Source organism: Mobula birostris, chromosome X (genome assembly GCF_030028105.1).
Source record: "Mobula birostris isolate sMobBir1 chromosome X, sMobBir1.hap1, whole genome shotgun sequence".
Lineage (NCBI taxonomy): Eukaryota > Metazoa > Chordata > Chondrichthyes > Myliobatiformes > Myliobatidae > Mobula > Mobula birostris.
The window spans coordinates 34,583,584-34,655,672 of record NC_092402.1 but is presented as its reverse complement, the minus strand read 5'-3'; the positions used below and the strand labels follow the sequence as shown (position 1 = coordinate 34,655,672).

The 72,089-nt window shown below is 39.1% G+C and overlaps 1 protein-coding gene and 2 non-coding genes across 4 annotated transcripts; 2 read left to right on the top strand and 1 right to left on the bottom strand.

The window, feature by feature from the left end:
- Window positions 1–20,939: 20,939 nt before the first annotated feature.
- On the top strand, window positions 20,940–41,815 carry tut1 (terminal uridylyl transferase 1, U6 snRNA-specific). 2 transcript variants are annotated; one of them, XM_072249195.1, is made up of 10 exons: window positions 20,940–21,092; window positions 27,377–27,567; window positions 29,560–29,769; window positions 31,144–31,258; window positions 31,750–31,850; window positions 32,645–32,889; window positions 34,377–34,486; window positions 38,945–39,067; window positions 39,845–39,937; window positions 40,710–41,815. In XM_072249195.1, the coding sequence occupies exons 1-10, from the start codon at window positions 21,017–21,019 to the stop codon at window positions 41,786–41,788; spliced, it is 2,343 nt and encodes a 780-aa protein (XP_072105296.1). In that variant the 5' UTR covers window positions 20,940–21,016; the 3' UTR covers window positions 41,789–41,815. The 2 variants fall into 2 exon arrangements, with proteins under 2 accessions (XP_072105296.1, XP_072105295.1); XM_072249194.1 differs by having other exon boundaries at window positions 31,750–31,880.
- Window positions 41,816–47,012: 5,197 nt separating this feature from the next.
- On the top strand, window positions 47,013–47,084 carry trnaq-uug (transfer RNA glutamine (anticodon UUG)). The gene has a single exon. It is a non-coding gene; the product is annotated as a tRNA-Gln (tRNA).
- Window positions 47,085–48,009: 925 nt separating this feature from the next.
- trnaq-uug (transfer RNA glutamine (anticodon UUG)) lies at window positions 48,010–48,081 on the bottom strand. The gene has a single exon. It is a non-coding gene; the product is annotated as a tRNA-Gln (tRNA).
- Window positions 48,082–72,089: the final 24,008 nt, after the last annotated feature.

Here is a 72,089-nt window from a genome sequence, read left to right as displayed (position 1 = left end):
CTCCTTCAACATGGCATCTAAACTTTGATCCTAACCAACAGGCCTACACATGCAATCTCCGTGTAGACTACTAACAAACAAGGTTTCATCATTGGCCCAAAACTATGGTTTGTCTCTTTTTTGCTGCAGTGTTGCATTTTACCTTGTACCGGAATCAGACATTGGGTATCAACCTCTTGACACGACAATTAGAACTGCAAACTCTCAGGGAAATACAGAATATTGTACATGAACTCAGCCAAGTGGAAAAAAGTGGCTTGGGAATTCATAAAGTCACTTAAAAACTTGTTTGGTAGGACTGTTCTGTGCAATACTCTGCAACCACAGATTGCCAATGATGCTGAGCTTGAGAGCTGAAACAAAATGCAGGACAGTTGCCATATATGACATTCACAGGTGCTATTTTAACACCACCAATAATGTAGCCATATGATTCTGAAACAATGATCAGAGGTAATGATGACATTTCAAGCTCTGTGAACTCGTAAGTTTCAGTACTTAGACCCCTGTGAATATTTAATCATTAGATTCTGCATAACATTACTTTCTATATTTCTGTGGCTTAATTGATCTCACTAACTAAGATTGGATGTGATGTTTTATTGTTCTTGAATAAAGAATGATGCCTTGGATCACTTTGGACGAGGTATTTGTGAACAATGTTTGCAGTTGCCAGCTATTGACAAATTGAGAGATCCTGATTTTCAAGATTTGTTTAACTGGCTCATCAAATTAGAAATATTCACAAGCACTGTCCATAGAAGCATCAGATTATGGCTCTTGATCTTTCATTTTGGCTGTTGAAAGTAAAAGAGTGTGAATTATAACAATCACACTAAATAACTGACTACAAAATACCAGTTGCAATACCTTTCTAGGGTTGTAGGCTGCTACTTAAGGGCTTAAAATAACAAGGCCAGCTAAGATAATTTTCTTGCCTTCTTTAAAAAAATGTTTCTTCAATCCTATTTAACAATAGCATGACAAAAATTATTTCACTTTGCTATCTCACCAAAACTCTTTTCCCCTACTCCTAATTCAATTTACTTGCCTGTAATTTAATTGAGCTGAAACTGTGTACAGTCAGGTAACACAGATGTTTGCTTAGAAATTCAACTACATAATTCTGATTTTTATTTCTGGTCTCTGAAGAACTGATTTCCTCAAATGAAAGGCAATAACAACTGATGCTGGACAGTTCATACCAAAATAGAAATATTTCTGGGTACTGTCCTGCACAGCTGACGTGATTTCTGCCTCGAGCATACATTTTGCTATCATTCCACAGGCAATATTCCTTTTGCAGCATTGTGGAGAACTTGGATAAACTTGAACTGGGGGGGTGGGATCTATCATTGAGTACTCTTGGGAAAATGTCTTTCCAATACAGTGTAAGACTAGGAATTAGAACAGTACAGTACAGGAATAGGCCCTTCAGCCCACAATGTTATGCCAAATTAATTACATTAGTAAATGCCCAATTAAACTAATCTTTTCTGTCTACACAATGTCTATATTCTTCCATTTCCTGTCTAAGTTCCCCATGTGTTATCTAAGAGCCTCTTGAACACCTCTACCATATTTGACTCCACCACCATCCCAGGCAATGCATTCCAGACACACACCCCTCGCATCTCCTTTGAATTTACTCTCTCTCAACTTAAATACATGCCTTCTGGTATTAGACATTTCTATTATGGGAAACGGATACTGGCTGTCATAATCTTGTAAAGCTCTATCAGATCTCCCCTCAGCCTCTGCTGCTCAAAAAATAAACAAGTTTGTCCAAACTCTCCTTATAGCATATGTTTGTTCAGTGAAACTCACCAGGAAGTTCCACGACCTACCTCCTTTAAGCTCTCACACCAAGCAAGTGAATAACTTACCTTTATCATGTGACCCCTAGCTATCCCTAATCTCCAATCCTTGCAATATACAGTAATGCTAGTCTCCAATCCCCATAAATTAGTGGCAGTTTCCTTCAATCTCCCTGATGTTATGTTGATCTCCGATCCCCACAATGAAGTGCTGGATGACACACCCTGGCTCCTGTATAGGACTCGTGCCCAACTTTCACCTCTCCCCTTCTGCATGTAATTGGTACTGAATTGCCCAAATGCAATTCTGATTGTTAATTTCAATTGTAATACTGATTCCTGATTCCCCACCCAATCTTTGATTCCTTCCTACAATGTAATTCCAGACACAATCCATCCAATGTAATACCAGACGACATTACACCCATGTTCCCAATCTTCCAAACTGTAATGTCAACCTTCAGTTCCCTCCCTAACTGCCGAAGCGATAGTCTCCCAATTTTCTCTTTCCATGGCTGAAGTAAGCAGCAATTACTTTCACAACATTGTATACACAAGAATTTAATTATCTTCCTACACAACTGAAATCACCATCCTTAATTAACATGTATTCTGTTGACTTTTCCAATGGCTTCCTGACTTTCAAGTTCTTATCCATTTGACTTTTATTAATGCACTCAACATGCCTTTAAAATTCACGCCATTATTTTTTTCTTCAAATTGCATATGTCCAAGTATTTTGTAAAATTTACTCTATGTTATAGCTTCCATCAATATGGTCTATTTGAGTTTGGTAAGCCTTGGCTCTTTAGACCACGACATTGCTGGTATATAGGCATTTGGAACCAATTGCTTAACAATGGCAAATAATTTTTTTATTCAAACCTCCTTCATGTTATCATATGTATGTCAAGAAATCAGCAGGCTCTATAGATTGACATTCATTAAAAGTGTTGGTCACACTGATTGCAGACACATTGTTATGCAAACCTTCTGAAAAATTTGTATCAATTCTGAATGCAGACAGCCATTCAAATATACTTCTCAAAGTATACATGAATTTCATTGGGCAACTTGCTTTAAAACTGTGTAATATTTAAGATGATGCATATTTAGGTTGCGCTCAATCCATTCTAACCTTCACTGTAGTGAAGATTCATTCACAAACTGTGCTGTAGTACTAAAGCAGGGTAAAACATAATTTGAGAAAGGAATGCTATTTGTACCAGAAAGAACTGATCAGCTTGCAGACATGTTATATCAGACAATATATTCATGAAACAGAAGACAAATACAACAGACAAAATGTTCCAATTCTTACAGTATAAAGACGTGCCTTGAGGGGAAATAAATAAAGTAGCAGAACGAAGTGAAATTGCAGAGTAAATTGTTGACCACTGCTACAATTGGTACGTTCTAAGTGCTTTAATTACAAAACAAAATCAACTGCTCTTGCATTCAGGAAAAAAATGTTATTGGTAGTGACTGTGCCTTTTTAAACTATAGTTTTGCTACAGAAATTGAAATAGATGACTGTATTTAATGGTTCAGAGATTATCTACAGCAAGAACAAGGCTCTGCAATTATTCTTAGCTACAATAATGTTGCCACTGAACCCCAGAGGCCGTTACTTTTCTCGGAGATGTATGATTCATACCTGGTTATTAGGTGACTCAGTTTTCAGACACTCACAGAGACAGTATGACTCAAATGTCAGCATCTTCCCATGGGACAGAAAAACAATTGAACAAAACTAATTTAGCCCACAGAAGCCATAAAGCCAGTTCATTCTACAACTAATGATAATGATTCTAGGAAGTCATTGTTAGACTTTGCAAATGACTTTCTAATGAAATGCAGAATCACTTATGATGTGTTTGGGCAGGTTTTAGATGTGCATTGCAAATTATGAATTGCAGAGTTGTATCTGATTTTATCCTGTTCAATTTTACTTTTGCAATGATCCAACTTCCATTTTTTAGCAAATACCAGCCAAAAAAAACAAAGAAATGACTTACAAATTGCCCCAAAGCCTGAGACACAAAGAAAACAGTGTAAAAGGTTTACTGCATTTGTCTGCCTTTCTTCTCTGCTAATTTTCTTCCACCGCAATCCTCCTCAGAGGTGTGCATAGGAATATATATTGTTAAGTTTTGGAGAAATACATCTAGGTTTCCTTCATCTAATGAAATGATTGTATGCATGCATCCAAAACCTCGGGCTATACAAATTTATTTTAGATCATCATAGATGCCCCTTTTATTCCTTGCCCTTGCTTGAAGAAGGCTAATAGCTACAGTCTCTGCTATAAATGACATTACTCAAGAGAGAATTTTGGGCACTGGTCATTAATGAGTTACCCTGGCTACAGCTGAAACATGGTCTTCTTTTTTAGCATTTGGGGTTGAAGTTTTGTGGATTCAGAGGTGACCAGTGAGGCCCCTGTGTGCTCTTCCCAGAGGGGAGCAAAGTGTTCTGCACCTTCCTGGTTGATTCTCTGTCTGTCTGAGCAGCCTTGGTTCAGGGGTTTCTATGCGACTGTGTGGGTGTAACATTTTCTCAAGAAGGTTTGAGGATATACTTCAAAAGTTCTTTTTTCCCCCTGTGCCGCTGGAAATCATTTGCTGTGAAAGAGCTCGGAGTAGAATGTTTGTTGCAGGAGGAAATGCTAAACATAGAGAAAATAAGGCTCACCAATCAGTGTCACTTGTGCTAATGATGCTGGGTATAATGATTTTAGGTTACCTACCCTCTTAGTAAATTTGGAGGGTTTTGTGAAGATGATATGGGCAGTACTTTAGCAGCTACCTGTTGTAAGTTGTTCATTTCTCTCCAGCAGGGATCATCGCTGCGTGACAGACCATTTGCTCAGTGGGATGATTCTCTGGATGTCTAAGTTACTGAAAGGTGTGCTAGATTACTAAAACTATGTTTGTCATCATTGAAAGAAGTCTCCTAAGATATGGAAATGATCCATGATTTTCAAAGTCTTGTCATCAGTCTTGATTGTCGGGGTGCTCTAATGCAATGGGGCTAGGTAGGTAAAGGATGTTAATTTTTTTGTGGCAAGGTATATATGCTTTGGTGGCAGAAGCAACAATGATTTAAAACTTGGCTGCTATTCTCTACACCATAGCTCAGTAGCTGAGATTGGAGTGAGTTCGGTTCTCGAGTGGAGGCAACAAACACTAAGTTTTCTGCATGTCTTCTTCTTTATTAATCTTTTTAGTGATTTAAAAGGAACATAAATACAAACAAGAGGAGAATTATCTCAAATATATATATATCAATAACAATACAAACAGAGATTGAAATAGACATTATCAAAATCATATATAGTGTGAAGCTAGTGTATAATGTATAATAAAAAAGAAAGCAGCAATTCTCCTCTTATCAGTTCATGAAAAGGAAAGAAAAAACTTTGAATTTTAAATGAAGAAAAAAAATCACTACACTATACAAAAAAAAGGGACTGGGCAGTCCATTCTGAGGATACGACCAGAAACAAAAAGAAAGACTTTCTGATCAAGTCTAAAACTTCGAAAAGAAAAATTGGAAGAGTAATAAATCAAATCAAATGAAAATATTGAATAAAAGGTCGCCAGATTTGCTCAAATTTAAAGAATGTATCAAATGTCCGACTATTTTCTCTAAACTTAAACAGGACATAATGGAGGAAAGCCAATAAAAGACAGAAGGTGGATTAGAATCCTTCCACTTCAGTAAAATGGCTCTCCTAGCCAATAAAGTTTGAAAAGGCTATCATACATTGATCAGAAACATGAATATTTCCTGGTTTCGATGGGGTAATCCCAAATATTGCCGTAAGTAAATTAGGTTGTATGTCCAGATTCAAGATTTTTGATAGCATTTTAAAAACATCTCTCCAAAAATTATCTAGCTTTATACAAGACCAAAACATATGAGTTAAAGTGGCCACCTCACTATTACATCTGTCACAAATAGGATTAATGTTGGAAAAAAATACGTGCTAGTTTATCCTTTGACATATGGGCCCGATGCACTACCTTGAATTGTATCAAGGAGTGACTGGCACAAATAGACGAGTTATTAACCAAATGAAGAATTTTACTCCATTGATTATCTGAAAGTGACTCTTGAACTTCCATTTCCCAAGCACATTTAACTTTATCATTAGATATCATTCGTAAGTTCAATATCTGCTTATAAATTATAGCTATCAACCCTTTTTGAAGTGGTTTAAGCTGAAAAAGAGCATCTGTCAGAAGGGTAATTTGACAGCAAACCACGTAAAAAGTTCTAATTTGTAAATATCTAAAGAAATGTACATTAGGTAAACCACATTTATCCACTAACTGAGAAAAAGACATTAAACAGTCCCATAAGAACAAATCTGAAAAAGTTGTTATTCCCTTGGTTTTCCAAATTAAAAAGGTCTCATCCAAAATTGATGGTTTGAAAAAATAATTGAAATGGATATTACTAGAAAGAGCAAAATTATTTAACTCAAAAAATCTACGAAACTGAAACCAAATTCTTTAAGTATGTTTAATAATAGGATTAAAGTCTTGTCTACTAATCTTAGAAAACAAAAAGGGAAGAGGAGCTCCCAGTAAAGAGGCCAAAGAGAACCCCTTCACTGAGTTTTCCTCCAAATCCAACCATGAAGGACATTCATGTATGTCTGAGTAATGAATCCAAAAAGTAATATATCAAATATTAATTGCCCAAAATTCTAAAATTTGGTAAAGCCATACCACCATCCTTTTTTAATTTCTGTAATAAAGGTTTACTTAATCTAGGATTTTCATTATTCCAAATATAGGATAAGATTATAGAATCTATTCTATCAAAAAACGTTTTAGGAACAAAGGTAGGAACTGCCTGAAATGTATATAAGAATTTCGATAGAACTATCATTTTAATAGCATTAATTCAACCTATTAATGATAACGTCATAGGCGACCATTTAGAAAGCATTTGTTGGGTGTAGTCAATTAATGGGAGAAAATTATATTTATATAGGTCCTTAAAATTTTTAGTGATTTTAATACCAAGATAAGTAATTTTTAGCAATACTAAAAGGTACTTGATGATATTGACCTGAGTAATTATTAATGGGAAATAACTCACTTTTATATAAATTTAATTTATATCCAGAAAGACAACTAAATTCAGAAAATACAGATAGCATAGAAGGAATAGATTTCCTAGGATCTGAAATATAAACTAACAGGTCATCTGCATATAACGAAACCCTGTGTGCTTTGTCCCCTCTCTTAATACCCTGAGCAGTATTGGAATCTCTAAGAGCAATAGCAAGGGGTTCTAAAGCCAAGTTAAATAATGAAAGGCTAAGAGGACATCCCTGCCGAGTACATCTGGAAAATCTAAAGTAAGGAGATTTTTGATTATTAGTTATAACAGCCACCATAGGAGCTTGATAGATCAATTTGATCCAGGAAATAAATCCCGGACCAAAATTAAATCTCTCCAAAACCTCAAATAAGTAAAACCACTCCACCCTATCAAAAGCTTTCTCCGCATCAAGAGAAACAACACATTCAGATTATTTAGATGGAGAGGAGTAAATAATGTTTAATAGTCTTCGAATATTAAAATGTGAATACCTATTTTTAATAAATCCAGTTCGATCATTGGAAATAACACTAGGTAAGATACTGTCAAGTCTATTAGCCAAAATCTTAGAAAGAATTTTGAAATCCACATTCAGTAAAGAGATTGGTCTATAGGAAGCTCATTCAGATAAATCTTTATCTTTTTTAGGAATAAAAAGTTTTCAGGAGATTCCCAGAGGATATAGAATCAGTGAAAATTTGACATAAATATGGTGTAACTATTTCAGTGAAAGTCTTATAAAATTCCACTGTATATCCATCCAGTCCTGGAGCCTTGCCTGGTTGGGAAGAGCCCTTGCTTTTCCCTCTCGTTTAATAGGTGCATCTAATGTGTTCATATCTTGGATAGAAATTTTAAGTATATTCAATTTTTGCAAAAATCTATTCATAAAAGTAATATTGTCTGAAAATTCAGATTTATAAAGGTTAGAGTAGAAATCCATAAATACCTTATTAATTTCATAGGGATCTACCGTTTCGGTTCTATCAGGTCTTCGAATTTTCAGGATCTGTCCTTCTAGCCATAGTTGCTTTTAATTGACCAGCCAATAATTTGCCTGACCTGTCCCCATGTATATAAAATTGGCTTTTAGATTTTAGAAGTTGCTGCTCAATGGGAAAAGTCAAAAGTAAATCATGCTGTGTTTGGAGTTCCACCCTTTCCTTATAGAAATCTTCATGAGGCATTACTGAATAAACTTTGTCTATTTCTTTAATCCTATTAGTATTCACTAAAAGTTCCACCTTGGTTTTCCTTCTTAAACCTACTGAGTATGAAATTATCTGTTCCCTAAGAAGAGATTTCATCGTGTCCCAAATAACTAAATTTGACATTCCCTCAGTTGTTTTTAATTCAAAAAATAGAGAAATTTGCTTTTTCATAAAACTTACAAAGGTTGAATCTTGTAGCAATGTAGTATTAAATCTCCACTGAGGTACCTTCAGTATATTATCAGAAAACTTCAAAGTTAGTTTCATAGGTGCATGATCTGACAACGCAATGACATCATACACATAATCAGCAACAGAGGGCACCAAACGTGTGTCCAACAAAAAATAATCAGTTCTTGAGTATTTATGGTATACATATGAAAAAAAAGAAAAATCCTTATCTTTAGGGTACATAAATCTTCAAATGTCGACCAGACCGTATTCTAATAAAAAAGAATTAATACATGTCGCAGCTTTATTAGGAAGTGACTGATTAGTGGACAATCTGTCAATCAATGGATTGACACAACAGTTAAAGTCACCGCCCATAATCAACTTATATTCGTTTAAATTCGGCAACACAGAAAATAGCTTCTTAAAAAATTCAGGGCTATCTGTATTAGGTGCATAAACACACACCAAAGCCACCTTTTGACCACATAACAGACCAGTAACAATTAAATATCTTCCAATTAAATCAGTAACCATGTTGAAATGTACAAAAGGGATTTTAGAATTAATAAAAAATAGATACCCCTCTTATTTTATTTACTGATAAAGAATGAAATAAGGGTTCCTTCCAAAATTTAAAAAATGATTTTCATCCTGCCTATGGATATGAGTCTCCTGTGCAAAAATAATATCTACATGAAGTATTTTTAATTTCTTAAAAACCTTTCTGCGCTTAATAGTTCGGTTCATAATGTTCAGATTCCAAGATATTATATTAATTTTATTAAAATCCATATTTAAAATTTAATTTAACATTTTTATAAAGTAAGCTAATGCGCAGGCGCAAACTAAATGCGAAGAAAGGACAAAGCATGACTCGATCAGAAAGAAAAACAAGATAATTGACAAAAAAAATCTCTCACGATTGCCCAGTCAAAAAAAAACTAGTCTAATAGATCCAAACAACAGGAATTCTGCAGATGCTGGAAATTCAAGCAACACACATCAAAGTTGCTGGTGAACGCAGCAGGCCAGGCAGCATCTCTAGGAAGAGGTGCAGTCGACGTTTCAGGCCGAGACCCTTCGTCAGGACTAACTGAAGGAAGAGTGAGTAAGAGATTTGAAAGTGGGAGGGGGAGGGGGAGATCCAAAATGATAGGAGAAGACAGGAGGGGGAGGGATGGAGCCAGGAGCTGGACAGGTGATTGGCAAAGGGGATATGAGAGGATCATGGGACAGGAGGTCCGGGAAGAAAGACAAGGGGGGGGGGACCCAGAGGATGGGCAAGAGGTATATTCAGAGGGACAGAGGGAGAAAAAGGAGAGTGAGAGAAAGAATGTGTGCATAAAAATAAGTAACAGATGGGGTACGAGGGGGAGGTGGGGCCTTAGCGGAAGTTAGAGAAGTCGATGTTCATGTCATCAGGTTGGAGGCTACCCAGACGGAATATAAAGTGTTGTTCCTCCAACCTGAGTGTGGCTTCATCTTTACAGTAGAGGAGGCCGTGGATGGACATGTCAGAATGGGAATGGGATGTGGAATTAAAATGTGTGGCCACTGGAAGATCCTGCTTTCTCTGGTGGACAGAGCGTAGGTGTTCAGCAAAGCGGTCTCCCAGTCTGCATCGGGTCTCGCCAATATATAGAAGGCCACATCGGGAGCACCGGATGCAGTATATCACCCCAGTCGACTCACAGGTGAAGACGAGGGAGATGTCCTCCTTTTTTAAAAAAAAGGGGCTTCCCTTCCTCCACTATCAACTCTGCTCTTAAACGCATCTCCCCCATTTCACGTACATCTGCTCTCACTCCATCCTCTCGCCACCCCACTAGGAATAGGGTTCCCCTGGTCCTCACCTACCACCCCACCAGCCTCCTGGTCCAACATATTATTCTCCGTAACTTCCGCCACCTCTAACGGGATCCCACCACTAAGCACATCTTTCCCTCCCCCCCCTCTGCATTCCGCAGGGATCGCTCCCTACACAACTCCCTTGTCCATTCGTCCCCCCCATCCCTCCCCACTGATCTCCCTCCTGGCACTTATCCGTGTAAGCGGAACAAGTGCTACACATGCCCTTACACTTCCTCCCTTACCACCATTCAGGGCCCCAAACAGTCCTTCCAGGTGAGGCAACACTTCACCTGTGAGTTGGCTGGGGTGATATACTGCGTCCAGTGCTCCCGATGTGGCGAGACCCGACGCAGACTGGGAGATCGTTTTGCTGAACATCTACGCTCTGTCCGCCAGAGAAAGCAGGATCTCCCAGAGGCTGGAACAGTTGACAAGAATGATTTTGCGATGATATACTCTGGAGGACAGAGCCATGCCAATGGCATTGGAATTATTATGAAGAAGAAAATCTACAAAGCAATGGATGGGTTTTGGCCCATATCTGATAGAGTCATAATGGTAAAATTAAAAGGAAAGCCTTTCGATGTTACGATGGTCCAAGTGTATGCACCAACAGGTGAGCATGAGGATGAAGAGGTGGAACGGTTTTATGAGGACATAGAATTTGCTTTAAAAAATGCAAAGAGCTCTGATGTACATTTCGTTATGAGAGATCTGAATGCTAGCGTAGGCAATGTGAAATACAAGGATATCATTGGTCAGTATAGCTTAGATGTGAGAAATGAAAGAGGGGGAAGATTTATACAATTTTGTGAACAGTATGAGCTGATGGTAGCAAACACATGGTCCAAATCACCCAAACGAAAATTAGACACTTGGAAGAAGCCTGAGGATACTGGAAGGAGACAAATTGACTATACTGCAGTGAGGAAACGCTTCAGGAGAAGTATTAGGATGGCCAAGACTTATCCAGGTGCCAATATAGGCTCGGATCACAACCTGGTGGTTGTTAGGGTGAAAATTGCACTAAAGACATCTCCTTCAACACATCCCCAAATGAACGATGGGAAGAGGAATACTGCTGCAGAAAAATCAATGCTGAAGGACTCAAAGACCCTGAAAAGAATGCTCTATTTAGTCGATAGCTCAGAATCAGAATCAGTACTGGCATACTTCCTAAGAATGTAATCAATGTACTGACAAACGGATGGGTTCACATGGCTGATTGGTACTAGTAGTACAGCTCCCGAATAATATAAATTTATCTAAGCAAATTTATAACATAGCATTAATCTAATTTCTTGGTGAGGGAGTACTTTTGAATATCTTGTTTGCTTATTACAAGTGCTGTACAAACATGAAATTAGTGTTGGAATCAGTTACTGATTAGACCAGGTTCCTTTCTCTCTTTTAAATATTTACCAGAGCCTAACATTTGATTAAGTCATTCAGTTACTGTCTAATTCTCAAAGGCCTGGGTGTCGACATCAACACACGGGAGACGTTTGCCCTCGACCGTCCAGCTTGGCACAGCAAGATCACCACAGGAGCCCGTGCAGCTGAAGTCAGGCACATCATCGAGGTGCAACGAAAGCATGCTGTGCGCAAGGCCCGAGCAGCATCCACTGCCACGACAGCACCCACCCACTTGTGTCCCACATGTGGGCGAGCCTTCAGGGCCTGGATTGGCCTCATCAGTCACCTCCGGACCCACAGCCACCAATCTCCCACTTGACTTTGAAGCCATGGTCATCTTCGACTACGAAGGACTAACAACAACAAATTCTAATAAGAAAATGCAAATGCTGGAAATCTTCAATAAAAAGACAGCAGCTAGTTCGCAGCAAAACAAAACTCTGATAATCTTCAAATCAATTGTTTGGAAATCCCAAAGTTTTGACATCTGGCTTGCAAGATTCATTTTGCTCCCTTTAAACTACCTATAACTTACACTTCTTTTAAATACACAGGGATCACCAGAAAATGTATTATCCTATAGTGTATCACCTGAAAAAAATGAATTAAATGTGATGGGATATCAATTGGAACAATATCCAATCGTCTATAAAATCCACCAAACCAGCATACTAAATGCAAAAGGGTGTCAGATTAAAGGAGTTCTACCATACTGATGAAAAGTCTTTGAACTAAATCGTTAACATGGTTTATCTTTCCACATATGCTGACTCACCTGCTGAGTGTTTGTAACATTTTTTGTGTTAGCTGTATACTGTTTGATCAAGCACCTCTGCAGAATATATAGTGATCACTGGTTTTGAGACGTTGCTTCAGGCATACTAAGTTACCATTTTTGATAAAGATTGTTTAGTCTCTATAACAAGTTGTGCCATTGATTTATGCTGACCATACCATTTTTAATATTTTTTTAACTGAAGTGTATCTATGCCTTTTAAAGGGAGCTGAGATGCATATACGACAAGGAAGACAAGCCAAGTTATGGTGTTAGAATGACATCAAATGAATGCATTTGGAGGAGGGATGAATGAAATCAATGCATGATCTATGTCAATTCTGTGTAATCTTTATTTAAAATCACTCCTTCTAAAACTCTAAAAAATTCACAGTCCTATCCCTTGGACACATGTCCTCTGTCACCAGTGCATCCAGGTGCTTCCCATGGTCACGCCCTTTTCCTGAGTTGCATGACATACATCTGGCCACTGTTTCATTATCTTGAGGTATTTTGAATGCTGTGAGTGCAGTGGCTCAGGAATCTGAGTCCATTAGATGTTTAAATAGACAGGGACTGGTCCATGCCAAGGAGGAGTTTTTAGAGACAGCTGCCTACATTACTGGCAGAATTTGGAGTGGCACGTAACTGTTTTAACAGCAGAATTTGAAGCTGTTTAACTGCATGGAGAAAATAAAAGCATCCCTCATCACGGGTGCAGCATGTTATTTGCAAACTGCATCACAGCAACTCACCAAGAATCCTTCAGATCTGCAGCCTCTGCGACTGAGGACTTGAACACCAGATAAGTGAGGTCATCACCAGATGCAGATTCACCTCCAAGTTACTCACTACCCTGCCATGAAAATGATTTACCATTCTTTCTTCTTTCATTGTGGGGGTCTAGATCCTGGAATTATCTACCTGACAACAATTTCAAAATATTGACTACAGCATCTCCATCACTTTCTTAAGTGTAGTTAGGTATGCTTAAAAGCGTTAGCCTTGTCAGAACTTCACCCGATAAAATAAAAAACTCCATAAAACAATAACTGTTGTCAGCTATTTAGGTTATTTGAAGATAATCAATTCTTTCCATGACAAATGGCCTATCTCTGAGATACTGTATTATATGTCACTCTTAAATCCCTTGCAATCAATGAGAAGTTTCAGGTGCTATGGGTTGGATCTATCGGCATGTTGAAAACCACAAATTTCCGGAGAAGCCCAAATGCTACGCAAAAGATGAAACTTTACTTTGAAGCTGGATTAAAAGTTGCCTCTGTTGTTCCCAGATGCAAATTTGGAAGAAACCACAGCTGCACCCTAAATTCTGACAGCAGACATAGTATGTTATAGCTATCCTATGCCCTTCAGGAGCCTGGCATGAGATGTGAGTGATTTTTGCTTTTGTGGCTCTAATTGCTTTTAGGTAAACACTGGTTTAAGTTTAGTGGAAACAGACAGTTTCTTAACTGTTTCACTTTAACATTTTCTGTTCTTACTCTCGAACGTTTTTTGTTTATTATGTCAATTTACAGCAAGTATTCAGCTTTCCAGAAAATACAGGAAGAATGACTTATTTTAAAGTCCACAGACACTTTTATCTTGTGCTCAATGTTTCTCTCAAGTCAGATGAGTGAATGTGCCACAGCAGAAATGAAGGGCTCACATTTCCATTAAATATGCTTTACATTTTGCATTAGTGTATCACATTCTAATCAAAGGAGCTACAATCTTTTGAAAATTCTGGATGAACGTTAACACAAGTTGCTTAAACATTTGCTTATTCCTTGTATTGCTATTAGGTGCTCTTGCCTTAATCCAACAGGAATTTAATAGATTATTCAATGTCCCTTTTTATTTATGCATAAATTTACAAGTCATGTTTAATGTATTTTTATCAGAGTTTATGATAAGCTCTCAAGGGATAAAACCACTCAATAATCAGAGCATGCAGTTATTTTACTTTGTATAAACCACCAAATCAACAAGCATCTATGAGGAAAAAGAATAAAGAATTTGTTTTAAATTTTTGGAGACCACTGTCTCTTTCACTTTCCAATTTATTATGATGCCACTATATCTATTGAAACCAATAGGTGTCAAATGTAATTTTGTTTATAATTTTTTTTTGCTATCACATTAACTGTTTCAGGCAGTAATTATTTTTCAATCTAGTGTAATTATCTACAGTTTTTCCTGGGTACATTTCTAATAATTCTGAATTAGACCAGTGATAACAAACTGGTCCCAAATTTCTCATTTTCTATTGCTATAAATTTGCCACAGGGCAGGAAATTTTACGTAGATCCAAATTCTGGAAACATATCATTGTAAATAATCATTCTTGCTGAAACATGTTTGAAGGGTCTCGTCCCGAAACGTCGACTGTACCTCTTCCTATAGATGCTGCCTGGCCTGCTGCGTTCCACCAGCATTTTGTGTGTGTTACTGTGTTCCACCAGCATTTTATGTGTGTTGCTTGAATTTCCAGCATCTGCAGACTTCCCCGTGTTTGCGTTCCTCTTTACCTTGCAGTTCTCCGATTGTACCTTAATTTAAAATAATGCACTTAATTTATGTCTATATCCAAAACGTTTCTAAACTGGTTTCATTAACTACCTTCCTAAAGTGAAAACTCAAATTTCTTCATTGATTTTATAACTCAAAACTCTGACATAGTGATTAGCATATGTGCAATTTTTCCAATGTCACATCACTTATATCTTAGTGATAATGTTCAAAGTTCAGAGTAAAATTTATTATCAAAGTACACACTCATCACCACACACAACCCTGAGATTCTTTTTCTGTGGGAACACTTAGCAAATCTGTCGAACAGTAACTGTAAACTGTAAACATCAGGAAATGTTAACTGTAAACAAACTGTACAAATGACCTCAAATGACATCAAAAAATCACAATGAAATATTCAATTGTCATACGATTGGTCCATGTACTATTTCTCTGGTTACCTGATCAATATCTTCCTAGGTAACACACACAAAATGCTGAAGCAACTCAGCAGGTCAAGCAGCATCTAATGAGGGAACTAAGCAGTTAATGTTTTGGCCATGTGTTGCCCAAGATTTCCAACATCTGCAGAATTTCTTGTGTCTCAATAACTTCTTAGTTTTGTTATTGCCATCTGAATGATTGAATGCTAATACTATTGTGTCTACTGTTGGATCTCCTTTCAATTTTATCTGCATTCCATTTATTTTCACTTCTGATGAAAAGTACTTTACACTTGCTCTGTTAATTTTCATCAGTGCAGCTCTTTTTGAATATGAATTAGCTAGTTTTAATCTGCCTCCTTTAATCCTGCTGTCATCCTTAATTTGGTATAATTATCAGATTTGCACACTCTGCATTTAGTTTCTGATGCCAACTCATTTTGCAAATTAGAAACAGAAGTCACTACAGCATTAAGCCTGAGTTATCCAGTCAGTCCAAAGCAGAAAGTCTAACAAATTTATCTTCTTGGATGATAATTTTTAAAATGTTAGCAGTGTTTGTTATGAAATTGTTTCCAATGATCCTGAAGCTGCAAAGACTATTGTTAGCTTCAAAAGTGCTAAAACCCTATGTTTGGAAGCAGACATGATAACAAATAGTTGTGCAATAAACTGGAGTCCTAAATCCAAAAAAAGGACTACAAAGGTGTGAGGAACTCATTGGCTATGATACATGGGAAGCTACATAGGATGGACAATGGTTAATATTTCGTGAATGAATGCTTGAACCAGGTATACATCACCTATGGTGCAAACCAAAAAAAGGAAAGGCAACCCAGCTGTGGCTATCAAAATAACTTAAAGATAGTATCAGATCCAAAGAGGAGTCATTTAAAGTTGATGGAGAAAAGTAGAAAGCCCGAGGACTAAAAGCAGATTAGAATTCAGTAAAAAAGACAAAACTATAGTATGATAGTCAATGTGCAAAGAACATAAAAGTAGACTGGAGCAACAGTCAAAGCACTGGAAGAACTCAGCAGGTCGGGCTTCATCTATGAAGGGAAATAGACAGTTGACATTTTGGATTGAGACCCTTCATAGGGTTAGTCATAGTCATACTTTATTGAACCCGGGGGAAATTGGTTTTCATTACAGTTGCACCATAAATAATAAATGGTAATAAAAACATAAATAGTTAAATAGTAATATGTAAATTATGCCAGTAAATTATGAAATAAGTCCAGGACAAGCCTATTGGCTCGGGGTGTCTGACCCTCCAAGGGAGGAGTTGTAAAGTTTGATGGCCACAGGCAGGAATGACTTCCTATGACGCTCTGTGTTGCATCTCGGTGGAATGAGTCTCTGGCTGAACGTACTCCTGTGCCCACCCAGTACATTATGTAGTGGATGGGAGACATTGACCAAGATGGCATGCAACTTGGACAGCATCTTCTTTTCAGACACCACCGTCAGAGAGTCCAGTTCCATCCCCACAACATCATTGGCCTTATGAATGAGTTTGTTGATTCTGTTCCTATCTCCACTTCATTAGACTGGAAAGAAAGAGGGGAATTCAACCAGTATAAAGGTGTGTGTGTGGGGTGGGGGGAAGGGTGGATCAAAAGCTGGTGGGTGACAGGTGGATCCAGTTGAGAGAGGGGTGATAGGCAGGTGAGGGAGGAGGCAGTAGAAATGATGTAAAAAGCTGGGAGGTGGCAGGTGGAAGTGATAAAGGGCTGAAGAAGGTGAAATCTGATCGGAGAAGACAGTGTAAAATGTAATAAAGGGAAGGAATTGGGAGAGGGGAACTGGACAGTGAAATGTGTGGGTGATGGGCACGTTGAGAGGGCAGGGGAGTGGAAAGGGATGGGATAATGGGGCCGGTGGGATAAGGGAGAAAAGGGCACAGAGGTGAGTGGTTACCGGAAGTTAGAGAAATCTATGTTCATACCATCAGGTTGGAGACTACCGAAGTAGAATACAAGGCGCTGTTCCTCTAATAATAGATGCAGGTTAAGGTCTCAACCAGAAATTTTGACCAGCCATTTCCCTCCTTAGATGCTGCCTGACCTGCTGAGTTCCTCCAGCACCTTGCATGTTGCTCCATATTTCCATCATCTATAGCCTCTCTTGTATCTCCATTAAAGTTTTCTACATATAAATAGAAAGGGTGGAAAATGTTAGTGAAGACAATGCAAGAATTTATAATGGGGATAAGAAAATGGCAGAGCAAATAACCAAATTCATCAGTGCTATCTTTAATGATGAGGAAACAATAGTATTAATAACAGAAAGTATCAGAGAAATTAATATGACTGAAAGCCCATAAATCCTCAGTTAATTTCAATTTGCATCGCAGAGTGCCAAGGGAGGTAGCTATGGAAAATACAAGTGTTGTGAAGGTTGTTACCTTCCAAAATTCTTTAGATGATGGAATGGCTCCTGGAAATGAGAACGTGGCTGACGTAACACCACTCAATATTATATGGGAGGGAGAGAAAACAGGGAACTGCACATCAATTTCTTTATCTGTAATATGGAAAATACTTGAGTCTGTTACAGATGATGTTTCGGATACTTCGAAAATAACAACAGGGTTAATAAAAGCCGACGTAGACTCGTGAAACGGAAAACATGTTTGACAAACACTTTGGAGTTTTTAGAAGGTGTAACAGAATAGATAAGGGCAAAAAAGTGGATGGTGTGCATTTGAAATTTCAGAAGCCTTTGATAAAGTTCCATTTCATAGGTTAGTATGCAAAGTTAAAGTCCATGGGATTTGGGGGTATAGTGCTCACATGGATTGAGAATTGATTGTCAGAGAATAGGACTAAATAATATTTTTGGAGTGGGTGCTGAAGACAAGTGAGGTACCATGGAATCAGCCTATAGGCCCTAGCAAGTCACAACATATATTAATGATTTGGATGAGGAAACTGAATGTAATATTTCTAAGTTTGCAGATGCCACAAAACTGGGTGTCAATGTATGTTGTGAGGATGATGCAAACCTTTTTCAAAAAAATTCAGACAAGTTGACTGAATGGCAAATACAGGGCAGGTGCAGATCACACTGGATAAGTGTGAAGTTTTTAATTTTGGTAAACAAAAGCTTAAAGACATAGACACAAGAGAGTGTTAACAGTGGAATCTGGAGCAAATAACAATCTGCAGGAAGGACTCAGTGGTCAAGAAGCATCCATGGGAGGAAAGGAATTTTCAGCATTTCAGATTGAAACCCCGTATTGAGACAGAACATAAAGACAGAGTTTACAGAAATGGTGAAAGATTGGGAAATGCTGACGTGCAGAGATCTGGATGTTCCAGAGACTTCAATTATTGAAGACAAGTGTGCAGGTGAAGCAAGTATTTAAGAAGACAAATGGTATGTTGGTTTACATTGCAAGAGGTTTTGGATACAGCAGGTAAGATGTTCAGTTATAATTATACATGGCATAGGTGCAAACTCAACTGGAGTATTGTGAGCAGTTTTAGACTCCTTACCAAAGAAAGAATATACTTGCTATTCAGTGACTGGAATAAAGCTTCACTAGACAAATTGCTAAGGAGGTAGGATTATTATGTGAGGAAAGATTTAGCCAGTACAGTGGCACAACTAGTAGAGCTCCAGCAACCAAAGTTTGATTTTAATCTCTGGTACCATCATGTTCTCCCAATGACTGTCTGGTATGAAGGCATCTGGGCAGAAATGTGGTAAAGAGTATCAGCTATGTTTGTATTGAATAGCTCTGCCATCTCAAAGGGCTAGATCACTCACTCTTATTTTTCAATAAGAATGCAGAATTATGCCATATGGTGCCAGATTTTTTACATATTCTGCATTGTCAACAGGTTCTGGAACAGAGGTTTTGGAGAAACTCAAACCTGAGGAACAAGTAAGGCCTGTGGAGTAATACAAATGCCAATATAATCAAGGTGGAATTCAAACACGTGTACATAAACAGGGACAACTAATATGAATCTGCCATTCATTGTGCTCTTCAGAACCATAAACACTCAGATCTTTCAACATTCTAAAATGTGATTTTACAAATAATGAGATTAGCACTAGAAATTCTGTTACCTACAGGGTGTTTCCAATGGGCATGTATACCATAAACTGAAATACTGAAATGTTTTATTTTCTGTGAAACATTTTTATAATTCAATGTGATATTATAAGATAATTTGCCTGCACTCTTTGTTTCAGAATGCCTTTTTGACTTTTTATATGTTACTTGGGTATGTGAAAATGTCTATCCTTTATTTTGAGCGAGAACATTTTTTCAACTGTTGCAAGTTTCCATGAAAAGGCCATTATTATCAGGCGTTAACAATAAACTTTTGAGTTCAACTGGAATAAAGATTTAATTTAGAAATGGGGCTGAGGATGATGTTTTTCTATTTCATTTCAGTGGGTTCTGAAGTGGCCGACTCTGTCACTGTTGGAGGGCAGAAGGATTTTGGGTTGTTTGGGAGCTGGTTAGCTGGTGCACTCTTTCTACCATTTGCTGTGTACTCCCAATGAGTGGACTCTCAGTTTTCAATGCTCTATTTTCTATTTTGTGCAGTCACTGGCCACAAGCCAGTGGTGATGTTACACATTTTCATGGCGGCTTTGAAACGGTTCTTGAAATAATTCTTGACGTCTTTCCTCTATCCACATGGGAGTTTCATGCCATGACAGAACTCAGAAGAGAATGTCTATTTTGAGAGACCATTAACTGCTTTGTATCCAACACATTGTAACTGGAGTATCAGTGTCAGCATTTTGGCCTGGGAGAGTACACCAGAGTGATGCTTTGCTTATCCCACTGATGGACTTTCTTGAGATAACCTTGGTGGTATCTCTCTTTAAGTGCCTATGTCACAAAAGTGGAAAAGGTGCAGAGATCACTATTAGCTGGTAGATTATAAAATTTGTGTCAGAACATATGTTCTTCTTTGCCTGGCCAGAAGCTGTACTGCTGCAGTGAAGATGGTGAGAATTTGATAATCAACATCTGCCTTCATGGAGATTAGACTCCATGACCCCAAATTTTCCTGATCATGAAAATTACTGTTGGCGATGTTGTATAGCAGGGGGTCAGATTGCGGTTGCAACTTGGTCTCTTGTATGTTTAATGTTGGAGTCAGCAATAACTTGAGGCTTGGTTTCTGAATCTGCAAACACACAAGCAATCTCTGTGTTGCAGATCACCTGTGTGGTAGATGCCTCTCGGCTGAATAGTTTCCCATTAATTAGCTCCAATGAGTGTGAAGCACAGTAATACAGTGAGTAAGACTGAGGTTTGTGTAGGGGTGATCATGGGGAAATACCACCTGGAAAGAGGACCTTTATGCCAACCCACCCAGGGTAGCCCACAAAAACTAGTCCCATACCACAACTGGCCCGTATCCCTCTTCCGATGCAAAATCTGATCGAAATGTCTGTTAAATGTCGTTATTGTACCTGCAAATGGCACGGCCTGTTTGACACCTCATTAATGGAACACTGGGGGCTGTAGGCAAAACGGAGGGGGAATAAATTCCATGCCCAGGACGGTGACTGGTTCGGCGGAACATCTGCCTGGGTACTGGGACTCGGGGGAGGAATCAGATGGCGGCACGGTACGGCGGTGGGAAGGTTTGAAGAGGCCGTTGCACGGTCCCCAGCACATTCGTACTGAAGGAGTTCGAGGGGAGTGGGGCGATGAACGAGTCGGATGTCAAGCCGCTCGGGCGCGGCGGTTATCACTGTTCACTCTGCGATATCCGAGTTCCCAACAGTGAGTCCGCGGGCGGGAGGTTTCGGGAGCACGCACGGCTAGTGGTGGTAGGGCGACGGGTGCGCGCAGCGGCCAATGAGTTGGGGAGAGGGTTTTGAGCGCATCGCCATCCCCGGCCTGTGATTTTGCTCCCCACCCCCACCTTTGCCCTGCGATTGGCCCCTTTTCCCCTCACCGCCATCCCCGGTTTCTGATTGTCCCCTACATTTCCCCCACTATTCCATAGCCACCTGTTTTTTTTTACCTCATGCATGTCTTGCGCTCAATTTTACTTCTTTACCTCCTTCAAAACATCCTTATCTTCACCCCAGATTGGTGGAAGAGCCTGAGAGTAATATAGCATGGATATAGACCTTTCGGCCAAATGAGTCCAAGTCTATTATGGCGCCTACCCAGATGATTCCAATTATTTGGATTTGGCTCATGCTCCTCAAGACCTGTCCCTACACGTAGTGCTTCTCAAATGACACCATTGTACCTACCTCAACTCATTCTATATACCCACCACCCTCTCCGTGGAAAAAGTTGCCTTCTGGTTGCTTTTAAGTCGTTCCCCTCTCACTCTAAACCTATGCCCCCAAGTTTTGGCTTCCCTTACCTTGGGCAAAGACTGCTATTGTTCACTTTATCTCTGCCTCCATAATTTTAAACATTTCTATAAGGTCATCCCTCATTCTCGCAAACACGAGGAATTCTGCAGATGCTGGAGATTCAAGCAACACACATCAAAGTTGCTGGTGAACGCAGCAGGCCAGGCAGCATCTCTAGGAAGAGGTACAGTCGACGTTTCAGGCCGAGACCCTTCGTCAGGACTAACTGAAGGAAGAGCTAGTAAGAGATTTGAAAGTGGGAGGGGGAAATCCAAAATGATAGGAGAAGACAGGAGGGGGAGAGATGGAGCTAAGAGCTGGATAGGTGATAGGCAAAAGGGATATGATGCTGGAGAAGGGAGAGGATCATGGGATGAAAGGCCTAGGGAGAAAGGAAGGGGGAAGCCCAGAGGATGGGCAAGGAGTATAGTGAAAGGGACAGAGGGAGAAAAAGGAGAGAGAAAAATTTAATAATAAATAAGGGATGGGGTACGAAGGGGAGGTGGGGCATTAACGGAAGTTAGAGAAGTCAGTGTTCATGCCATCAGGTTGGAGGCTACCCAGACGGAATATAGGGTGTTGTTCCTCCAGCCTGAGTGTGGCTTCATCTTTACAGTAGAGGAGGCCGTGGATAGACATGTCAGAATGGGAATGGAACGTGGAATTTAAATCTGTGGCCACTGGGAGATCCTGCTTTCTCTGACGGACAGAGCGTAGGTGTTCAGCAGCTTCCATTCCAGGAAACTACCTTCAAACGTCACCCTCTGCTTGCTCCCTCCAAACCAATTTTGAATCCACCTAACCAGCTCTCCCTTAATTCCACCTAACCTTCCAGACCTTTTCGAAGGCCTTGCTTAAGCCCAAGTAGACGGGATGTTTGTGTATCTCTGAACCACAGTCTCAGGATGTTTCCATGTTGCTTTACTATTGAGCACAGAGACTGCCAACTCCCTATGTTCCTGCCACTGGGTGGCTTTTTTTTTAACTATCGGTCCAGTCAGCATAGGAATTTAAAAACGCAAACACGAGGAATTCTGTAGATGCTGGAAATTCAAGCAACACACATCAAAGTTGCTGGTGAATGCAGCAGGCCAGGCAGCATCTTTAGGAAGAGGTACAGTTGATGTTTCGGGCCGAGACCCTTCGTCAGGACTAACTGAAGGAAGAGCTAGTAAGAGATTTGAAAGTGGGAGGGGGAGATCCAAAATGATAGGAGAAGACAGGAGGGGCAGGGATGGAGCCAAGAGCTGGACAGGTGATTGGCAAAGGGGATATGAGAGGATCATGGGACAGGAGGATGGGCAAGGGGTAAAGTGAGAGGGACAGAGGGAGAAAAAGGAGAGAGAGAATGTGTATATAAATAAATAACGGACGGGGTATGAGGGGGAGGTGGGGCATTAGTGGAAGTTAGAGAAGTCAATGTTCATGCCATCAGGTTGGAGGCTACCCAGACGGAATATAAGGTGTTGTTCCTCCAACCTGAGTGTGGCTTCATCTTTACAGTAGAGGAGGCCGTGGATAGACATATCAGAATGGGAATGGGATGTGGAATTAAAATGTGTGGCCACTGGGAGATCCTGCTTTCTCTGGCGGACAAAGCGTCTCTCTCCTTTTTCTCCCTCTGTCCCTCTCACTATACCCCTTGCCCATCCTCTGGGTTCCCCCCGCTCCCCCTTTTCTTTCTCCCTGGGCCTCCTGTCCCATGATCCTCTCGTATCCCTTTTGCCAATCAACTGTCCAGCTCTTGGCTCCATCCCTCCCCCTCCTGTCTTCTCCTATCATTTTGGATCTTCCCCTCCCCCTCCCACTTTCAAATCTCTTTCTAGCTCTTCCTTCAGTTAGTCCTGAGGAAGGGTCTCGGCCTGAAACGTCGACTGTACCTCTTCCTAGAGATGCTGCCTGGCCTGCTGCTTTCACCAGCAACTTTGATGTGTGTTGCTTGAATTTCCAGCATCTGCAGAATTCCTCGTGTTTTAGTTTGTTTAGTGCTTTTATTTCTGTTGGAAATGATTGCTTCAGAGCAGATATATGTTCCCCTTTCAATAGATAACATCCACTTTTCGGAGATGTTGAGACATTTTGAACTTCAGCAAGATATGAAAATGCTCCACTCTCTATATTCTCCTTTTTTTGTGCGTCACATTGATATCATCTGGACAGAAAACCGAAGAACCAAAGGGTTCAAAATAATTGAATATATTTAAATAACATAAGAAATGGAAATAGACCAATCGGTCTCTCAGACCTGATTCTCCATTCAGCAAGATGATGACATCTTAGTTTGGCCTCAACACCACTTGTACTGAAAGAAAGTATGCAATATTAGATCTCCTATTAGGAAACAAGTTAGGACAGGTGATGAAAGTGTGTGTAGGGGAATACTTTGGTTCCAGTGATCATAACACCATTAGTTTCAAATTGATCATGGATAAAGATAGATCTGGTCCTTGGGTTGAGGTTCTAAACTGGAAAAAGGCCAAATTTGAAGAAATGAGAACGATCTAAAAAGCGTGGATTGGGACAGGTTGTTCTCTGGCAAGGATGTGATTGGTAACTGGGAGGCCTTCAAAGGAGTAATTTTGAGAGTGCAGAGTTTGTATGTTCTTGTCCGAATTAAAGGCAAAGTGAGTAAGAATAAGGAACCTTGGTTCTCAAGCAATATTGGAATTCTGATAAAGAAGAAGAGAGATGTATGACATGTATAGGAAACGGGGAGCAAATAAGGTGCTTGAGGAGTATAAAAAGTGCAAAAAAAACAAGTAAGAAATCAGGAGGGCTGAAAGAAGACATGAGGTTACTTTGGCAGTCAAGGTGAAGAATAATCCAAAGAGCTTCTACAGGTATATTAAGAGCAAAAGGATAGTAAGGGATAAAATTGGTCCTCTTGAAGATCAGAGTGGTCAGCTATGTATGGAACCAAAAGAAATGGGGGAGATCTTAAATGGGTTGTTTGCGTCTGTATTTACAAAGGAAATTGGAATGGAGTCTATGGAAATAAGGCAAACAAGTAGTGAAGTCATGGAACCTATACAGATTGAAGAGGAGGAGGTGCTTGCTATCTTGAGGCAAATCAGAGTAGGAAAATCCCCAGGACATGACAGGGTATTCCCTCAGACCTTGAAGGAGACGAGTGTTGAAATTGCAGGGGCCCTGGCAAGTATATTTAAAATGTCGGTATCTACGGGTGAGGTGCCGGAGGATTGGAGGATAGCTCATGTTGTTCCCTTGTTTAAAAAAGGCTCTAAAAGTAATCCGGGAAATTATAGGCCGGTAAGTTTGATGTCGATAATAGGTAAATTACTGGAAGGAGTACTAAGAGATAAGATCTACAAGTATTTGGATAGACAAGAACTTACTAGGGAGAGTCAACATGGCTTTGTGTGTGGTAGGTCATGTTTAACAAATCTATTAGAGTTTTTCAAGGTGGTTACCAGGAAAGTGGATGAAGGGAAGGCAGTGGATGTCGTCTACATGGACTTCAGTAAGGCCTTTGACAAGGTCCTGCATGGGAGGTTAGTTAGGAAGATTCAGTCGCTAGGTATACATGGTGAGGTGGTAAATTGGATTAGACATTGGCTCAATGGAAGAAGCCAGAGAGTGATAGTGGAGGATTGCTTCTGTGAGTGGAAGCCTGTGACTAGTGGTGTGCCACAGGGATCAGTGCTGGGTCCATTGTTATTTGTCATCTATGTCAATTATCTGGATGATAATGTGGTAAATTGGATAGCAAACTTGCTGATGATACAAAGATTGGAGGTGTAGTGGACAGTGAGGAAGGTTTTCAAAGCTTGCAGAGGGATTTGGGCCAGCTGGACAAATGGACTGAAAAATGGCAGATGGACCTTAATACAGACAAGTGTGAGGTATTGCACTTTGGAAGGACAAACCAACGTTAGAACATACAAGGTAAATGGTAGGGCACCGAAGAGTGCAGTAGAACAGAGGGATCTGAGAATACAGATACAAAATTCCCTAAAAGTGGCGTCACAGGTAGATAGGGTTGTAAAGAGAGCTTTTGGTACATTGGCCTTTATAAATCAAAGTATTGAGTATAAGAGTTGGAATGTTATGGTGAGGCTGTATAACGCATTGGTGAGGCTGAATCTGGAGTATTGTGTTCAGCTTTGGTTACCAAATTACAGGAAGGATATAAATCAGGTTGAAAGAGTGCAGAGAAGGTTTACAAGGATGTTGCTGGGACTTGAGAAACTGAGTTACAGAGAAAGGTTGAATAGGTTAGGACTTTTTTCCCTGGAGCGTAGAAGAATAAGGAGAGATTTGATAGAGGTATATAAAATTATTATGGGTATAGATAGAGTGAATGCAAGCAGGCTTTTTCCACTGAGGCAAGGGGAGAAAAAAACCAGAGGACATGGGTTAAGGGTGAAGGGGGAAAAGTTTAAAGGGAACATTAGTGGAGGGGGGCTTCTTCACACAGAGAGTGGTGTGAGTGTGGAATGAGCTGCCGGATGAAATGGTAAATGCAAGCTCACTTTTGACATTTAAGAAAAACTTAGACAGGTACATGGATGGGAGGTGTATGGAGGGATATGGTCCAGGTGCAGGTCAGTGGGACTAGGCAGAAAAATGGTTTGGCACAGCCAAGAACGGCCAAAAGGCCTGTTTCTGTGCTATAATGCTCTGTGGTTCTAATACCCCGTAGTTGTAGATAATCCCACTAGGCGAAGCATTCAGCATCTATTATGTTAATTCCCAACTGCATGTTTTTTCAAGTTCTTTCTTTTCAAATCAGAGATCATCTCTGTACTAAACTTCAAATATTATAGGCCCAACTTATTCAACCTTTTTCATCTGGTCATCCCTTCCCCATGGAATCAACCGAATGAACTTTCTCCAATATGTGTATAATTTCTTAAAAATGGAAAGGAGAATTAATATGGATCATAAAATACAGTAGTCCTAGCACTGGCTCTATTAGCATGGACACAATTATGCGTACTTTTTCATCCAGTTTTTCTTCATCAGAATTAAAGTTGAATACAGAATTTAGGAAATGTAACATAAAATATGTTTTGTTTTCAGTCCTGCCATTTATCGTAAACGTCTATGCTTCATATTGTCAGTGAGCTGTAGCTTTCTGTATTCAAGTTACCTCTTGAAATCATAGTGCAAGATATACGATGCAAAACTTTGATTCTTCTTTGAAGCCCTCTCATTGCTCAGTTAGAAACATAGAAAACCTACAGCACAATACAGGCCCTTCAGCCCTACAGTGCTGTGCCGAACATGTACTTACTTTAGAAATTACCTAGGGTTACCCATAGCCCTCTTTTTTTCTAAGTTCCATGTACCTATCCAGGAGCCTCTTAAAATACCCTATTGTATCCGCCTCCAGCACAGTCGACGGCAGCCCATTCCACGCACTCACCACTCTCTGCGTAAAAAAACTTACCCCTGACATCCCCTCTGTACCTACTTTCAAGCACCTTAAAACTGTGCCCTCTTGTGTTAGCCATTTCAGCCCTGGGCGAAAGCCTCTGACTATCCACATGATCAATGCCTCTCATCATCTTGTACACATACTTGGACACATCACAGAATCCCTGAAGTAAATTATGTTTCAAGAGAAGCACACAAAGTAAATTTAGTCCTTATTTGATTTTAAATAGCTTGAAAAAAGTAGAAAAGAGATGGTCATTCCCTCTTTATAGTTTATGAACTCTTGTTTTTCAGGTCCCTCCCTAACTGAACACATTAAAGGAAAGAAACATCAAAAGCTTTTGAGTGTGAGGAATACCAGGAAGTTGCAGCAAGAGAAGAGTGTGTTTGTTAGTGGTTTCCAAAAAGGCACATCGAACTTGGAGATAACAGATTACTTTCAAAACTTTGGCACAGTTGCAAGCGTGATAATGGACAAGGACAAAGTAAGTTAAAACCCAGCTTACTTCAATATGATCTTAATTTGTCGGCAATCGCCTCTGATCTGGGCCAACATTTACGTGCCAGGCGGCACCTAATTCATTAGCTTGTTTATTTCGACTTTTTTCTTAAAGATGTGCTGGGTGCGTCCCGGCTACTGCTGCATTCTTCGCAGATCGGTATCTGTCCGTGGCCCGGGGGTTGGGGTGGTGGGACACTGAGGTGTCATCTGTTTCCATCAGGGCAGGCGGGTCATCTTCTTCTATGTCTGCCTGCCTCGATGTCGAAGTTCGAGGTTCGTCTTCTGCTGTGGCTGATGTGGAAGGCTTGAAAAACGACAGTATGCTTGACTGCTAGCCTCGTGCATTTTTTCTATCATACAGTTCTTTGTAAGCACTCACACCATCCTGCAAATATGCCCTGAACCGACGTACCCTTTCAAAATTAAGGTCGTACTTTATCATTGCAGCGAAAATCTTATGCAGTTGCTTCATGTTCAGTTCCTGGACAACTTCACTTTCGGTCCATTCGCTACTGCATTTGGTTTCGATTGTTATCCTTTCCTCTTCCAATTGCATCAGCTCTTCATCTATCAGTTCTTGGTCATGGGATCCCAAAACCTCTTCAACATCATCTTTGTCAACTTCCACAAGCCAAACTCACTTTGTCCTTACTTCGTTCACCATGATCAAAACGCTTAATCATGTCTAGTTTTACGCAAAGTGTAACACCCTTATGAGCTCTTTTAGGCTTTTCTGATACCTTAGAACTTATCTTGCTAACGGCTGCTCACAGACACGTGTTTAAGTAATGCTGGCGAGAATGCAGTTCCGAATCTGGGGGAGAGCGGCTGCTTTTTTGGCGCGCTGCCTTTTTTTGTAACAGTGAAAACACCTTCTGTTAGCGAAAACAGGGAACTAATGTAGGTCTTTCGTAACAGTGAGGTTTCGTAAAGCGAAGGTTCGAAAAGCAGGGGACACCTGTATATATTTAAAGAGTGGAAAAAAAGCAACACAGCTTCCTGAAAATCTGCTGTAAAGCAGGAAATGATAAGAATATTCATCAGGTTAAGCAGCATCTGTGGAGAACTCAGATTTAAATTCTGGCATTTGAACCGAATAAAAACACTGATTTTAAAATCTGAATATGTGGTGTTTACAAGCTATATTTCTGGAAATGAAACAGAAAAATCAGAGAAGGGAAGGGAATAGTCTCAGGTGAACTACAAGAAGTAAAGGTAGTATCTGGCAGCAGAATTGATGAAACTTTCAAGATTAGGTCAAGAGCCACATGTGGCACTGCCAATAACCATCAGTGTTAACAGAGAATGAGGTGTAGAAAGGACCCCATAACAAGAATGTCCTACTTGTCCCATATCCCTTTCCACTGTAACATTTATTTGAAGGAAGCCAGTAGGATGAATAAATAACATAATCTGAGAATTAGTTCAGCTAGATGGAGGAGGGTGATGGTGGAGGTTGTGGAGAAGGACTTTGACCTTTTTCAAAGAAAATCTGGAGAGCTGTAGATTCTCTAGCTATTGAGGGTTGGATGTAGAGGGTGAAAATTATCGGCCATAATCATAAAATCTGGAAATTGTTCAAAGTGGCGGAGTAACTGTGGTAAATGTTGGTGGGAGAATACTAGTATGGGGAGGGAAACTCAATCAAGAGCCTTGGAGAGGAGATAAAGGTGGTCTAACAATGCTATCTTCCATACCACTGCTGTTGTAGATGAGCACACATTCATATCTGTACCATTTTTTTGAAGCTACTTTCACCTTTAAAACTTCCTGCCAGAACTATAATAGCACTTAATCTATGATCCTGAAAGACTGTTCTTATTTTGTTGTACTAGTTCGTGGTCCTCTCTTAAGGAATTTCTGATTGGTTAGAAAGGTAAACAATTGACTGATTTGAAGGTAATTTATTAAGTCTGCATGTAAACTGACTGTAAATGATTGTGGTTTATTAACCATGCAATGTTTTCATCAATAGGGATTATATGCAATTGTTGAGATGGAAAGTAATGAAGAAGTGGAAAAAGTGCTGTCTATCCCACAACACGCCATGAACGGTCAGAAGCTAAGAGTGAAACAGAGAGAGTATAAGGAATTCAAGTATATTCCAAAGAAAAAGCAGGATCCTGGGAAAAAACTGTTCGTAGATTTTGAAGAATTGTCTTTGGCTCTCTGTCAAGCAGTTGATGTAAGTATCATCCCTCGTGGATGCAGCAAATCTTTGGGATATGATTGTGCAGTTTCAATTAGAATGCATTGCCCTTCTCCCCAACATGTATTTTTTTTTATTGTTCTTCATTCAACTATGTTGTTGTTTGAAAGGTATCACTTGAAGATTTACTTCATCTGAAAATAGTGGCAGTTTAGAAATTATGGTCTAAGTAGTTTCTTGGCTGAAAGGTGGAAAATGCCTTTAAAAGGGTGTTTCAAGTATGAATTTGCAGTTAATAGAAAATTTAATATGGTAAATACAGCAGGTATTTCCTCACTCTCCTTATCTGTAGCTTAAAAGGATTTATGTTAAATGCTGAAATTCACTGAGATTTATGGCAGGAAAATCTCAACATTCCCCAGTGAGAATCTGGTAAATTGTTTATTTCCAATTTAATTTGTACTCAACATTGTTTTGTTCACTAATAGACTAAAGCTGCCTGGTATTACATAACATTTTTCTTTGCAAAACCAGCTGCAAACAAAATAGCTGTAGCTGACTTTCTCCTAAGCATAAGGTGTAGAGGTCTTAATCCATTGTTTTAAATGGGATCTCTGGCTGTAAAGAAAAAAAGAAAAAAAAACTTTTAGAATGTCTTGATTATATTTCAGCAAATTGTAATTTAAAGTTGATGCAGTTTAGATAAAACTAGAACAATTCTTCCATATTTTTTGAGTTTGCATTCAATTATAATAAATACCATTTTACCCTTATGGCTTTTGCTCAGTAATAGGAGCAAAATCAGTTATACAATTTTTTTCCAAACAAAAATTTGTACTGTACAATGTCTTAAAATTCAAAATTTACTGGGGTTTAAATGGAATACTATGAAAATAAATGAAAGGTGGTGTTTCTTCTGTGCTGAAAACAACTTGATCTGAGATTCACTTATTTCGTAAGTAGAGGTTCTTTTGTAGCACATCTCAGCATCATTTTTCTAAATTGACAAATGTTCCTGTGGCTCATGGAATCAGATCTATTTCTGTTTTGAATCCAATCACTATAATATGTAAACAAAGCATTTGTTTAGTTCTCAAAGCCACTCTGCTGGTACAATGTGGTTTATTTTTAGTTAAAAGTTCTAAAGAAATAAATTTTCTTCCTACAAATTCCTTGAATTTTGTTGTTATAAAGTCTTTGGATCTGTTCACAGTATCTGATCAGTTCCAGTAGAATTTATCCACACAGTCATTGTCAAGTTTTGTACAAAAAAAAACTATTCCATTTAATTTCCATCCACTCGTGAGATCAGCTTAGTATCACAAAACATTAAATGATTTTCTATATAAAACTAAAACTGTTGATTACTCCTGTTGTTCTGAGTAATTACAGCAATGGCTTGTATGACAGGTTGATGAACAGTTGAAGAAGTTGTTGGAGTTGTTTGAGTTTACAGACGATGAAAGAATGCTTAGGAAGCTGATTGTGTCACTATTACAAGAGGTCTTTTTAGAATTCTTCCCAGGTAAGTGTTCTGTTTATCATTGATCTTTAATAATTGTTTTGTTTTCTCTCTCTCCCCCGATCTATCTATCACTATATGTATGTATATATGTGTGTGTGTGTATGTCTCTCTCTCTCTCTCTCACTCTCTCTCACACTCTCTCTCACTCTCACACTCTCTCTCACTCTCACACTCTCTCTCACTCTCTCTCACTCTTATGTTTGAATACAGCTTTTGGTGACTTTATTTGTGACATTACAGTGCAATGGGCCCATGTGTCTTTTATGCCGGCAGTCTGGGATAGATTGGAATCCATGTTTCAGGGTTGAAAAGATGAATTAACCTCTAGCATTGTACAATTTGTATTCCTGGCATTATTTCATTTATATGTTGGTAGAATTTATTTCACTCACACAGCAGTTTAGTTTTTGAAGTACTACTTTCTTTCAATATATTGTTAACTAGAACACGAGAACGTAACAGCAAGTGACATATTGTGTTTTTGTACTTAGGTTGTAAAATCTTGCCCTTTGGGTCATCAGTGAATGCCTTTGATATTCATGGCTGTGACATGGATCTCTTTCTGGATCTTGAAAATACAAAGACTTACCAGGCAAATGCCAATGCTACAGATAAGACTGAAGTATATTTTACGTTTCTTTGAGAAATCTGTTAATACTTGGCCAGTGTTTAAAACCATGAGTGGATTAGAATTTCCCCAGTTGTTGTGTACTTGGCATATTGAATTGTTTTAAACAACCCAAAAGAGTATTAATGATTTCAATTTGAAACTGACATTTAAGCAACACTGCAGAAATTTGTGCTCCTTAAAAAAAAAAGTGTTTTTTTCTAACATTGAGCCTCAATTTAGTTGGTATGAAGTATGATTGATATCTAGTTGTTCTTCTGAGGAGAAAATTGAATTTTGATAGCTAGGTGTTCTGTTCCAAAATGCTTTAATCTAACAAACAGAAGTCATATTATCTAGGTGGCAGAAAAGATACTGTTGCAGTACCTCCCATCTTGTAACGTTTTCTTGAATTAAGATTGGATGAGTGAAGCTGCTTTGAAATTAAGCTGTCATTTTTCGCTCTTAGTAATCTTTGTTTCATTGAGAGGCAAGTTAATAGATTTCTTAGGTAATTACTTCACAATAACTGGTGTAACCTTTGAACTCCTGAGAACAAAATCTGAGTAACTTTAATATTGATATTCAATATAGTGCTGAAAAAATAGATTCTAAATCCAGTTTGTTTTGGAGTCCTCACTTGAAATTTCCCCAGTGGTTTTAACTATTTCATAGCTCATTAAATTTTAATAAATTCCAGCTGTGAAGGTGACAGCCTAAGAGTTGAAAATTAATAATAGCAGCAGAATCCATCCAAATAATATTTTTTTTATATTTAGTTGCAGGGTGTTAAAGATGTTAAACAGGATGCTCAGTCTGAAAGCCAACCTGAGGATTCGATCTTATCGGACATTGACTTGAAAACGTCTACAACACCTGAAATACTTGAACTTGTAGCCACAGTGTTACAGAAGTGTGTTCCAGGTGTTCACAAGGTTCAAGCTGTTACAACTGCCAGGCTACCTGTGGTGAAATTTATCCATAAGGAATCAGGCTTGCAAGGAGACATCTCTATTAATAATAGGTACTGTGCATACCAAGCTAATTGTTTATATTTATAATTAGAGAAAGGAAACTTTCCATCACAAACAATTTTTGTTCCACCATTTTAATCGTTAAGTGTGAAGCATAGATACAAGAATTAAACTGGTTTAGTTGTGAACCTACAATTATTTAATTTCTTTCCCATTATCCCTAAAACCCTTTCTGAGAACTTTTTCATGAGTCTGTTTCTTTGAGCACATTATCACTGCTGAGTTCCCCATCTCTTTCTTCCTTTTTTATCTTTCTAATTAACTTTCCAAATCCTCATAAGCCAATCTGGTTTCCTTGCAAACAACCATTCTGTCCCTAATCTCTTCAAGGTCATTGAATATGCTGTAAACTTCCATTATATCCAACTAAATTGGGACTTGCCAAAAGAAGGGTATCTTCAGCAGTGCCTTCACTTTCTATTCCTAGTACCATTTTCTTTGCACTCCCTTAAAATCCTGTCCTACTTTTCTACAACTACACACTAGTAATTGGCAATATTTGCATTTGTATGGTTTCAGCCTTGTGACGTATATGGTAATATTCAGTTGTACCTCTTTGTGGATTCCTTCACTCTATTTGTTATCTTGCTTTAGAAGAGTTTCTTTCATTAAAGTTGAAGGAGGATGAGTCATCCCCTTTGACCCTGTCTACTATCTCTGTACCCTTATCATTTTCGCTCCTTTCCTGATAACTTCCTTGTGCTCTTCTGCATTCTAAATCCCAAGCTGTCCAAAATCCCTTATACTTTCCAGCTGATTGATTCCCATAAAATGGCCAAACTCAAACTTGAGCAATTTACCTCTGAAATCTTAATTAATAACTTTGTCATTTATAGTAATCTCCTGATCTATTTTTATCTTTATTGCTGTTTATCCAAACTTTCTGAATATATCTATTTACTAGGTCCTCCTCACACTTTTCTTAATTAGGTGGTCAGAACTCCCAACTACAAATTTAAAATTCCATCATGGTCTTTCTTCTCCTTATCTCTGTACCTGTAGAGTATCTCTGTACATTCCTCTGACTCCATAGCTCTCCCAACTTCAGCTGTTTTTCCCTGTGCTGTGTAATTCATATCCTAAATCTTACCAAATCTCCAGTTTCTCCTCCTTTTTAAGATCTTCATTGGATTTCATTTCTTTGATAAAGATGTTGGTCAAAAGGTAATGTCCTGTTTAGGCTTGTGATCCTCTGAAGTGGCTTAGACATTCTTAATAAATTATGTCTCTGAGAACTTGGTCTTTCATGATTTTTTTAAAAATGTTTTTCATGCGTATGTCAAACTATAACTTCATATAATTAAAATTTCTGTGCCAGTGATCTTCACTACAGAGTGGTGATTTTAGTTACTATAAAATCAAAATTAACTATGATTTTTAATACAAAACAAAGTAAAGCTAACAAAGGCTAAATAAAGCATTTTATTAGATGGCTTGAAATTCTTATAAGAATAATAGAAAATGTTGTATTTTATAGATTGGCTGTACGTAACACAATGTTTCTTCAGTTGTGTGCTTCATTGGATCCAAGAGTGAGGTCTCTGGTTTATGCTATTCGCCATTGGGCAAAACAGAAACACTTGGCTGGTAAGATATTCTCCCTCAGCTGCAGTTATTGTATATGTAATTTTGAGACCATGAGCATTCACCTAAGTAGAGGGTGAAGACAAGAGTGAATGGAAATTTTAACCAATTGAATGAGCCTTTAAAGTTGTTGCTCATGTACATTGCTTTGAAAAAGTACTCAGCCACACGGTTCCTCAATTAGGCTGACGTTTTTCTGTGAACGACTTTCATGGTGTTCTTTGTGTCGTGGCTATCTGGAGAAGACGAATCTCAGAGTTGTATACTGCATTCATACTTTGATAATAAATGAACCTTTGAACCCTTTGTTCATATCAATGAGTATAACAACCAGGGATTTTGATCAACTTAACTGAGAACTTTTATTTGTGAATCACGTGCTCCTTTTTTCACAGTAGAGCCCAAAAAAAATCAAGAAAAATTGTAAAGCATGAAAAATTAAAAATTCAAAAACTGAAATGTCAACAGTTCAAAAAATATTTATCCCCCTTTGCTCAGTACTAAGTTGAACAGCCAGTGGTCTTTTTGTATAAGTCTCTATTAGCTTTGCAGAATGTGATGGAGCAAGATTTGCCCATTTCTCCTTGCAAAATGTTCAAGCTGTGCCAGGTTATTTGGGGAGCGGCGCTGTACAGCAATCTTGAGGTCTTGTCAGAGATGTTCAATCGGGTTGACATTAGGATTCTGTCTGGACCACTCAAGAACATATATTTCTTATTTGAAGCCCATTCCATAGTTGCTCTGGCAGTGTGCTTTGGGTGGTTGTCCTGGTGAAAAAGACTAACTTCCTCCCCAATTTAAGCTTTCTGGCAGTTGGTTGCAGGTTTTTATCCAGGATCTCTCTGTATTTAGCAGCATTCATCTTCCCATCAATCCTGACCAGATTTTCCATCTCTGCTGCTGAAGGGCACCCCCATAGCATGATGCTACCCCCACCATACTTTACAGTAAGGATGGTGTTACCTGACCTGTGTGCAGTATTAGATTTATGCCACACATACCACTTGGTGTTGAGGCCAAAAGTTTCCACTTTAGTCTCATCAGAACGCAAGACCTCATTCAATGTTTTTATAGTATCCTCTAAATGATGCTTTGCTAAGTCTTTACAGGCAAGGAAGTGTTTTTTTTTTCGTGGAATGTGTGGCATATATTTAATATTGCATATCAGTCAGGTAGCACAAAGCCCAGTCAGACATATGGCCTTAACCCAATTGAACATCTCTGGCAAGGCCTCAAGCTTGCTGTCCCCAACTAACCTGACATGGTTTGAGCAGGAATGTACAAATCTTACTTCCAAGATGTTGTGCAAAGTTAAGAGACTTGTCCAAAAGGACTACTGGCTGTAACAGCTGCGAGAGGTGGTTCAGCAAAGGGGGATGAATACTTTTAAACTGCTGGCATTTAAGTTCTTTTGAATTTTTAGTTCTTTATGCTCTACAAATTTCCCTTTTTTACTGTGGGGGGGAAAAAGCGGTATGTGATTCATAGATAAAAGTTCTCATTTAAATTGATCAAAATCTCTGGAACCACACCTCCCTCATGGTTCCGCCTCCTTCTACTACCCATTGTGTTTTCCCCTATTCCTTCTTCACCTTTCCTGCCTATCACCTCCCTGCTTCCCCTCCCCCACCACTTTATCTTTCCCCTTACTGGTTTTTCACCTGGAACCTACCAGCCTTCTCCTTCCCACCCTCCCCCCACCTTCTTTATAGGGTCTCTGCCCCTTCCCCCTACAGTCCTGACGAAGGATTCCGGCCCGAAACGTTGACTGATTATTTCCACGGATGCTGCCCGACCTGCTGAGTTCCTCCAGCGTGTTGTGAGTGTTGCTTTGACCCCAGCATCTGCGGATTATTTTGTGTTTATGAAAGTTGGCAGGAAATTTGAAGGGTCATCCAAAATCACAAGGACAGTCTTTTCAATGGCAGAAGCTGTGAATCTAAATAAACTGTGAGATCAGACTGGAAGATCACTTAGTGGTATGTTAGATTCCCTGCACCAATGTCTCTAGCAGCATTAACCATTTTACATTCTCTTTGTTGATTTAACCATGGGATCCAACATCCATCAGCAGGCTTATTTGCAATCCTAAAAAAGATGGGAAACCCGTCAATCCTGTTAAGTTTTGTGTGCTCTTTCCATGACAGACAGCATGGAGATGTAAAGTGGTGTGTAGCTCTGACACTCTTGATATCATCCTCTTGGTACTTAAGAGGTAAGCAGCTAAAGAGCTAGAAAGTGGAATGCCCCGTACAAGGTCAGATAATGAACTCCTTTTAACAATCATGTTCAAGACCAAGACTTTTATAAACTTCAGGAATGTGATCATCTGTTTGGAGCTTCAGTCATTTACTCTCACCATCAGAATCCAAGAAGGAAATGGTTGTAAATGGACAGGGATCTGTACAGAATCCATTACTTGCTTTTCACAAGATTGTAGAGATTCAAGAAAACTGCCCATCCTTAAATGCACTTGAAGTGGTAGTGAGGAACAATGCTTGTACAGTAATTCCACATTCCATGAATTAACTTTTAAAAATATAGGCCATGGACGTATTTAATCCTGAAACTGAAAAGGGCAAAGTTCCATGTATTCCTGAATTAAAAGTAGAAAATGTTGGAAAGGTATACTAATTCTCTGGAAGAAAATATTGTAGATTGCTGACTTTAAAGAGCTTTGACAAAATGTAATTAATGTGAAACTGTAGCTCTGTTTCTCTTTCAAGATGCCCTTCAATTGCAGGATATTTCTAGTATTTTTTGTTTTTAATTTGTCCTTTCAACACTTGCCATCCATGGTTGCATATGATAAACAACCACTGAACTACTGAAAGGATCTTTTTAAATGAAGAACCATCATTAATCATTTTTATGTTTTAAATTAAATCTTACTCCAATTGTTCTCCAATTTATGTGGTAAGATGTACTATACTTTAATGATCATCTGGTAGAATGTGTAAAACTATAATTTCAATCATAATTCTTGGCCAGTGTAGGTAACTAGCTGGATGCCAAAAGTGACCATGTTTGAAACTGGGTTAGGGCATGATCGGGGTTAGCTGAAACACCTTCTGCAAATGAGTTCATCATCGCTTACATTTTGCAAGAATATCATAGGTTGTGTAGTATGGCTAATACAACCATTTAGTCAAACATTTCCCCTCCTTCAAGTAAGAAAAGTTAAGGTGACTATTCTCTTGAGTCCTTTAAATACCATCCATCAACTTTTCAATACATTATATATTCAAAAATAGATGTGTTCAGATACAGGTCCACAATCCCTTATCCAAAATCCTTGGGGCCAGTTACAGTTCGGATTTCAGAACTTTTCAGATTTCAGACCCCCCCCCCGATACCAAAAAACACGTATGCTCAAGTCTCTTACTTAACCTGTCTCAGTGCGGTGGACTTAAAGACCCAGTGGCTCACCAAACCTACGCACATCCTCCCGTATACTTTAAATCATCTCTGGATTACTTATACTACCTAATACAATGTAAATGCTATGTAAGTAATTGTTATACTGTATTGTTTAGGGAATAATCACAAGAAGAAATTTTATTTCCAACAAAAATATTCAATAAAACATAAAAATATACAGTTTCAAACGAACCGAGTCAAACACATGGTAAATGATTTATTGGAATAAATGTAGAACGTCACTGTCACTATAAAACTTCATTAACTTGTCTTTCTGTTTATTTAAATCATATACAGTGGTAGCTCCGACACTATTTTCTTCAGTAAGACGCCGCACAGACACACCACGATCAAGCTTCTGCAATAACTCCACTTTCTGCGTTATTGATAATGATAGATGCTTCCTTTTCTTTTTCTCATTGTTACACATAGGGGTCTCTGCAGCTCTTTTTGACATTTTCATAGTGAAATTAAACACAAAGTCAACAGTGAACACAAAATATCAGCGAACACGTGTAACCAGTACGAGTGCTGGGCCACAACTGACGTTTGGCAGCCTCTGTTAGTGCTGCCACGTCACACCTGAGTGATGTCAGCTGTTGGCGAAAAAAACTTAGGTTTTTGGAGCTTTTTGGATTTCAGAATTTCGGATAAAGGAATGTGCACCTGTATCATATTTTGCAGATAAAACTTCCATTAGATGGACTTAAATCAGGCACACTATTGCAGGGTTTTATTTCCAAATTGCTAACTTTTGAGTTGGCTTGGGTCAGTCGAGGAACTATACATTAATGTAAAATTCACTTTAATGTGTATTTAACTGTAATATACATGTGTGGGAATATTGCTGTATTTGTGGTATAGTGTTCTCAATGAAATGAATTCCAGATGAAATATAGAAAAATTTAGATTCTCTTTATATTGTTAAACCTATATATTTTTTAAAAACAGCATCTAGCTAGTTTTAGCTGTTTCAATGTTCTTAGACAAAAATGTTTCCACCCATTTGGCTACATAACTTATTTTTCACTTTTGCTTCAGGAAATCCTTTTGGAGGGGGGTCGTTGATGAATAATTATGCAGTTACTCTCTTAGTTGTGTTCTTCCTTCAGAACCGAACATCTCCAGTTCTTCCCACTGTGAACCATTTGAAAGAGCATGCAGGTATGGATATATAAGAAAACAGGGTCAAAGCTTCACTACTGTGAACAGATTTTTCATGTGTTACTGGATTAGGAGAGTGGTATTCACTGAACGTGGTACGTATATGGAATGAGCTGCATACAGAGTGGTTGACACAAGTACAGTACTGTAAAAAAATTTAAAGACGTTTGGACAGGTACATAGATAGGGAAGGTTTAGAAGGATATTGGTCAAATGTGGGCAAATGGGACTAGTGTAGATGGGCATCTTGGTTGGCATGGACCAGTTGACCCAAAGGGCCTGGGCTATGTTACTCTGACTGCCTTCCATCGAATGACTGTCAGCCTTAGCAGTTGTTTTGCCTTTGCATTGTTAGGAAGGGAGATCTTGGATGGTTAAATAATGACCTCTGCAGGGGACTGTGGAGATCACCAAAATCTTCCTTCAACTCTATAAAGTATTTAGAGCCTTTTGATGAAACTGGAATTGTATAGGAGCTTTTAATTTGTACACAAGTTTGAATTTTACTGTGTAGATCTATTATAAAGGGACTCTTGTAAAATAGGAGTAGTTAAAGTAAATCAAACTAGAATGTCATTATTCTGAGAGCATGCATTGAGAAAGTTAACAGTTGAAAGTATCCATAGCCTCAGTAAATAATTGATTGTGAAGGTATGCTGTAGCTTACAAATTGCCATTCTATGCAGATAATGAATTTAAATTATTACAATTATCATATTTATATTTAAGTTACAACCTTTCAGTGAAATGGAACTTAACAGAAAACTTCTTATTAAGGTGAGGAAGACCAGTGTATAATTGATGGCTGGGACTGCACTTTTCCAAGAGATTGCTCTAAAATTGAAGCCAGTAAAAACACTGAAAGTTTATGTAAGTATTTGGTTCTGACTGACTGTAACTTTAAAATTAGTGTTTTATTCTTTTTAAGTTTTATGTAAACAGGTTGTTAAATGTTAATTGAAACTTTAAAATTATTCGCAAACAATGCTGGAAATTAAAAATATTAACAAAGTGTTGTAGAAAGGGAAACAGTTGATGTTTCAGGCCTGAAACACACACTGTTCTGTTTCCACTGATGTTGCCTGTCGTACTGTGTATGTTGAGCATTTATATTTTTTAAAATTAATGGACATAATGCAATAATATTACATTTTAATTTAGGCAAAATGAAATTCAGTTCTGTGGTAGTTATGGTCTTGCATGTTGCTTGTGTAAGTAATCTGTATTCAGCTCCATTTTCAGGGATGGTTATATGAAATTAGTCAGATCAGGCAGCCACTGTCAAGACAGAAATGGAGTTATTGTTTTATATTAATGACCTTTCATTAGGAATTTCCAGCATTCTGTCTTTATATTTCCATTGTCAGCATTATTCTGCTTAATAATCATTGCAATTTGGAGCAAGTTCAAGGCTGCTTCAGTTGGCACCTTACTGCTTCACATTTCTTCAGTTTTTATTGCTGAATGTGGGTGATTGAAGTGATACATTTCATTCCTCCTTTAAATAACCTCTGTCACTGCCACACCAGCATTTAGAACCTTCTTGTTGACAGAGGGAAACTTCTAAAAAGATGGTGAGGTTAAATTTTGCATAGCATGAATAATTATCCTTGGAAATCTGACACATTTTTGTTTGCAACAGGTGTACTACTTGCAGAGTTCTATAAGTTTTATGCTGAATTTGACTACGCTGGAACTGTCATTTCATTGAAGGACGGCAAAGTTCACCTTGTAACTGACTTTATTGGTCCTGATTCTGATAAAAAATTTAAAATTGGTCCAATTAATATCCAGGATCCATTTGAACTGAGTCATAATGTTTCAGGAAATGTCAATGAAAGGACGGCACAAAGGTTTAAGCGACAGTTGGATGAAGCCTGCAAATACTGTCGAAGCCTGCAGTACCAGAGAAAATCTAACAAAGGGAAGGTCTGGGGTATAGTCAGATTGTTTCAACCTTTAAGTAGTACTGACTGTTCCCCTGCATCTTCTCCACATGGAGATCATAGTCCAGGCAAAGAAATGAGCGATGGTGAGAATATGTTGAGTATCCCCTTTAAACTGTCATGCCTTTCCGAGCAAACAAGGGAAAGACTACATGGATCTCCAGATTTTAGAGAAGTTTGGTTTGACAAAGTGTGTCATGCGGTTATATATGTAATGGAGTCTGTCCTTAAATGCAGCTGTTCATTTACTGGGGAAAATGATGTACAGATCAACGATGCCAAGATCCCTAGTTTGGATGAAGCTAAGATTAAAGAAGAAGAGATCAACTTTGGGTTGAAGAGACCATATCCTGTGGAAGAGTTAGCAGAAACATCAAATGCCAAAAGAGCAAAGACTGAAGTTCTGTTGTACAAAGGAGAAGTAACTTGGAAGTGTGCTGTTTGGAACAGAATATGGATTGGACGGAGAAAAATTAGACGTCAGCTTCGTTACAGAACAAATGAATCTGATGCAGATGATCACTCAGTTACCAGTTCCTTAGAAACTGAGGCAAAAGTTACTGAAGCTATATTGCAGCAGGAGGGGATTGGAGATAAATCTAGTCCATTAATAACATTTAAATTAAGTGCCTTTCTGGTTGGAGGTAATGAAGACACGAGGACTGTGATCAGAGTTGCACCAATTCCAGACTGTACTTTATTTGTAGAATTCTTCCATTTCCTGAAATCGTTTGTTCCCAAGATGGCTGAAAAGTGCATTGAAAATTTTGACTAGAATATTAAAGATATGTCATTTAATGTATCTTCATTTTAATAGCTATTTTGTAAACAAAATGAACTGCTTTTTGAAATATGGCAATTTTTTTTGCCCATTGAATAGTTTATAAGTTTCTCAGAAAAACAGTAAATCTGAACAAGAGAAGTTCTATATTTTGAGTTGCTAAAGTAAGCATTTGTGTTGGAAACGTAGAATTGGAGGAAGCAAAATTAGGGCAAGTCTAACAAAAGCTCATTGCATCAAAGTTCTGTATCATTTATGTTGACGAGTGGCTTCATGCTTACACACAGCCAACATGAGTTGGGGTTATTTGGATAGAAATCTGTTAGATGTGTTTTCTCAGTGAGAGGGATATTGGAGATTAAAACTTATGAGACTAATTTTCTCTGTTGAAATGGAATGTCTGTTCTGTTTAAGGACAGAACATGGCTGTAGTTTGGGGTATTTTCTATTTAGTTAATAATTCTGCATATGACTATGCAGAGCAATCTTGTTATGCAATGTATTCAAATTTAACTGAACATTAATTTCTATTTGTAAAGCTCCTTTAACATTGCAAAATTTCTCATGGTGCTTTACAGGAATGTTATCAAACAAAAATGAATGCTGGGCTACTACTAAGGATGTGATCAAAAACTGTGAAAGCACTTAGGCTATGGGTGCCTTAAAGGAAGAGAGTTAGAAAGGTGGAAAGGCTTATGGAGCATATTCCAAAACCTAAAAGTACTGCTGCTAATGATACAGCAAGTAAGTTTGAGAATGCTTGAGGCCAGAATTGGAGGATCACACATATCTCAGGATGTTATAAAACAAATAGAGATCAAGGTGATAAAAGTGAGGCCATGAAGGTATTGTCATTTACTTATTAGCAGTTATCGGAATTCTAAATACAAACTGATTTGTATCAACAGTAAGTTTTGTTTTTGTGAAATACTCTTTTTAAGTACATTTTCTGTGATTCATGGTCCAGCTCTGTTCTATTGTAGACTACATGATGCTTTGCATTATCCTTTTCTAAACTGGCCAAAGAGTTTTGATTACTGATTCTTGTACTTGGCGTCAATAAAGATACACAGAATGTACTTTTCCAAACAAATGAAAAAATGGGGGTTTGATTATTTTTCATATATTCAAGTTTTCTTCAGATAGTTGTTTTCTTTTCACTATCTGGATATTTTATATTGACACATCAGTATAAATGTGTGGAAGAAAGCTAATATAGGCCAAACTTCAGAATAAGAAAATGATTTGTGGTCTTCATTCCTCCCTCTTCTAACTAATTTTTCAAATTTAGATCAACTACAACACTTCCATTAATTCTTCATTGTGAATGTCCTACTTCAAAGCCATAGTGTGCTGGAGTAGTCATTCGTAAGTGGTGCTAAATGTATTTTGGATAATGGTTCATTAACTTGATTTAGTCTGGTTTGAAGGGTCTGGTGTTAGTGGTTATGAGTGGAAGTTGGAGTGGGGATGGAGAAATACTATTCTAGTTGCAGGAGATGATGGATACAAGTAGGTAATATGGGAAGAAGAAGAAAGGAGATTTATCTCATTGAGTATCATGATGATTACATTAAGTTTGCAGTAATGTTCATATGCTCAATAATTGTATGTGATTTTAGAAAATGTTTGGAATGAGTTTAATTCATGGCACAAACCACAAATGGAATGAAACAGTGTATAATCATATATTTCCTGTATTTCTACAGCAATCTTAATCTTAATTTTTTTCCATCCTTAAAACATTGTGGATCCGGTAGATGCTTAATCACTTCCAGCTTCCATCATGCATATACATCTTTAAAATTATTGGCTTTATAATAAACACATGTTAGCAAATAGCTTGCTTGCATCCGAAACATTTGGTGAACTGATTTGTCATGAAAGGCAGTTACATCATTTAACTGAAAGACATGGTTCTACTTTTCATAGGTAAAATTAAGACTTATACCTCCTGAGGAACGACACTGAATTGTAGTTGGGGAAATGAAATGTGCAGGTTAGAAGGAAGTTTTAACGTTTCTAAAGAAGATTGCACTAATTAGGAATAGTCAACATTGCTTTGTGTATGGTAGGTCATGTCTAACCAACCTTATGGAGTTTTTCGAGGAAGTTACCAGGAAAGTTGATGAAGGCAAGGCAGTGGATGGACTTTAGCAAAGCCTTTAACAAAGTCCCACATAGGAGGCTTGGTCAAGAAGGTTTAGTTGCTTGGTATTGAGGTCAAGATAGTAAATTGGATTCAACATTGGCTTTGTGGGAGAAGCAAGAGAGCGGTAGTAGATGGCTGCCTCTTTGATTGGAGGCCAGTGACGAGTGGTGTGTCACAGGGATCAGTTCTGGGTCATTGTTGTTTGTCATCTATATCAACTATCTGGATGATAATGTGGTTAACTGGATCAGCAAATTTGTGGATGACACCAAGATTGGGGGTGGGGGGTGGGGGGGGGTGTAGTGGGCAGTAAGGAAAACTATCAGAGCTTGTGGGATCTGGACCAGCTGGAAAATGTGCTGAAAAATGGCAGATGGAATTTAATGCAGACAAATGCGAGTTGTTACATTTTGGGAGAACTGACCAACTGTGGGTAGGTCTTATACAGTGAGTGGTAGAACACTGAAGAATTCAGTATTAGAAAAGGATCTGGGAATAAGGTCTATAATCCATTGAAAGTGGCATCACAGGTAGATGCGAGTGGTGAATGCAATTTTGATTTCAATATTTGAGAAGTTTGGTTAGGTACATGGATGGGAGAGATATTGAGGGCTATGGTCCGGGTGTAGGTCGATGGGACTAAGCAGTTTAAATGGTTAGGTATGGACGAGAATAGCCAAAGGACCTGTTTCTGTGCTATAGTTTTCTATGACTCTTACCCTAATAATTAATACTACCTTTTCCAACGTTAAGTTAAATTGATTGCAGGTATGTTTTTCAAACAAGATGATTCTTTTGAAAGTTAACTTTAAAGGTCATTGCTAATGAAAGAGATGGCCTTTTGAGCTTCTTTACCACATTAAAATCTAATGACTAACCCTTACGTATTTGAAAATGTGGCATCTACAGTGAATCATGAACCTATGCTTTTCAAACAGTGTGGGACCATGGTGGTAAGGAAAGAGCTAAGGAAATTATTTAAATTAGATGCAAAGCTACTACCATTTGGAGTGATGGTTATCATAATTTATCCATAAAAGGGTTGGTTAGTAAACTATATGAATAAAGCTATACAAGTAACAATTTTCCCAGTTTATTCCATGATTTCATAATTCCATGATTAGCAGTACGAGTAGCTGGCTGAAACTGGTTGAAAGTTGTAAATACCAAGTTCTGAAATACCAAATATGTGTTATAACTAATCGTCTGTGCCCTTTATCTATTATAGATGGCTTCCCATGATAAGTTTGAATAACATAAATGGTAGGGACTATAAATATAAGTGGGTCAGGAATAAGATGCACAATTCCATTAAATTAATTTATATGTATGTACCAGAACCAGGGAGCTGTAGTAAATACAGTATTTTTAGAAGAATCAATGATGTGGAAAAGTAGTTGTATAAAGATTTGCGCACTTGCTGTCTCCTAGTGACTTAAATGCATATTGGATGCAATGGTGCAAGGCCAATTTGTAGCACTCTGTTCTCCAAGATTTGTTCTTCTCCAGCCCTTTACCTTGCCCAACTACTTGGCTTCACCTATCACCTTCTAGCTAGTCCTCCTCCTCCTCTTCCACCCATCTTAATATTCTGACTTCTCCCCCTTTCTTTCCAGTCCTGATGAAGGGTCTCAGCCTGAAATGTCAACTGTTTATTAATTTCTGTGGATGCTGCCTGACCTGCAAGGAACTCTAAACAATTAGCAACTCTTGTTAAACAATTAACCAATTCAGGTGCTCGAAAAACCTCGGTGCCCAATGCTCTGGCGCCGCACACAGGCCGAAAGAGCTCATTACAGATACTGTAAAAAAAAATTCCTATTGCTATTTATTAAAATCCAAAGCTTATGATATCTTAGTCTTTGTCACTGTTGTCAACCTTTCCCTATAATGCAAGTTGTCACGTCCCAGCAACATCCTTGTAAATTTTCTCTGTACTCTTTCAATCTTATTAATATCTTTACTGTAGGTAGGTGGCCAGAACTGCACACAATACTCCAAATTTGGCCTTACTAATGTCTTAAACAACTTCAACATAATATCCTAACTCCTGTACTCAATACTTTGATTAATGAAAGCCAATGTTCCAAAAGCTCATGGAATTATGAATTCCAGAACTCTTTGTTCTACTCCACTGTTAACATTGAGGAAAAGGTTATTAGCATGGTAAGAGCTTTCAGCTCTTCTACCTCCTCTCTTTCGGCCATCTCATTGTTGTTGGTGATGCCGCCCACCACTGTTGTGTCATTGGCGAATTTGACAAAATTGGTGAATTACTTGGGTGTTTAGCCATGCAGTCTTGTGTTCAAGCAGAAGAGTAATCCAGTTTTTTGGGAATCTTTATCTGTAATGTAGATGTTAGCTGCTGTTTAAATAATAAAAAAAATCATTCAAATCATTCATATGATGGGATGATGAAATATCCATTTACAGTGGAGTGCCACTGGAGTGTAGCAGTTAAGTGCAACACTATTACAGCTCGACGTTAGAGTTTGGAGTTCAATTCTGGCATCCTCTGTAACAAGTTTGTATGTGCCTTCTCGTGTGTACATGGGTTTCCTCTGGGTGCTCTGGTTTTCTCCCACAGTCCAAAGATGTATGGATTAGTAGGTTAATTTTTCATTATAAACTGTCCCATGATTAGGCTAGGGTTAAATCGAAGGTTACTGGACGGAGCGGCATAAAGGGTCTACTCTGCACTGTATCTCCATAAAAATAACATTTTCTCCCACCCAATTTCATTCGTTTTAAAATTCCCAACACAAAGGCGAGCGCACTCACAACTCTCGCGGTTTTTCGCTGTCGGTTTTCAGATACTGCCTCCTTCCACGCCGGAAAAAGCCGAGCGGCGGCTGACGTCACAATTCCTTGGCTTGTTCCGGCTGCGCGATCGCCTTACGGGGTAGCGCTATCCTTTGGGAGTGAAATGGTTTCCTTGTCGCTTGAGGAAGGCGAACGCTTTTTTGCACGTCGGGACTTAAAATAAAGAAATAATTAATAAAGAAAAGAACACACCGAGCATAGATTTCCTTATTAAGGATGCTATTTCGCAGCTGTTCGTGATACGGTCCCATGGTGTAATGGTTAGCACTCTGGACTTTGAATCCAGCGATCCGAGTTCAAATCTCGGTGGGACCTCATAAATTTTTCTATAAATTAACAATCCTCCATAATTCATGTTAATTCATTGATATTACTATCAACCCGGTCTAATGCAATTATATCATTTATTTCTTACATTTTATGGTTTATAATTTTGCTGATGGGTATTGTATTTAATACATCCAACTCCTGACCTGTCCCCTAGCCCTTTGAGTACTTTTGGATTAAACAATACTGCGAGTTAAATTATATTTTACTACAAAAGGAGTAACTAAGAGCTCTAAACGGGCTCCTGGAATTGCTGCGAGATCATTTGCAAGAATGAATCATAATCTGAGAGCTAGAAACTCTCAGAATTAATTTTAAGTGATCCAAAATATTTTGTCGAGTTACAACGCAGTTTGAAATGATTTCTTGATTGATTACTAGAAAGATAATCACTCCTCCAAGGTCTTGGGATTCCCCTGGCTATTGTCTGCACTGCAGCAAATAAGAGGCAAGGCGAGTTGGAATATGGAGAATATACAGGATTCTATTACAGCATAGAGAGGACCTGGTAATTATGTGGTTTGCACTTATTTTTATTCCACGAATAGTTTGTAATCCAACAAAATGTTTGTGATCAAGATGCACCGAGGTTTGCTTTTCTTGTAGGGGATAGAGTCATCACCCATCTTTTAAAAAGGGAAAGAATGGGGGAAGAATGTGCTTAAATGTTCTTCCCAAGCAAAAGTGGCTTTTGGAATTGCGAAATTTCACCTGAGGCAAGAGTGTAAACCGCGGTCTAATTAAACCGAAAGGAGTTTAAAGTAAGTCAAGTGTTTAAGTGGAAACCAGTATAGGATTTCTGTGTCTTTAATCCAGTTATGCTACTGGACATTGAAAGAAGCATTGAAATTTCCAATGAACTTTTGTTCCCAATATTGGAAACCTTTATTTCCAATGTTGTTAAAACATAGTGAGGTCCCACCGAGATTTGAACTCGGATCGCTGGATTCAAAGTCCAGAGTGCTAACCATTACACCATGGGACCGAACTGTAAAACAAATTTCTTGTATCCTCCTGAAAACCTAAATCACTGGAGTTCGTTTAAATCGGTGACCTCAGTGTTACAGATATATAAAAGACCACAGATGCTGGAATCTGGAGCAACAAACTATCTGCTGGAGGAACTAGCAAATCGAGCAGCATACGCGGGGAGGAACGGAACTGTCAATATTTTGGGTGGAAACATTGCAAAAAGAATGCTGTGTCATCAGTCCCGATGGAGGATCGTGACCTATAACGTTGACCATCTCTTGGCTCCACAGATGCTGTCTGATGCGCTGAGTTCCTCCAGCAGCTTGTTTTTTGACCCAGCGTAAAGGCCGCTTGGGCTTCAGAATTCGCCCCTACAGAATTCAGAAATCACTAAATAAAAAATTGAGATAAGGAATGAAATCCACTTGCACAGAATTTATGTGAAGAAAACATTTTAAAATTCGCATTTCCTGACACATGCGCAGATGATGGGGGTTTGCGTTACGGAAAACCACCTTTGCTGAGTTCTGAAATCTCCAGGCCTGCTGAGTCTACCTTGGCTTTGATACTATGTATAATTTCTCTTTTCAGCCACATGATTGAATCACTTCTCCTTTTGTTTTTTTTTGTGTGCGTTAAGGGAATATATTTGTCTTGCAACATGTATCGTTTATTTAAATGTCAACCATTGCGTGCCCATCATTATATATTTTAATATGTTCTTACAATCCATCACAGCTAAATCTCCGTTCGCTTGTTCATGGTCCCTCCCCCCCCCCTTAGATTTAAAACCTAGCTTTCGCACTGAGCTACAGCACTTTTAAATTCAATGTCAAATTCTATACTATTACAATCATTCTTCCCTAAAGGCCCGTTACAAAAAATTCCTAATCGCACATCAGATCTAAAGTACCATTACCTTCATTGTATCTTCAACATATTCATCTAAAAAAGCATTTGCACATATTCCGTGATTTTATTTCTAACAATTTATTACCAATTATTTCCCATGGATAATCTACATGTAAAGTCTCATATATTACTGTGCCTGCCATCCCTTTTATATGAGCCTCTAATTTATTTATTTAAGTGTTGCCCTATATTAATACTACTTGGTGAACAACACTCAGCAATATTTTCTGCCCTTTGCTGTTTCTTAGCTGCACCCAAACTGACTCTAACCACACAATCATTACCTCGCAGTGATGCTTCACTCCCAGGTGAGCTCAACACCTTTTATGAATACTTTGAATGCGAGAATAAAGCTACACCTGTGCAAATCCCTGTAGCTTTTGCTGACCCTGTGGTCTCTGTCTCAGATGCCGACATCAGAACATCTTTCAAGAGGGTGAACCCTTGCAAGCCGTCAGGCCCTGATGGTGTACCTGGTAGGGCACTGACTAACTGGCTGGAGTGTTCAAGGGCATCTTAAGTCACTCACTGCTGCAGTCAGAGGTTCCCACCAGCTTCAAAAGGGCGACAATCATAGCAGTGCCTAAAAAGAGCAGAGTGAGCTGCCTCAACAACTATCACCCAGTTACACTCACATCTACTGTGATGAGGGGCTTCGAGAGGTTGGTCACGGCCAGAATCAACTCCTGCCTAAGCAAGTAGCTGGACCTACTGCAATTTGCCTATTGCCACAATAGGTCTACGGTGGTGCAATCTCACTGGCTCTCCACTGGGCCTTGCATCACCTGGACAACAGTAATACCTATATCAAACTGTTGTTTGTTGACTGCAGCTCAGTGTTTAACACAGTCATATCCTCAGTTCTAATCAAAAAGCTCCAAAACCTGGGTCTCCGTACCTCACTCTGAAACTGGATCCTTGACTTCCTCATTGGGAGGCCACAGACACTACAGATCGGAAATAACATCTCTTCATTGACAGTCAACCTTGGCTCACCTCAATGATGCATGCTTAGTCCATTGCTCTACTCTCTCTACACCCAGGACTGTGTGGTTAGAAAGTTCAAAGGCCGGCTCAAAGTTTGCTCATGACACAACTATTGGCAGAATTTCAGGTGGTGATGAGGAGGTACACAGGAGCAAGATAGATCAGCTGGTTGAGTGGTGTCAGAACAACAGTCTTTCACTCAATGCCAGTAAGACCAAGGAATCGATTGTGGACTTCAGGAAGGGGAAGCCGAGGGAACACTCAGTAGTCCTCGTTGAGGGATCAGCAGTGGAAAGGGTTCCTGGGAGTCAACATCTCTGAAGATCTATCCTGGGCCCAACTTATTGATGCAATTACAAAGAAGGCATAACAGTAGCTATATTCCAGCAGGAGTTTGAAGAGACTTGGTATAACACGCAAATATCTACAGTGTACCATGAAGAGCATTCTAACTGGTTAAATCACCATCCGGTATGGAGAAGCATCTACACAGGATTAGAAAAAGCTGCTGAAAGTTGTGAACTCCATCATGAACACTAGCCTTCCCAGCATCAAGGACGTCTTCAAAAGGCAATGTCTTGAAAAGGTGGCATCCCTCTTTAAGGACGCCCATTATCCAGGACATGTCCTCTTCTCATTCCATCCAGCAAGGAGGAGGTACAGAAGTCTGAAGCCACACACTCAACACTTTAGGAATAGCTTTTTCCCCTCCACCTTTAAATTTCTGAATGGATAATGAACTCGTGTGCTACCTCTTGAGACACTGCCCTTGAAGATGTCCTCATTGGTGGGGAGAGTTGTGCCTGTGATGGAACTGGCTGTGTCTACAACCTTCTTCAACCTCTTGCAATCCTGTGCATTGTAGGTTCCATACCAAACTGTGATACAACCAGTCAGAATGCTGTCCACTGTACATCTTGCAAGAGTCTTTGGTGACGTTCTGAATCTCCTGAAACTTCTGCTGCTGTGTCATTTTGATGAGTGCATCAATATGTTGGACAGAGGATAGATCCTATGAGATATTGACACCCATGAACTTAAAGCTGCTCACCCTTTCCACCACTGTCCACCCCCACCCCCACGAGGACTGATGTGTGTTCTTCCGACCTCCCTTTCCTGAGGTCCACAATCAATTCCTTGGTTTTGCTGATGCTGAGTGTGAGATTGTTGTTGCAACACCACTCAACCAACTGATCTATCTTACTCCTGTATGACTCCTTGTTTCCTTCTGAGATCTTACTAATGACAATGGTGTCATTTGTGGGTTTATAGATGGCATTTGAACTGTGCTTAGCCACAGTCATGAGTGTAGAGAGAATAGAGCAATGGGCTAAGCACACATCCTTGAGATGCACCTGTGTTGATTGTCAGCATGGAGCAGATGTTATTATAATGATAGCATCTGTAATGAGGTGTTATCATTGGCTGAATTACACTGTTAATGTATTTATCATCAATGCCCATGCAAGTTCTCTGCAAAAGAATTTGCAAAATTGTCCAAAAAGACTTGTTTGAAACAGCTTAGGCTACTTGCACTGAGAAACATGCACTGTAATGAGATCTGGGTGCCTCCTGATGGGAACAGGTTCAGTTTTGCTTCATTGTTTAACACTTTGCTTGCCGCCAGTCCAAAAACAGCATTGACCCTAAAGGCACACTCGTCACTGCAGAAGGCAGCAGCGCTGTGGCTGCCATGAATGAGAGGGGAAGGAAGACAAAGCCCCCAGGTACAGTTATAAAGACCTGCCACCTGGACCTGAACATGCTACTCAATGCACGGAGTTAGTTGGACCTTGAAGCAGCCAGCTGGCTCGACAAAATAGAATCTGATTCATATCCATAATAATCAAAACCTGTGAAATTACAGCAATTTTTGAAAGATTTGGAAATGTGATATACAAGGGAGAATTGTGGAACTTGCCATTTGATTTCACTTTGTGTGTTATCATGATGCCACTACTTCTGAAATAAATCATGTCACTCATTCACACACACAGCGTAGTAGTTCACTTGCTTAAAGGAGAAAACCTAGAAGGAATATGAAGTCTAATAGCAGGGTAAGTTTCCTGAAGAAGAAGCTGTTGACAGGAATAGCCATGAGGTGAACATTTTCTATTGGATTTCAGGGAAACGCCCATGAGTATTCATTTAGCTTATTGACGATTGCACTGTCACATATGAAAACAGAGCCTGATCCACTGCAGAATTCACTCAGTGGTTAGCTGGACATGATGAACTCTCTGAACACATATTATTTATTAAAATACATATCCGTTTTCTGGTTCCGGTGATGTCATCGTCCAGAAGGGCAGCTTAAATCAATAGCTCCTCTGGAAAAACGCATATTTTGCCCCGTTAATCCATTAAGTATAAGATCTTTTGAAAACATCTGAATTGATAAGTGGGGCAAGAATCAGGAGCAAGAATGGAGATAAAAAAAGCATCACTGCGGAGCCAATGGAAGAGAGGGGTACAGCGCGCGGCTGATACGGGGCCTCGTGCAGGTGAAGCGGCAAATATGATAAGGATTTTGGAAGAGATGAGGGAAGTCCAAAAAGATACAAAATAGCAACTAAATTATATAAAGTCAGAGCTCACCAATGTCAATCAGAAAATAGCAGTGGCAGAGACTCGAATTGAGAAGGTGGAAGATCGCGTGCAAAACGTGGAATGATAAATAAGACGGTAAAAATGTTAAATCAACAGGAAAGTAAATTGCTTGACCAGGAGGGAAGATCGCGACGGAAAAAATATCAGGATTTATAATGTTCCCAAAGGAGCAGAGGGATTGTTGATGATAGACTCTGTAGACAAGCTGCTGCGGGAAGTGCTGGAGATTCCTCAGACTATGGAGATTGAAATTGAAAGGGCGTATTGTTCGCTTGTCCAGCGGCCCCCCCCCCCGGAGACAGAGAAAGTAAACCGTGCTCAATAGTACTTAAATTCCTTCGATTCAAGAGCAAAGCGGATATTCTACGAAGAGCCTGGGGGTAAGAAGAGGGTTTTTTGGAAAGGGAAGTTAATATACTTCGATCATGATTACTCCCCGGCGGTCCTACAGAAATGGAAGGAATATTCCAAAGCAAAATGAATATCAAAGCAAGAAAAGATTAAATTCCAAACCCCGTACCCTGCTAAACTGAGGGTATTTTACCAAGAAGGGATACGACTATATCAGACGGTGGAAGAGGCGACTACAGACTTGAACAACAGAGGACTGTCCATTAGCGTGGTCAAACCAAGGGAAAGTCCAGCTGAGCAGTTATCCCGATCTGCTTGGGAAATAATAAGAGAACCTAGGAGCAGGACGAGAGAAGGATATTAGGAAGAGACTGTAGGTTCTCCAAGGACAGCCCTCACCTCCTCCAGAAGAGCCATAAGGTTTGGCTAACTTTAAAAGTGCTGATAAACTAAACGGAAGCAAAAATAGACAGTGATATACCTATCTTGAGAAATACGTATTATAATGTGGATTTTATATTATTAGATTATATATTATATTACTCAATTTTTAAAAATTCATTCATTCATTCCTTTTTCCCAACCTAAATGAGAATATGTACATGGGTGGAATACACAGGGAAATCATTTCTGTGTGATGGACATAGATTTTTTTCGTTACTTTTATAGGTACTGCAGCAGGGGCCCTCAAATCACAGATAGGAGGGGCTATCTGTGCTAGACTTTTCTTCTAGCTCAACCCAAGGTCATCTAGAGACCCCAGCCTTGGAATTACACCTTCGTTACCTTTTTTTTATTATTCGTGTTTCTTGGCTGTTATTTGTTCAGGGAGTAGATCGATTAAGTTATATTCTGCAAATTTCAAAGATATATTAACAGATAAATACACATGGCTAATGACAAAGTAAAATTTATTTCTTTTAATGTCAATGGGCTGTTGAATCCAGTGAAGTACAGTAAAATTCTATCGAAAATGAAAAAAGAACAAGCCCATGTGGTATATTTACAGGAAACTCACAAGTGATAATGAGCATGGAAAATTAAAGAGAATCGGCTTCACTAATTTGTTTTTCTCCTCACATAAATCAGGACATAGAAGAGGAGTTGCTATTCTCATCTCAAGCAAGCTAAATTTTGAAAAAGTATTCGAAATGGGAGATAAGGAGGGCAGATATATTCTGGTAAGGGGGAATATAGATGGAAATCCAGTTACTTTATTGAATATATACACACCCCCAGGAAGTGATATTAGTTTCTTCCAGAACATTACCAATATTATGGTAATGGAAACAGAAGGTCTCTTGATATGTGGGGGAGACTTAAATTTACAATTACAACCAAAGTTAGACTCTTCCAATAGAAAAATTTATGAAACAAAGTCCTTACATATGAAAGTTAACACTGTTTTTGAGGATGTTGGTCTAACTGATATATGGAGGGACCTTTTCCCTGACAGAAGGGATTGTACTCATTACTCTGCCGCCCATTCCGTATATACAAGAATAGACTGTTTCATAACATTTGGAAAAGATAGAGACAAAATAATCACCTGTGGAATTGGGACAATAGATGTAAGTGACCATGCACCTATATATTTATCTGTTGATTTTGACCTACAACCAAAGAATACTATTTGGAAACTAAATTCAAATCTACTCAATGATCCCTATCTTAAGGAACAAATTAAAAAAGAAATTGATCTTTACTTAGAATTCAATGATAATGGAGAAGTTTCATCTCCCATTCTATGGGATACTCTGAAGGCTGTCTTAAGAGGGAAAATTATAGCGATATCTTCATATAGGAAAAAAATAAGGAATAAAACATTAGAGGAATTACAAAATAAGCTGAAAGAACTAGAAAAAAAACACAAATTGAGTTTGGCACAGGATACACTAGAGGAAATCAAAAAAAATTCGGAATGAAATTAATAGTTTGGCTACATAAGAAATTAGAAAAGATTTAATGTTTCTGAAACAGAGACACTATGAAAGTGGATCTAAGTCTATGAAAATACTGACGTGGAAACTGAAAAAAAAGACAGCAGAAAATAGAATTCATAGTGTTAGGGATCCAAGAACAAAAGTGATAAAAAAAAATAAGCTAAGTGAAATTCAAGAAGCTTTTGAAATGTTTTACAAAACTCTATATTCCAAAGTTCCAGGGGGAAGCATAACCCAAATTGACACCTTCCTGAATTCTTTAGAGTTACCCACTTTAAGCAAAGAACAAGATAGAACGATAACTGCTGACATAACTGAAGCTGAATTAAAAACTGCAATTAGTCGGCTTAAATTAAGCAAGTCACCAGGATCAGATGGATATACGGCAGAGTGATATAAAGAGTTTAGAAGTGAGTTAATCCCTGTTTTACTCCTCACTCTGAACTGGGCCCTGAGAAAGGTGCAAATGCCACCCAGCTGGAAGGAGGTGATAATCTCAGCTATACTGAAAGAAGGCAAGGATAAAATGGAATGTGGGTCATTTAGACCAATATCTGTTCTTAATGTGGATTATAGAATATTTAGCTCCATCATGGCCAAATGATTAGAAGAGTTTCTACCCACACTGATACATAATGATCAGACAGGTTTCATACAACAACGCCAAACTCAATACGAAGGACACTTCACATTATGGATCATATTAAAAAAAAGAAATTGAGGCAATAGTGATAAGTGTGGACGCTGAAAAGGCATTTGATTCTGTTAACTGGAATTTTGTTTACAGAGTCTTACATAGATTTGGTCTACATGACACAATTAATAAAACTATACAGGCACATATGACAATCCTACTGCCAGGATTAAAATCAATGCATATTTATCTAATAGTTTTACCCTAGAAAGGGGCACGAGACAGGGTTGTGCATGGTCACTGATACTCTTCGCATTATATCTGGAACCATTAGCTCAATACATCAGACAAAATGAAGATATCAGGGGAATTACTATTAAAGGGACAGAGTATAAATTGGCCTGTTACGCGGATGTCATTTTGATCTATCTAGGGCAACCAACATACCTTTACCTAAATTGATGCAATCCTTTGAACAATATGGCCAATTATCAGGATACAAGATCAACATAGAAAAAACCCAACTACTTTCATATAACTATAGCCCACCAAGAGAAATTGAAAATAGATATCCTTGGGCATGGCAAACAGAGTCCATCAAATGTTTGGCATCATTATGCCAAAAGATTTGGCAAAATTATCAGAATGCAATTATCAGCCTATATATAAAAATTAAGGAAGATATAACAAGATGGAACCTAATTCCTTTTCTTGGTCTCAGTTCAAGGATTGAATCTATTAAAATGAATATACTGCCCAGACTACTATATCTCTTTCAGACCCTACCAATAGAGATTAACCAATATCACTTCAATGAATGGAACAAGATGCTATCAAGATATATATGGCAAGGTAAAAGGCCTAGGATTTGTCTCACAACTTTTCAATTAGCCAAGGAAAAGGGGGGATGGGGCCTACCTTATCTTAGATATTATTATTTTGCAGCACAGTTGAGAGCTGTGATATGCTGGTGCAACCCATCATATGACACTCAATGGAAAAACATTGAGGAGAGGATACTTTCCATCCCCATACAGGCAATTTTAGCTGATAACAACCTACAGAGTTACATAAATAATATTGACAACCTGTGGGTGAAATGGACTCTTAAGATATGGAAAACTATTATAAAAGAATATAAACTGGAGAGACACATTGCAATTCTTAAAATGGTGTGCATATGACTCGGGTTTTACAACGAATAAACTGGATGCTAGATTTAAGGACTGGACAGCTAAAGGAATAACAGCTCTTTGCAATATAATGAAAGAAGGAACACTGTTCAGTTTTGAAATGCTTAAAGAGAAACACCTATTAGAAAAACAAGACCTTTACTGGTATTTACAGATGTGACAGTATGTTAATAGGACGGTTAAAAATATAACCAATTCAAGTACATGTCTGATAGAGCTATTTCGAAAAGCATATAATTCAAACAATGGTAGTGGAATAATTTCAAGCGCGTATAAGGGTTTGTCAAATCTTAAAACACATTCGGCTTCATACATTAAAACAAAATGGGAGAAGGAAGGAGGGATAATAATATCTGAGGAAGAATGGACAATAATATGGAGGTATCAATGGAAGTGTAGCAGTTCACAGAAATGGAGGGAGTTCGGGTGGAAAAACTTGATAAGATATTTTATTACACCCTCCCAGAAATCCTATTATGATAGTAACCCCCCTGTTTGCTGGAGAAATTGTGGAAATCAAAATGCAAACCATTATCATATTTTCTGGGAATGCCCTGTTATCAAAGACTATTGGAGTGGGATACATAATACCCTACAAGACATCTTTAAACGTGAAATACCCTTAGAGAGTAAGACCATATATTTTGGATATATACCTCAAGAATGGTTGAAAAGAGATAAGTACTTAATGAATGTACTGCTGGTGGCTGGTAAAAAGACTCTTACCAGGAAATGGTTATCACAGGAGAGCCCAATTTTAAATGTATGGATGGAAATTACAATGGACATTTACAAAATGGAGAAGATAACAGCATCAGTTAATCATAAGTTGGAACAATTTTATTCATACTGGAAAAAGTGGTTTAACTACATAAAACCTCATAGGCCTGATTTTATTCTCACAAGTCAATGAATATTTGTAAAAAAAAAAGATCACTCCCTACTCTGTACATAGTTTTCTTCTTTCGATTGTTCTTTCTTTTCTCTCCTTTCTATAAGTGTATACCTCAGATAAATATTATGTGGAGATTTGTGACAAATATGATTATATGATATATATGTACAGTATCTGAAATACATCTTATGGAAATGTTTGATGATGAAGTTCAATAAAAAATAAATTACAAAAAAAAATATAAATCCATTTTCCAGGACAGAAACAAATTATGATATATATTTTTATTTCTTATGAAACAATATAGGATATTAATCTAAATGTCTTCCACTAGGCCATTGGAATGCCTTTGTAACCTAGCTTTTGACCAAAAGTGCAAGATTTTATATTTCAAACCTTTGCTGTTTGTGATATACAGAAATGACTTGGATGAAAGCATAGATGTTAGTAAGTTTGCTAATGACACAAAGATTGGTGGCATTGTGGATAACGCAGGAAGTTAATGAAGGTTATAGGGGGATATACGTAGATCAGTTGAAGCTGTGGGCAGAAAAATGGCAGATAAAGTTTAATTTGGGAAAGTATGAGATGTTGTACCTTGAGAGATCAAATATATAATGGGAAAGTACACAGTTAATGTCAGGCTGCTTATCAACACTGATGTACAGAGGGATCTTGGGGTCTAATGCACAGCTCCCTGAAAGCTGCTACACAAGTTGATAAGGTGATAAAGAGACCTATCACATGTTTGCCTCTATCAGTCGAGGCATTGAGTTCAAGAGTCAGGAAGCTTTGTTGCAGCTCTTTAAAATTCTAGTTAGGCCACATCTGAAGTATTGTATTCAGTTGGTTGCCCCATTATAATAAGAATGTGAGGCACATTGCAATTCTTAAAATGGTGTGCATATGACGCGGGTTTTACGACGGATAAACTGGATGCTAGATTTAAGGACTGGACAGCTAAAGGAATAACAGCTCTTTGCAATATAATGAAAGAAGGAACACTGTTCAGTTTTGAAATGCTTAAAGAGAAACACCTATTAGAAAAACAAGACTTTTACTGGTGTTTACAGATGCGACAGTATGTTAATAGGATTTGAGAGGGTGCAGAAGATATTTACCAAGATGCTGCCTGGATTAGAAGGCATACATTGTACTATTCTATATTTCATATTCTAAGCTTAAAAATTTATAAGTGGGAAAATATGAGCTAAAATCCAACCATCAGTAAAACTGAAAATGTGGCCTGGTCTGTGAAAAGTTTTGTTTGACTTGTTTCTGGAAAATGAGTAGCTTCCTGAGAAAAATACTTTAGTATGTGATGGATGCTCATTTCTTGGGACAGTGGGTCTCTTGATCTAAGTTTGCTTTCCAAACACAGTAGCTGCCAATTTTCAAGATCAAGCAGATGTAAGTAAGCTTCCAACTAATATCATTGTTTAGCTTCTGGTTGTAAATGGGAGTCAGTTTTCAGTTCTTAAAATATAAATGGCAACCAGTAATCAGCTTGAAATTAAAGCAAGCACTGTCTATAGAGTAACTTTGCATACAAGCTCTGTATATAGCAAACACTCTGTCTGTGGAAGGTAGAATGTAGCTCACTGCATCTAACTTAGTGCTGCTCAAGAGGTGCAGTATAAGGCAATGAGTTATTTAATTTGGTTTGTTTCAAAACAGATAATGCTGACTATGTTGCTTAATTCAAGGAGGCTTGCAGACTAGATGGAAACAAAACACTTAGCATATCCTTAACTAATTTATTAATGTTGGGAGTCTGTACTCAAAAAATTTAACTTTACAGCATTAAGTGTAGGTAGCTAAGAATTATGTGTCTAGAAAGCTTTTAGATGGTTTGTGTAATAAGGATATCTGAGGAAATAACATATGCATGTGGAGTCATTTAAGTGGAAGAAAAAGTGTACAAATGTAGAGAGCACTTCAGACTTATTAGGAATGAGGTAAGAAACATCAAGAAGCATGAAAGAAACACGGGCTGAATGGGAATCTTTTTCTCTGGCTTCAATTCCTGCAATGGGCAATTCATTCACCTACAGCATTGGTTGTCTTTTTTGTTTATAGGAAGTGGATCAGTTTGGAAATCTTTTCTGTTTGAGAAATGACTTGTGTTTCAGAAATGGTTTGTAATTTGGAAATGCTTTATAGAATGGAAATCCTCTGAATGTTTTAAATGTGTTTTAAGAACGGTGTTGGATTTAAACATGTATCACTAAAAGAAAATGAACTGTGTTTTAAGCTACTTTGTTAGTAGGGAAATATCTTCTCCTTGGTAGGAAGAGGAGACCCATTGCTCAATAGTGGGTATTGGCAGCTAAGCTCACCGTGGAAAATAAACAGGAAGTGAACTAGACTTTGAAGATTGGGTAGTTATAGTATCATCTCCCTTTAGTGACAGCACTTGCGGCTATTTATATCCGATAGGGCTTAAGGGTCTTCATTGGAGTTTAGAACTTTGCGGTCAGCAAACCCAATACCATCACAAATAAACACAGGAAATGAAAGCCCACTGCACTGACCAATGGTTCTAATCCTTTGCTCACTGAATCTGCTTAGTGTGACGTAGCAGCAAATCTCTTTTTATTGCAATAAGCCCTAGTAAAGGCTTAAGTAATGAACTTGAGACATCCGAAATCTTCATGGTACTTAAATCAGAAAAAACAAAACACTAAATAACAAAAGTGCATCACTTAAACTTGTCTTTAATTTGCCCTGTTTTTCTTTATTCATTCACAAACTAATCTTGCTGTAAAAGTTTGATGTAGCATCACTTAGATGCTTTTGCTAATTGCCCCTCAGAAAGTAGACAAGCACTAAAGCAAGAAGGTGGGTGGAGCACTTAAGCTGGGAACAGTCCACTTGCTCCATGTCTTTGAGAACTGGGTTGGGAAGGGCTGATTTAAATGGTTTTCCCTGCACTTAAGATTACTCCTCACAAATGGGAGTAGGGAAAGGAATTTAGAAAAAGGTAGTGGGAGGAATGCAAGTGATTTTCATGGTGGATTGATTTAAACCGGCAGATTTACTGGAGCTGCAGTAATGTAATCAACTATAAAGCTGCCATTAGATGGTACTTAGATGACCACTTCTCAATAAAATTTCCCAATGGGTAATCTGTGAACCTATTTAAAATGTTTAAATCTCACAGCCTTTAAGTACAACCTGTCTTTTTGATGACTGAAGATACTGAAAGCTCTTTAGACAACTGCTTGGTGATTTATATCTGGTGAATGAGCACGGTCAACAGTAGAAGAGAAACTATGTACCTTGTATCATTAGGCAGCAACCAACAAGCTGAAGCGTTAGAACTAGATAGGCCAGTACAAAAATGTTGTACTCTAGAGTGCTAATCAGGAATAATATTTGTAATTTACCCCACAATTAGTTTCCAATCTCAAGAGACTAAATTAGACACAAAAAGAAAAATGATCAAGCGCCAGTTTTTTTTGGAGTCATTACATCAGAGATGTAAAGAAAAATCCTAGCCAGCCTTTAGTCTGCAATGCAAAGTGATTGAAGTAAATAATTAAACAATATGACGCTACAGAGGCAGTAATGAGGGACTAAGAAATGGGGAGGGGGAGGCGTGAATTATTAAGTATTTTGTGCCAGTCTTCACTGTGGAAAACACTAGCAGTATGTCAGAAGTTCAAGAGTGTCAGGGGACAGAAATGAGTGTGATTGCTGTTACCAAGGAGAAGGTGCTTGGAAAGCTGAAAGGTCTGAAGGCAGATAAGTGACCTGCACCAGATGGACTCCACACCAGCGTTCTAAAAGAACTAGAAGAAGAGATTGTGGAGGCATTAATAATGATCTTTCAAAAATTACTATATTTTGGAATGGTTCCAGAGGACTAGAAAATTGCAAATGTCACTCCACTATTTAAGAAAGGATGGAGGTAATAGAAAGGAAATTATAGGCCAGTTAGCTTGGCTTCAGTGGTTGGGAAGATCTTGGAGTCCTTTATTAAATGAGGGTTTAGGGTACTTAAGAGGCACATGATGGAAAAGGCCAAAGTCAGCATGGTTTCCTTAAGGTAAAATTTTGCCGGACAAATTTGATGGAACTCTTTGAAGGAATATCAAGCAGGATAGACAAAGGAGAGTTAGTGGATGTTGTGAACTTGGATTTTCAGAGGACCTTTGGCAAGGTGCCACATATGAAACTGCTTAACAAGGTAAGAGTGCATGGTACTACAGGAAAAATATCAGCATAGATAGAAGATTGGCTGGCTAGCAGGAGACAAAGAATTAGAATAAAGGGGGCCTTTTCTGGTTTGCTGACGGTGACTAGTGTTGTTTCGTAAGGGTTGGCTTTGGGAACACTTCTTTTAACATTATATGTTAATGACGAGGATGACAGAATGATGCTTTGTGTCCAAGTTTGCAGATGATACAAAGGTAGGTGGAGGAGCTGGCAGTGGTGAGGAAGCAGGGAGTCTGCAGAAGGACTTAGAGAGATTGGAAGAATAGGTAAAGAGGTGGCACATGGAATTTGGTGTAGGTTAGTGTATGGTCATGCACTTTGGTAGAAGGAATAAAGCCATGGGCTATTTTTTAAGTGGAGAAAAATTCAAAAATCAGAGATGCAAAGGGATTTGGGAATCCTTATGGAGGATTCCCTAAAGGTTAACTTTAGTGGTAAGTGGTAAGAAGCAAAGGCAATGTTCCATTCTTTTCAAGAGGACTAGAATATAAGAGCAAGGATGTAAGCTGAGGCTTTGTAAGGCATTATTCAGATCACACTTGGAATATTGTGAACAGTTTTGAGCCCTTTATCTAAGAAAAGATGTGCTGGCATTATAAAGGGCCCAGAGGCAATTCACGAGAATGATTCTGGGAATGAAAGTTTTAACATCAGAGGAGTGTTTGATGGCTCTGAACCTTTACTCAATGGAGATTAGATTAATGATGGGGGATTTCATCAATACCTATCGAGTGTTGAAAGGACTAGATAGTGTCAATATGGAGAGGATGTTTCTTAGAGTGGGTGAGTCAAGGACCAGAGCACACAGCCTCAGAATAAAGAACATCCATTTCGAACAGAGATAAGGAGGAATTTCCTTAGCCAGTGGATAGTGAATTTGTGACCACAGACAGGCATGGAGGCCAAGTCATTAAGTATATTTAAAGTGGAGGTTTATGTGTTCCTAATTAGTCAGGACATCAAAGGTTACAGGAAGAAAGCAGGAGAATGGGATTGAGAGGGATAATAGATCAGCCATGATGAAATGGCAGAGTGGACTTGAAGGGCTAAGTGGCTTAATTCTACTCTTATGTCTTTTGGTCTTAAATAGAAAGTTACAGTTATTTATAATTTGAAGTTTCACACAAAAGAATGTAGGTTTCTTAATTAGTTGCTTATGGATGTTTGTCATTTCCCAGCTTTTAGAAAGTTACACTCAGAGGTCACTTCATAATGTACACCTCATTAATGCAAATATTTAATCAGCCAATCATATGGCAGCAAATCAATGCATAAAAGCATGCAGACATGCAAATATCCTGGCAGTTTAAAAGAAAGATTCCGGATTGTGAACTGTGTCTATATGATTCTCCACTAGAAAGAGTCAAGGTATTCAAGTTTTTAGGTGTCTGATTTGATGAAAGACTTACTTGGAGGGTTCATATAGATAAAACAATTGGAAAGTGTGAGAACGTTTTAAATGTTATGAGAACTATTGCTGGATGCGACTGGGGAGCAGGGTGGGAAACTATGTACTTAATATATCTAGCTATGATTAGATCAGTTATAGATTATGGTTGTATTGCTTATTGTTCCGCTGCTACGGCAGTGCTTGGAAAATTAGACACTGTGCAGTCCAAAGCACTTAGACTCTGTTGTGGAGCTTTTAGAACAACATCAGTTCCGGCATTATGTGTGGAGATGGGAGAATTGCCTCTGCATTTAAGACGAATTCAGTTGGGCCTGCAGTATTGGGTAAAACTAAATGGATTTGATCACAGCTGTCCACCAAAGTGTCTTTTGCAGGGGAAGTCGGAGTGCCAAAGTAAAATTAAAAGATATTGAAACTGACTGAGGAGGACATAGTTGACCAAATTTGCTTGCCACCCGTCCCTTTTTGGCCCTTTCCAGAACCAGAAGTAGACTTATTCCTCCTTTTTCAGCTTCAAGGAAGCAGTGCAATTTCATCAGCCTTGATCACAAATGAATATTTAAATAATAAATGGGGATCTTATCTGAAGATTTTTGCTGATGGCTCAGTGGACCCAGAAAGCAGTAGGGCAGGATTTGGGATGTATGTGTCTCAACTTGGAGTTAAGATTGGTCACCAGGTTTCAGATGGTGTTTCTGTCTTTGCAAAAGAATTATTATCAATCCTCTGGGCCTTATGGTGGATAGAAGACTCTCGACCACATAGGGTTATCATCTGTTTGGATTCTGCTGCTGCCTTAGAGGCTATAAAAGGGAATAAATCATAAGTTCATCCTGACATAGTTATTGAGATTCTATTAGTGTTGTTTAGATTAGGGAAGATGGGTTGTGCAGTTAGATTTTCATGGATACCTGGGCATGCTGGGGTGGAGGGAAATGAAATTGTGAATGGCATTGCAAAGTCTTCCTTACTGAGCAGGCAAGTAGAAATTAGAGTTCCCCTAGGCAGAGCAGAATTGAAAAGTAGGATTAAAAAAGGTATAGAGAAGAAGTGGCAGGAGGATTTGAAAAATGAATTAAGGGGCAGGCATTATTTTTCTAGTCACCCACTAGTTAAAAAGGTCTCAGACTGTTACCTTTTAAGTCATAGAGATATGGTGAAATTTACAAGACTTGGGTTGGGGCATTGTGGGCTAAACTATTATTTAAAGATAATAGGAAAACATCCTACTGGATTATGTGACTGGTAGTCCAGAGACAGTCCAGCATGTTTTGCTGAGCTGTAATCAATACAAAATTGAAAGAAGCATGTTGTTCAAGAGGCTGTCTGGCTCAAATTTATTTTGGTTTTCTATTAAATCTTTGTTTGGCCACCAAGAGAATCAACATCTGATTGAAGAGTCTATTATTCAGTTTATACGTGAGACTAGGTTATATTTGAGAGTTTGAGTTCCTTGAAGTTCTATAATTAATTATACATCCTGCGGAGGGCTGTAATACGCCTAGATGCGTCTAAACAGCCGGAAATAGAAGAAGAAGAAGAAGAATATCCTGGCAGGGAGGTTTGCTAAGGCTATTGGGGAGAGTTTATACTAGAATTGCTGGGGGGTAGGAACCAAACTGAAGAGACGGAGGAAGGGGTGGTAGGTTCACATATAGAGAAAGCTTGAAGACAGTGAGAGAGGGAGGGTAGGCAGATGATAGAGAAGGGACGCGCTCAGACCGATGGTTTGGGATGTGTCTATTTTAACGCAAGGAGTATCATGAACAAAGCGGATGAGTTTAGAGCGTGAATCAGTACTTGGACCTATGATGTTGTAGCTATTACAGAGACCCGGATGGCTCAGGGGCAGGAATGGTTACTTCGAGTGCCAGGCTTTAGATGTTTCAGAAAGGACAGGGAGGGAGGCAAAAGAGATGAGGGTGTGGCACTGCTGATCGGAGATAGTGTCATGGCTGCAGAAAAGGAGGAAGTCATGGAGGGATTGTCTACTGAGTCTCTGTGGGTGGAAGTTAGGAACAGGAAGGGGTCAATAACTCTACTTTTTTTTATAGACCACCCAATAGTAACAGGGACATCGAGGAGCAGATAGGGAGACAGATTCTGGAAAGGTGTAATAATAACAGGGTTGTCATGGTGGGAGATTTTAATTTCCCCAATATTGATTGGCATCTCCCCAGAGCAAAGTGTTTAGATGGGGTGAAGTTTGTTAGGTGTGTTCAGGAAGGTGTCCTGACACAACATGTAGATAAGCCTATAAGAGGAGAGGCTGTACTTGATCTGGTATTGGGAAATGAACCTGGTCGGGTGTCAGGTCTTTCAGTGGGAGAGCATTTTGGAGATAGTGATCACAATTCTATCTCTTTTACCATTGCATTGGAGAGAGATAGGAACAGACAAGTTAGGAAAGCATTTAATTGGATTAAGGGGAAAAATGAAACTATCAGGCAGGAACTTGGAAGCATAAATTGGGAACAGATGTTCTCAGGGAAACGTACAGCAGAAATGTGGCAAATGTTTAGGGGATATTTGCGTGGCGTTCTGCATAGGTATGTTCCAATGAGATGGAAAGGATGGTAGGATACATGAACCGTGGTTTACAAAGGCTGTTGAAAATCTTGTCAAGAAGAAAAAAAGTTTATGAAAGGTTCAAAAAAACTAGGTAATGATAGAGATCTAGAAAACTATAAGGCTAGCGGGAAGGAGCTTAAGAAAGAAAATTAGAGCCAGAAGAGACTATGAGAAGGCCTTGGTGAGCAGGATGAAGGAAAACCCCAAGGCATTCTACAAGTATGTGAAGAGCAAAAGGATAAGACGTGAAAGGATAGGACCAAGCGAGCGTGACAGTGAAAAAGTGTGTATGGAACCAGAGGAAATGGCAGAGGTACTTAATGAATACTTTGCTTCGGAAAAGGACCTTGGCGGTTGTAGGGATGACTTACAGTAGACTAAAAATCTTGAGCATATAGACATTAAGAAGGAGGATGTGCTGGATCTTTTGGAAGGCATCAAGTTGGATAAGTCACTGGGACCGGACAGGATGTACCCCAGGCTACTGTGGGAGGTAAGGGACGAGATTGGTAAGCCTGTGGCGATGATCTTTGCATCATCAATGGGGATGGGGGAGGTTCTCGAGGATTGGAGGGTTGCAGATGTTCCCTTAATCAAGAAAGGGAGTGGAGATAGCCCAGGAAATTATAGACTGGTGAGTCTTACTTCAGTGGTTGGTAAGTTGATGGAGAAGATCCTGAGAGGCAGGATTTATGAACATTTGGAGAGGCATAATATGATCAGGAATAGTCAGCATGGCTTTGTCAAAAGCAGGTCGTGCCTTACGAGCCTGATTGAATTTTTTGGGATGTGATGAAATGCATTGATGAAGGAAGAACAGTAGATGTAGTGTATATGGATTTCAGCAAGACATTTGATAAGGTACCCCATGCAAGGCTTATTGAGAAAGTAAGGAGGCATGGGATCCAAGGGGACATTGCTTTGTGGATCCAGAACTGGCTTGCCTACAGAAGGCAAAGAGTGGTTGTAGATGGGTCATATTCTGCATGGAGGCCGGTCACCAGTGGTGTGCCTCAGGGATCTGTTCTGGGACCCCTACTCTTTGTGATTGTTATAAATGACCTGGATGAGGAAGTGAAGGGTTGGGTTAGTGAATTTGCTGATGACACAAAGGTTGGGCATGTTGTGGATAGTGTGGAGGGCTGTCAGAGGTTACAATGGGACATTGATAGGATGCAAAACTGGGCTGCAAGTGGCAGATGGAGATCAACCCAGACAAGTGTGAGGTGGTTCATTGTGGTAGGTAAATATGATGGTAGAATATAGTATTAATGGTAAGACTCTTGGCAGTGTGGAGGATCAGAGAGATCTTGGAGTCCATGTCCATAGGACACTAAAAGCTGCTACGTAGGTTGACTCTGTGGTTAAGAAAGCATACGGTGCATTGGCCTTCATCAATCGTGGGATTGAGTTTAGGAACTGAGAGATAATGTTACTGCCGTATAGGACCTTGGTCAGACCCCACTTGGAGTACTGTGCTCATTTCTGGTCATCTCACTACAGGAAGGATGTGGAAACCATAGAAAGGGTGCAGAAGAGATTTACAAGGATGTTGCCTGATTTGGGGAGCATGCCTTACATGAATAGGTTGTGTGAACTTGGCCATTTCTCTTTGGAGCGATGGAGGACGAGAGGTAACCTAATCGAGGTGTATAAGATGATGAGAGACATTGATTGTGTGGATGGTCAGAGGGTTTTTCCCAGGGCTGAAGTGGCTGACACAAGAGGGCACAGTTTCAAGGTGCTTGGAAGTAAGTACAGAAGGGATGTCAGGGGTAAGTTTTTTACGCAGAGAGTGGTGACTGCTTGGAATGGGCTACTGGCGATGGTGGTGAAGGCAGATACAATAGGGTCTTTTAAGGGACTCCTGGATAGGTACATGGAGCTTAGAAAAATAGAGGGCTATGGGTAACCCTAGGTAATTTCTAAAGTAGGTACATGTTCAGCACAGCATTGTGGGCCGAAGGGCCTGTATTGTGCTGTCGGTTTTCTATGTTTCTTACATGGTCAAGGGGTTCAGTTGTTGTTCAGACCAAACATCAGAATGGGGAAGAAATGTGATCTAAATGACTTTGACCGTGGAATGATTGTTGGTGTCAGATGGGGTAGTTTGATTATCTCAGAAATTGCTGATATCCTGGAACTTTCAAGCACAACAGTCACTGGAATTTACAGGTACAAAAATCAAAACACATCTAGTGAGTGGTAGTTCTGTGGCTGAAAGTGCCTTGTTAATGAAAGAGGTCAGTGGAGAATGGCTAGACTGGATCAAGCTGACAGAAAGGTGACAATAACTCAAATAATTACATGTCACAACAGTGGTGTGCAGAAGAGCATCTCTGAATGCACAACATGTCAAACTTTGAATTGATTGGGCTGCAGCAGAAGAAGCCTACATTGGGGTCTACTCCTATACCTAATAAAATGGCCAATGAGTATATTTCTAAGTGTGGTATAAAACTTTTACGTTGAAAAAAAGTATTAAGGCATCATCACACATGATCCAAACATGTGACATGTGCAGAGAGATTTCAGAATCAGAATCAGGTTTATTATTGTTGGCATGTGTCGTGAAATTTTTTTACTTAGCTGCAGCAGTTCAGTGCAATACATGATAATATTGAAGGAAGAAAGACAGTAAATAAGTAAATCAATTACAGTATATGTATATTGAATAGATTAAAGATCATGCAAAAACTAAAAGAAGTGAGGTAGTGTTTAAGGGTTCAATGTCCATTTAGGATTTGGATGGCAGAGGGGAAGAAGCTGTTCCTGAATCACTGAGTGATTCTGTACTTCAGGCTTCTGTACCTCCCACCTGATGGTAACAGTGAGAAAAAGGCATGTCCTGGGTGCTGGGGGTCCTTAACAATGGACGCTGCCTTTCTGAGACACTGCTCCTTGAAGATGTCCTGGGTACTTTGTAGGCTAGTACCCAAGATGGAGCTGACTTGATTTACAACCCTCTGCAGCTTCTTTCGGCCCTGTGCAGTAGGCCCTCCATACCAGACAGTGATGCAGCCTGTCAGAATGCTCTCCATGGTACAACTATAGAAGTTTTTGAGTGTATTTGTTGGCATTCCAAATCTCTTCAAGCTCCTAATGAAGTATAGCCGCTGTCTTGTCTTCTTTATAACTGCATCAATATGTTGGGACAAGGTTAGATCCTCAGAGATCTTGACACCCAGGAACTTGAAACTGTTCACTCTCTCCACTTCTATCCCTCTGAGGATTGGTATGTGTTCCTTTGTCTTACCCTTCCTGAAGTCCACAATCAGCTCTTTCATCTTACTGATGTTGAGTGCCAGGTTGTTGCTGTGGCACCACTCCACTAGTTGGCATATCTCACTCCTGTACGCCCTCTCATCACCACCTGAGATTCTACCAACAATAGTTGTATCATCAGCAAACTTATAGATGGTATTTGAGCTATGCCTAGCCACACAGTCATGTGTATACAGAGAGTAGAGCAGTGGGCTAAGCACACACCCCTGAGGTGCACCAGTGCTGATCGTCAGCAAGGAGGAGATATTATCACCAATCTGCACAGATTGTGGGTGTAATCAAGTACTCATGCACATCTGTTCAATCATCACTACAAAACAGTTTTGAAGATGCTGCCAGAATATTTCTTACTTGTCTTTATTTCCTGTCCTACCCTGGGGCAAAATATTTTTATCTGGCTGAAATTCTCTGAGACAGAGATTGATAGACTATTAAGGGAATCTAGTGCTACGAGATTAGTGTAGGAAAATGGTGTTGAGGTGAAAAATCTATCATGACCTTACTGAATGACAGATCAAGCATGAGGGATGAAATAGCCTACTCCTGCTTCTATTTCATAAGCTAACAGTCATATTTCATGAGCAAGGAGACTAATGTTTGAAAGGTTGAGCAGACTAGGGCTTTTCTCTTTGAAGCAAAGGAGGATGAGAGTCGGCTTGATAGAGGTGTGTAAGATTTTAAGAGGCATTGATAGAGTGGACAGCCAACACCTTTTTCCCAGGGCAGCAGTCACCAATACCAGGAGACATCCTTTTGGGTGAGGGGAGGAAAGTGACATTAGAAGTGTACTTTTTACACAGAGTGGTAAGTGCCTAGAATGCACTGCCATGGGTGGTGGTAGAGGCTGACAAATTAGGGACACTTAAGAGACTATTAGAGAGGCATGCATGAAAGAAAAATGAGGGTTATATAGGAGGGAAGGATTAAATTGATCATGGAGTAGGGTTATATGGGTTAGCACATATTTTGAGCCCAAAGGATTTACTGGTCTTTATTCTATGTTCTATGTTTTAAAAGAAAACCTTCCTTGGTGTATCAAACAGAAGGCATGGACTTATAGTGGTAAGTTTGAGAAGCAAAGCCGACCAGACCCTATTATCATGTTTTTTGACTTCCCCAGTGCGTTTAACACTATCCACCCTGCTCTGCTGGGGGAGAAGCTGACAGCGATGCAGGTGGATGCTTTCCCGGTGTCATGGATTCTTGACTACCTGACTGGCAGTCCACAGTACGTGTGCTTGCAACACTGTGTGTCCGACAGAGTGATCAGCAGCACTGGGGCTCCACAGGGGACTGTCTTGTCTCCCTTTCTCTTCACCATTTACACCTCGGACTTCAACTACTGCCCAGAGTCTTGTCACCTTCAGAAGTTTTCGGATGACTCTGCCATAGTTGGATGCATCAGCAAGGGAGATGAGGCTGAGTACAGGGCTACTGTAGGAAACTTTGTCACATGGTGTGAGCAGAATTATCTGCAGCTTAATGTGAAAAAGACTAAGGAGCTGGTGGTAGACCTGGGGAGAGCTAAGGTACCGTTGACCCCTGTTTCCATCCAGGGGGTCAGTGTGGACATGGTGGAGGATTACAAATACCTGGGGATACGAATTGACAATAAACTGGACTGGTCAAATAACACTGAGGCTGTCTACAAGAAGGGTCAGAGCCATCTCTACTTCCTGAGGAGACTGAGGTCCTTTAGCATCTGCCGGACGATGCTGAGGATGCTCTACGAGTCTGTGGTGGCCAGTGCAATCATGTTTGCTGTTGTGTGCTGGGGCAGCAGGCTGAGGGTAGCAGACACCAACAGAATCAACAAACTTATTCGTAAGGCCAGTGATGTTGTGGGGATGGAACTGGACTCTCTCATGGTGGTGTCTGAAAAGAGAATGCTGGCTAAGTTGCATGCCATCTTGGACAATGTCTCCCATCCACTACATAATGTACTGGGTGGGCACAGGAGTACATTCAGCCAGAGACTCATTCCACCGAGATGCAGCACAGAGCGTCATAGGAAGTCATTCCTGCCTGTGGCCATCAAACTTTACAACTCCTCCCTTGGAGGGTCAGACACCCTGAGCCAATAGGCTGGTCCTGGACTTATTTCCTGGCATAATTTACATATTACTATTTAACTATTTATGGTTCTATGACTATTTATTATTTATGGTGCAACTGTAATGAAAACCAATTTCCCCCTGGGATCAATAAAGTATGACTATGACTATGACTATTATCTCTACCTTTCGTCATCAGTTACAATCTGTAGACATCAACCAATGTGAGATGAAAGGTGTGAAACTGGCACAAGAGTGTGTAAATTGAGTTCATTAGATCACAAATGGATGATTCCATTCTTAAGGTAGTGTTATGTATTTCTTGTGAATTTCCTTCACCCTCGTAGTGTTGAAGGTAGTGACCCCCATCAAAGATGGCAGTAATTTCAATAGTGGTAGTCATCCTGCTGTACATTGTCTCACAAGATCATTTTCATTAATGAATACCACCAGATCATCTGAACCAAGAGTAGATGTCACAAATGAGGCCAGTTATTTCTCATCCAGTGCCTTCAGGCATAAACTTGGGGAAGGTGCAGTCTGACATCTTGGGCAGAAGAGCTAAAAATGGATGGTCCTTCCCTAGCTTGGAAGGGTTGAGGTTAAAGCAATGTGAGCCAAAGAGAGATGATTAACTCCTTGGTCCAAGAGCTGACTGTTAAGGTGGATTCAAAGCAAGGGAGAGAAGTAGAGAACTGGAGAAATTGAAGTGTAATTACACATATAAGGTCATGGCTGTCAGTGGCGGGGTGAAGTGAGAGACCAACTTTATCTGATTATTTATTTTTCCTTAAGAATAATATAGCACACATGACTTCTTATTTTCCTCATTAGAAAACTGTCATGGTTCTTATAAACAAATATATATTGTGGCCACTGCAATAGCATTTAGTTCCTGGTGTTAACCATGAATCCATAACCACAAATGATAATTTGGTGTTTATTTGATATACT

What these genes read in the sequence shown, in the direction of transcription:
- tut1 (XM_072249194.1), top strand. Translation starts at nt 21,017, where the DNA reads ATGAACGAGTCGGATGTCAAGCCGCTCGGGCGCGGCGGTTATCACTGT. An exon ending in TGATAATGGACAAGGACAAA is followed by an intron (nt 27,568 to 29,559) that starts GTAAGTTAAAAC and finishes TTTCATCAATAG; the next exon opens with GGATTATATGCAATTGTTGA. An exon ending in CTCTCTGTCAAGCAGTTGAT is followed by an intron (nt 29,770 to 31,143) that starts GTAAGTATCATC and finishes CTTGTATGACAG; the next exon opens with GTTGATGAACAGTTGAAGAA.